Source organism: Mustela putorius, unplaced genomic scaffold (assembly GCF_011764305.1).
Source record: "Mustela putorius furo isolate JIRA1106 unplaced genomic scaffold, ASM1176430v1.1 tig00000145_pilon_pilon_pilon, whole genome shotgun sequence".
Taxonomy (NCBI): domain Eukaryota; kingdom Metazoa; phylum Chordata; class Mammalia; order Carnivora; family Mustelidae; genus Mustela; species Mustela putorius.
The window spans coordinates 43,267,954-43,340,042 of NW_025421294.1; positions in this window are offsets into that span (position 1 = coordinate 43,267,954).

The window sequence follows — 72,089 nt, forward strand, 5'->3', positions numbered from 1 at the left end:
AGCAAAACAAAATTCAGAATCTCTGTAATTCCTGCTGGGCTTAGGGTTTCATTATTCACAGTGTCCAGCATAGAATCCAAAAGTTAAAGAGCACCCAAAAGAAACAGAAATATGTGATACATCACCAAGAAAGGAGACCATCCCTCAAATGAGAGGTATATTAGAAATAATAAATAAAATTTTAAGGTTGTTTTAAAATCATGTTGAATGAAAATTTGTTTGTAATAAATGACAGGATAGAAAACCCAAACAAGGGGCACCTGAGTGGCTCAGTGGTTTAAGCCTCTGCCTTCGGCTCAGGTCATGATCTCAGGGTCCTGGGATCGAGTCCCACATCGGGGTCCTTGCTCAGCAGAGAGTCTGCTTTCCCATCTCTCTCTCTCTCTCTCTGCCTGCTTGTGATTCCTGTCTGTCAAATAAATAAATAAAATCTTAAAAAAAAAAAAGAAAACCCAAACAAGAATAAGAAATGAAATGAAGAAACCAGAATTTAGTAACTGAAACATTATCTATTTTTAATGTAATAGATTAATAGTAGATTCATGCTGAAAGAAGAATTTATAAACTTGATAATTGGTGAATAGAAATAAGTTATTCAAGTTTTAGAAAAAGCTTAACAAGATGCAAATATATACATAGCATCATGAACCTGTGGGACAATATTAAAATGCCTAACATTTGGAACACTGGAGAGGGGAGAGAAAATATAGAATATTTATTAAAGAAATAATGGCTGAAAGTTTCCCCAATATGGATAGAGAAATAATTGAAAAAGTTCAGGCAACCTCAAGCAGAATAAATACAAAAGTATTTATATCTAAAAGGATTTGACCCACCAAAGTCAAATTAGTGAATATAAAAACAAACAGAAAATCCTGAAATCAATGTAAGAATGAAAAATTTCATAAAGGAATGAATCAAATTCAGCTATTATTTCATTAGAGGCTTTGGCAGACAGAAGACAATGAAATAAGATCTGTAGAATAATGAAAAAGAATCATCAATCCAAAATTGTATATGTAGCAAATATATTCTCACAAAAAATTAAAACAAAGACATATTCCATTAAAATAAACTAATATGACTTTCACTGCAATAGAAGCTATTAGAAAGTTTCAGATTGAACAGGAATAGCAGATGATATACTACACTGTATGTAAAATATAATGAGAATCAGAAATGATGGAAACAGGTAAATGTTTTAAAACACTATTTTTGTCTAAAGCTTCTTTAAATATAATTAATTAAAATAACAAATTTATTATATTATTAGTTTTATACTATCTACAAATGTGATACATATAAAATTATAATGTATATATTAGGAAAATGGCATAAGTTTTCTTAGATATTTGAAATATTCTACATTTTACATATGTTGGCACATCTATTACATCCTGATTGTCCTGAATGGGACAGAAGAGAGCTTTGGAAAACATTTTGAATATCCTATGTGCTGTAGTGAAAATTCAGTTTGGAGCAAAAAATACCATTCCAAAGAAAATAAAAATGAATGGTTGCCTTATGTATAAATATACAATCATATCAATGATTGAGGTCCACCTCTAGAAATCTTAACACTCTTAGTTATCTGGGGCATGGTGGGAAGTAACGGTTACTTGTTTAAAAATGAAAAATCTGATGAAACTATCCGATGCTAAAAGGTTTTTGTAGAAAAATAGAGGAATATAGTCAGAGAGGTAAGATCTAAGCCAGTATTCCTACCAGTTACACTAGGCTACCCACTGAAGCTTTCTTTTTAATCCCTACTTTTGCTTTTTAAAACTTTCCCAATAGCTATGTAAACTCGGAATATTCCTAAAGTGCAGCTTTTGATGTCAAGAGTTAAATAATACCACTGTGCTTAGTTTGGGAGAGTTCATTCTGTATTAAAAGTGGGGGCTTGAGATAGATAAATAAATAAATAAATAAGCTGGTACAATATTAATGTTAAATAAACTATAAAATGTTAAGGAAGTATACTATAATCTTTAGAGAAGCTCTATAAAATGAATGCGAAGTTATATGGGCGTGTCAAAATAAAATTCTAAGAAAAAAGTCTTTAGTTAATCCAAATAATGTAGGTAAACAGAAACAAAGAGAAACAGGAGAAAGGAGAATTTTTAAAAATGTAAAATGAATAAAAAATGTAAAAATTAAGAATATAAAATAAATAAAAATTTTAGGATGCAAACAAAAAACTATAAAATCTCATCTATATTAAAATGACATATACTAATAGCCAAACACTTTAATTAAAAGTCAAATTATAATAAAACATAAAAAAGCAAGGTCTAAGTGTATGCTATCTATAAAAGGGAAAACTGATTTATATAAATAGATACATTTAACTTCACTAGTTAGGGAAAAACATATATAAAATACAGATGGTAAGCATAAGAAGGTTACAGGGCTATATGAGTATTTCTGTTTCAGGCAAATTAGTATGACCAGAGATATATATATGGACATTTTCAATGAGCAATAATTGTGCCTTGGATAAACCTCACTGGCTATAATACTGCCATATACAGACATTTTAAAGTGACAAATTGTTAAATATATTTTCTCCAGGAAAAAAGTGATTTAAATTTTTATTTGAGTAATAACAGACCTTCAAAATACAAAAAAAAAAAATTGCAAAATTAAAAAAATAGATAATTCCACAATCACAGATTTTAACAGTCCTTTCACAAAAATTAAAAGATTAAACAAGAATACAGAAGAGATATAGATGATTTGAATAATCCTATCAAGCTACTAGACATAATGAACATTTGTAAAATATTTCTACATAAATGGCAGAGTACACATTCTTTTCAAGTACAATGGAAATATCAATCAAGACAGATCATATTTGGGGCAATAAAACATATTCAATAAATTTAATAGTATTGAAATCATACAGTGCATGTTCAATTAGAAATAAATAATAATATGTCTTATAAATTAAACCCAAAATATTGGGAAATTAAATAACACATTTTTATTTTTTAAAAAATTATTCACTTATTTGCGACAGAGAGGAACACAAGAAGAGGGAGTGACTATGGGAGAGGAAGAAAGCAGACTCTTCACGGAGCAAGGAGCCCAATGTGGGGCTTGATTCCAGGACACTGGAGGCAGATGCTTAACTGACTGATCCACCCAGGCACCCCAAGAACACACCTTTAAATAAGCCACTGATCAAATAATAAATCACATGGGTAAATTAGAAAATATATCTTAATGATTCTAAAAATATGTCAAATTATATGTGATGCAGTGAAAGCAGTACTCGGAGGGAAATTTATAGCATTAAAATGCTAATGTTGGAAACTAAAAGAAAGTCTAAAATCAAAACCTAAAGTTAATCATAGTAAGATTAAAATACAAAGTATGTGAAAGGAAGTAAAAAGAACAGAACCCAATTAAATTAAACACAGCAAGCTATAGAAAATTCTTACATTCGAAAGTTGGTTCATTGAAAAGACTAAGGAAACTTGATAAATACCTAGCAGGAATGAGGAAGTAAGTGGACACAAATTATCAGTACTGGAAATTTTTAAAAAAGGGTATCACTAGAGATTGCAAACATTAAAAGGATAATAAGCAGTTTATGCCAAGAAATTTGACACCTTACCTAAAATTGGCACTTTTAGAAAAAAACACAACTTGCTAAAACCAGGTAGATATATTGCAGAGAATTTTGAATGCCCTTTACCTATTAAATAAACTGAACTTTTACCATAACTTTCTTATAAAGAAAAGCCCAAACCCAGATAATTTTACTGTTAAATTGCAACAGATGTTTAACAACAACAAAAAAATTTGTTTAATCATTTAATTTATACAAACTCTTTTGAAAAACAGAACAGGGAACATTTTATAATTCATTTTTCAAGGATAGCCTAATCCAAATACCAAAACTTGGTATCATTTTTTTCTGAAGAAGCTAGAGACTAACGTCTTATACACAAAACATCATCAAATCAAATCCAGCAATATATAATAAGTGTGACATATCATTCGCAGTTGGCATTTATCCAAAGAGTTCATGGTTAATTTAACATTTAAAAATTAATCAGTGTAATTAAGCATGTTAATAAAATAATTGAGAAAATTTGTAGGTTCATTTAAATACGTGGAGAGAGTTAGAAATATTCAACTGAATTCACTATTTTAAAAAAGTGCAAACTAGAAAAACAAACTTCCATGGCCAAAAAAAAAAACCACCTTAAATAATCCTATGGATTATGTATTTTATGGTTAAATATTGAATACTTTCATCCTAAGATTAGAAATAAACTAGGGTACCCAGCCTCATACTTTCCATTCAACATTGTGCTGGAATGTCTAGCTGTTGTAACAAGGCAAATAAATAAATTGAATAAAGATGCAAATTTTCCTCTATATATACAGAAGATGATTACATAGAAAGTCTTGAGGAATCTATAGTACACCTTCTAAAACTATTAAGTAGATTTAGCAAAATCACAATATTAAATATAATGGATTATATTTATATATGAACAGCTTACTACTGGAAAATAAAATTCAAAAGTTATTCTATATTCATTAGTATCAGGAAACAAATGAATAGGAATAAATTTGACAAATATATGCAAGACTGCAACAGTGAAAATGCAAAAACATTCATGAGAGAAATTTTAAGACTTAAGAGATATCCCATGCTTATAAGATGAGTTAATGTTTGGATGTTAATTATCTCTAAATTATTTGATAAATTCAAACATTCAATCATAATCCCAGCAAGCTATTTTGCTGAAGTTGACATGTTACTTATATAATTCATATGTCATTCAAGTAATCAGAGTGTCCACAGCAATATTAAAAATTAAGTAGAAGTAAAAGGAATTGAAACTATCTGCCCATAAAACTTATTACAAGAACTTTAAAAACCAAAACAACTAAGAAATGATAACTACATCAGTGGAACAGTATAGAGCCCCCACGTACATATATCACTTGATTTTTGACAGAGGACAGAGCAAGCCAATCAAGAATAGCAAGTGCTTTCGGGGAGGAGTCAAGATGGCGGAGAAGTAGCAAGCTGAGACTGCTTCAGCTAGCCCGAGATCAGCTAGATAGCTTATCTAAAGATTGCAAACACCTGAAAATCCATCGGCAGATCGAAGAGAAGAAGAACAGCAATTCTGGAAACAGAAAAACAACCACTTTCTGAAAGGTAGGACCGGCAGAGAAGTGAATCCAAAGCGACAGGAAGATAGACCCCAGGGGGAGGGGCCGGCTCCCGGCAAGCGGCAGAGCAACCGCGCACAAAATCAGGACTTTTAAAAGTCTGTTCCGCTGAGGGACATCGCTCCAGAGGCTAAACCGGGGCGAAGCCCACGCGGGGTCAATGTGGCCTCAGGTCCCGCAGTGTCACAGAAGGATCGGGGGTGTCTGAGTGTCGCAGAGCTTGCGGGTATTGGAACGGGAAAGCCGGCTACAGAGACAGAGCTGACAGTAAGCTCGCAGCTCCGTGTTACCTTGAACCGGTCGCAGGCTCGGTGAGCTCGGAGCGCGGCCGGAGGTCAGGCAGACGGGAGTAACTGGGCGCTGTTCTCTGAGGGCGCACTGAGGAGTGGGCCCTGGGCTCTTGGCTCCTCCGGGCCGGAGACCAGGAGGCCGCCATTTGTATTCCCGTCCTCTGGAACTCTACGGAAAGCGCTCAGGGAACAAAAGCTCCTGAAAGCAAACCCGAGCGGATTACTCACCCCGGCCCCGGGTAAGGGCGGTGTAATTCCGCCTGGGGCAAAGACACTTGAGAATCACTACAACAGGCCCCTCCCCCAGAAGATCAACAAGAAATCCAGCCGAGACCAAGTTCACCTACCAAGGAGTGCGGTTTCAATTCCAAGGAGAGCAGCAGAATTCCAGAGGAGGAGAAAGCCAAGCACGGAACTCATGGCTTTTTTCCTGTGATTTTTTTTTTAGTCTTGCAGTTAATTTAATTTTTTCTTTTTCATTTTTTTTTTTTTCTCGCCTTCGGGTAAAATTTTTTTTTTTAACTGTTACCTTTTTCTTTTTTAACGATTTTTTACTAGTTTATCTAATATATATATATATATTTTTTTACATTTTTCTTAGGTGTTTTCTTTTTTTAAAAATTATTTTTTTTTCTTTTCTTTTTTTTTCTTTTTCTTTTCTTTTTGTTTTTTTCTTTCTTTCTTCCTTTTTGAACCTCTTTTTATCCCCTTTCTCCCCACTCACGATTTTGGATCTCTTCTAATTTGGTTAAAGCATATTTTCCTGGGGTTGTTGCCACCCTTTTAGTATTTTACTTGCCCCTTCATTTACTCTTATCTGGACAAAATGACAAGACGTAAAAATTCAACACAAAAAAAAGAACAAGAGGCAGTACCGAAGGCTAGGGACCTAATCAATACAGACATCGGTAATATGTCAGATCTAGAGTTCAGAATGACAATTCTCAAGGTTCTAGCCGGGCTCGAAAAAGGCATGGAAGATATTAGAGAAACCCTCTCGAGAGATATAAAAGCCCTTTCTGGAGAAATAAAAGAACTAAAATCTAACCAAGGTGAAATCAAAAAAGCTATTAATGAGGTGCAATCAAAAATGGAGGCTCTAACTGCTAGGATAAATGAGGCAGAAGAAAGAATTAGTGATATAGAAGACCAAATGACAGAGAATAAAGAAGCTGAGCAAAAGAGGGACAAAGAGCTACTGGACCACGAGGGGAGAATTCGAGAGATAAGTGACACCCTAAGACGAAACAACATTAGAATAATTGGGATTCCAGAAGAAGAAGAAAGTGAGAGGGGAGCAGAAGGTATACTGGAGAGAATTATTGGGGAGAATTTCCCCAATATGGCAAAGGGAACAAGCATCAAAATTCAGGAGGTTCAGAGAATGCCCCTCAAAATCAATAAGAATAGGCCCACACCCCGTCACCTAATAGTAAAATTTACAAGTCTCAATGACAAAGAGAAAATCCTGAAAGCAGCCCGGGAAAAGAAGTCTGTAACATACAATGGTAAAAATATTAGATTGGCAGCTGACTTATCCACAGAGACCTGGCAGGCCAGAAAGAGCTGGCATGATATTTTCAGAGCACTAAACGAGAAAAACATGCAGCCAAGAATACTATATCCAGCTAGGCTATCATTGAAAATAGAAGGAGAGATTAAAAGCTTCCAGGAAAAACAACAACTGAAAGAATTTGCAAATACCAAACGAGCTCTACAGGAAATATTGAAAGGGGTCCTCTAAGCAAAGAGAGAGCCTACAAGTGGTAGATCAGAAAGGAACAGAGACCATATACAGTAACAGTCACCTTACAGGCAATACAATGGCACTAAATTCATATCTCTCAATAGTTACCCTGAATGTGAATGGGCTAAATGCCCCTGTCAAAAGACACAGGGTATCAGAATGGGATAAAAAAAAACAAAACCCATCTATATGTTGCCTCCAAGAAACACATTTTAAGCCCGAAGACACCTCCAGATTTAAAGTGAGGGGGTGGAAAAGAATTTACCATGCTAATGGACATCAGAAGAAAGCAGGAGTGGCAATCCTTATATCAGATCAATTAGATTTTAAGCCAAAGACTATAATAAGAGATGAGGAAGGACACTATATCATACTCAAAGGGTCTGTCCAACAAGAAGATTTAACAATTTTAAATATCTATGCCCCCAATGTGGGAGCAGCCAACTATATAAACCAATTAATAACAAAATCAAAGAAACACATCAACAATAATACAATGATAGTAGGGGACTTTAACACTCCCCTCACTGAAATGGACAGGTCATCCAAGCAAAAGATCAGCAAGGAAATAAAGGCCTTAAATGACACACTGGACCAGATGGACATCACAGATATATTCAGAATATTTCATCCCAAAGCAACAGAATACACATTCTTCTCTAGTGCACATGGAACATTCTCCAGAATAGATCACATCCTCGGTCCTAAATCAGGACTCAACCGGTATCAAAAGATTGGGATCATTCCCTGCATATTTTCAGACCACAATGCTCTAAAGCTAGAACTCAACCACAAAAGGAAGTTTGGAACGAACCCAAATACATGGAGACTAAACAGTATCCTTCTAAATAATGAATGGGTCAACTGGGAAATTAAAGAAGAATTGAAAAAAATCATGGAAACAAATGATAATGAAAATACAACGGTTCAAAATCTGTGGGACACAACAAAGGCAGTCCTGAGAGGAAAATATATAGCGGTACAAGCCTTTCTCAAGAAACAAGAAAGGTCTCAGGTACACAACCTAACCCTACACCTAAAGGAGCTGGAGAAAGAACAAGAAAGAAACCCTAAGCCCAGCAGGAGAAGAGAAATCATAAAGATCAGAGCAGAAATCAATGAAATAGAAACCAAAAAAACAATAGAACAAATCAACGAAACTAGGAGCTGGTTCTTTGAAAGAATTAATAACATTGATAAACCCCTGGCCAGACTTATCAAAAAGAAAAGAGAAAGGACCCAAATAAATAAAATCATGAATGAAAGAGGAGAGATCACAACTAACACCAAAGAAATACAAACTATTATAAGAACATACTATGAGCAACTCTACGCCAACAAATTTGACAATCTGGAAGAAATGGATGCATTCCTAGAAACATATAAACTACCACAACTGAACCAGGAAGAAATAGAAAGCCTGAACAGACCCATAACCAGTAAGGAGATTGAAACAGTCATTAAAAATCTCCAAACAAACAAAAGCCCAGGGCCAGACGGCTTCCCGGGGGAATTCTACCAAACATTTAAAGAAGAACTAATTCCTATTCTCCTGAAACTGTTCCAAAAAATAGAAATGGAAGGAAAACTTCCAAACTCATTTTATGAGGCCAGCATCACCTTGATCCCAAAACCAGACAAGGATCCCACCAAAAAAGAGAGCTATAGACCGATATCCTTGATGAACACAGATGCGAAAATACTCAACAAAATACTATCCAATAGGATTCAACAATACATTAAAAAGATTATTCACCACGACCAAGTGGGATTTATTCCAGGGCTGCAAGGTTGGTTCAACATCCGCAAATCAGTCAATGTGATACAACACATCAATAAAAGAAAGAACAAGAACCATATGATACTCTCAATAGATGCTGAAAAAGCATTTGACAAAGTACAACATCCCTTCCTGATCAAAACTCTTCAAAGTGTAGGGATAGAGGGCACATACCTCAATATCATCAAAGCCATCTATGAAAAACCCACCGCAAATATCATTCTCAATGGAGAAAAACTGAAAACTTTTCCGCTAAGGTCAGGAACACGGCAGGGATGTCCATTATCACCACTGCTATTCAACATCGTACTAGAGGTCCTAGCCTCAGCAATCAGACAAACAAAAGGAAATTAAAGGCATCCAAATCGGCAAAGAAGAAGTCAAATTATCACTCTTCGCAGATGATATGATACTATATGTGGAAAACCCAAAAGACTCCACTCCAAAACTGCTAGAACTTATACAGGAATTCAGTAAAGTGTCAGGATATAAAATCAATGCACAGAAATCAGTTGCATTTCTCTACACCAACAGCAAGACAGAAGAAAGAGATATTAAGGAGTCAATCCCATTTACAATTGCATCCAAAACCATAAGATACCTAGGAATAAACCTAACCAAAGAGACACAGAATCTATACTCAGAAAACTATAAAGTACTCATGAAAGAAATTGAGGAAGACACAAAGAAATGGAAAAATGTTCCATGCTCCTGGATTGGAAGAATAAATATTGTGAAAATGTCTATGCTACCTAAAGCAATCTACACATTTAATGCAATTCCTATCAAAGTACCATCCATCATTTTCAAAGAAATGGAACAAATAATTCTAAAATTTATATGGAACCAGAAAAGACCTCGAATAGCCAAAGGGATATTGAAAAAGAAAGCCAACGTTGGTGGCATCACAATTCCGGACTTCAAGCTCTATTACAAAGCTGTCATCATCAAGACAGCATGGTACTGGCACAAAAACAGACACATAGATCAATGGAACAGAATAGAGAGCCCAGAAATAGACCCTCAAATCTATGGTCAACTAATCTTCGACAAAGCAGGAAAGAATGTCCAATGGAAAAAAGACAGCCTCTTCAATAAATGGTGCTGGGAAAATTGGACAGCCACATGCAGAAAAATGAAATTGGACCATTTCCTTACACCACACACAAAAATAGACCCAAAATGGATGAAGGACCTCAATGTGCGAAAGGAATCCATCAAAATCCTTGAGGAGAACATGGGCAGCAACCTCTTCGACCTCTGCCGCAGCAACATCTTCCTAGGAACAACACAAAAGGCAAGGGAAGCAAGGGAAAAAATGAACTACTGGGATTTCATCAAGATCAAAAGCTTTTGCACAGCAAAGGAAACAGTTAACAAAATCAAAAGACAACTGACAGAATGGGAGAAGATATTTGCAAACGACATATCAGATAAAGGACTAGTGTCCAGAATCTATAAAGAACTTAGCAAACTCAACACCCAAAGAACAAATAATCCAATCAGGAAATGGGCAGAGGACATGAACAGACATTTCTGCAAAGAAGACATCCAGATGGCCAATAGACACATGAAAAAGTGCTCCATATCACTCGGCATCAGGGAAATACAAATCAAAACCACAATGAGATATCACCTCACACCAGTCAGAATGGCTAAAATCAACAAGTCAGGAAATGACAGATGCTGGCGAGGATGCGGAGAAAGGGGAACCCTCCTACACTGTTGGTGGGAATGCAAGCTGGTGCAGCCACTCTGGAAAACAGCATGGAGGTTCCTCAAAATGTTGAAAATAGAACTGCCCTATGACCCAGCAATTGCACTATTGGGTATTTACCCTAAAGATACAAATGTAGTGATCCAAAGGGACACATGCACCCGAATGTTTATAGCAGCAATGTCCACAATAGCCAAACTATGGAAAGAACCTAGATGTCCATCAACAGATGAATGGATCAAGAAGATGTGGTATATATACACAATGGAATACTATGCAGCCATCAAAAGAAATGAAATCTTGCCATTTGCAACAACATGGATGGAACTAGAGCGTATCATGCTTAGCGAAATAAGTCAAGCAGAGAAAGACAACTATCATATGATCTCCCTGATATGAGGAAGTGGTGATGCAACATGGAGGCTTAAGTGGGTAGAAGAAGAATAAATGAAACAAGATGGGATTGGGAGGGAGACAAACCATAAGTGACTCTTAATCTCACAAAACAAACTGAGGGTTGCCGGGGGGAGGGGGTTTGGGAGAAGGGGGTGGGATTATGGACATTGGGGAGGGTATGTGCTTTGGTGAGTGCTGTGAAGTGTGTAAACCTGGTGATTCACAGACCTGTACCCCTGGGGATAAAAATATATGTTTATAAAAAATAAAAAATTAAAAAACAAAACAAAACAAAACAAAACAAAACAACTATACTGCTTACATTTAGGGCCCTGCTGTTGTGTAATTATTTTTGAACATGTCTACTGTAAGTGTATATATATATATTTTTTTTCTGTGCAATAAATTCATTTAGAGATAAAAAAAAAAAAGAATAGCAAGTGCTTTCATCAAAAGGTACTGCAACAATTGGATATTCTTGTAGAAAAAACAATCTTCAAATCTTTCTATACACCCTTAATAAAAACCAATTCGCAGTGGGTCATAAGCCTAATTATAAAAGCTAAAAATAGGAAGGTATATACTTAATGTTTTCTGTTAAGAAACTGCCTTTCTGGGGATGCCTGGGTGGGTCAGTGGGTTAAGTCTCTGCTTTTGACTCAGGTCATGATCTCAGGGTCCTGGGTTTGAGCCCCACATCGGGCTCTCTGTTGAGCAGAGAGCCTGCTTCCCCTCTCTCTTTGTCTGCCTCTCTGCCTACTTGTGATCTCTCTCTTTCTGCGTCAAATAAATAAAATCTTTAAAAAAATAAAAAAAGAAACTGCCTCTCTGTTTACTCCATTTGGTCTTAGTGGACCTGCCATTTTATCATTCATGATACCTAAGTACCATATTTAAGGGGTGGGCATATCACCTGGACCAAACAATCAGAATACCCAACCCTCCTGCCAAAGAGGTTTGCTCACTGAGGAGCATGTGGCTCAAACTTTGGGAAATGTCTCCCCCACCTCTTCAACTTCTCTAGAGATCTTGATATTGTAGAGTTGTTAAGACACTTTTTTATCTATTACTTACCTATCTTCTTCTTTTTTTTTTTTTAAGATTTTATTTATTTATTTGACAGACAGAGATCACAAGTAGGCAGAGAGGCAGGCAGAGAGAGAGGAGGAACCAGACTCCCTGTCGAGCAGAGAGCCCAATGCGGGGCTCGATCCTAGGAGCCCGGGATCATGACCTGAGCGGAAGGCAGAGGCTTTAACCCACTGAGCCACCCAGGCGCCCCTACTTACCTATCTTCTTACATACCATCACACCTATCTCCCCTTAGAAGCAGAAACGAGGGATGAGGAGAGCAATGAAGGTACTATTTAGGTCCCTGCATACAAATCTACCTAAAATACTCTCTATACTTGTCTTTCCCCAAAATGCTTATTTTTCTTAAACTATTCTGAGATGTGTTTCTCTTCCTGGTGTCTCTATGTGTACTGATTAATACAAATAATAAGAGAATAGCTATAAAAGGAACAACATGATCAAAAGTAAAGGAGTAGAAAAGAGGATATAATGTGCAGGCTACTGTGTAAATTAGTGTGTGAGGGGAAGAAGGACAGGAATGAAGTGGTTTAAAAATAAGCCTACACAGGTAGACTGCAGCAAATTTTTGAATGTGTCATTGTATCTCACCAGTTTTCATTAATGCCATCACTAGAAGAATGACACAGCTAGACATGGATGGTGGGAAAATAATGATAAAGGTAGCTTGTAGAATACATCTGAATACAGGAGAGCTTGGAAATAGGGGAAAGGGTCATCATTAGGAAAATGCTGCCATGATTAACAGATGAGTTACTTTAAATGGTAATGAAAGTAATGGTAGAAATGAGAATAGTGATTATTAAAAACAAAACAAACAAAAACAAAACAAAACCAAAACCAAAAATCCTGAAGTCGAAGACACTAAACTTTGGGAAAATATATAGAATGTTGAATGAAGGAAGGACCAATCATTTTGAGATTTCTAATTTGAGTAATTTAGTCGATGGGAGAACCACTAACAAGAAAAAAATTTCTAAAATAATATTTTAATAGTTTAAAATACAAAATTCAAATATTTCAATAATTTTACCAGCTTGGTATCAATTAGAAAGTAATGGCTATCAAAATTAAAAAGAAAAAAAAATGTAAAATCTAGTTCAGTTGTACAGTATTGCTGAGAATGAATGAAAAAACAATTATTTTTACCTCTATTAATAGACTGCTCATAGACTGGGCCAATTTCTTTCTGATTGAGGGCAATGGTTTTCTAGTGGACATCCTGCATCAATATGTGTCTCCCCCTCCAACCCATTTTCCACACCGTGTTCAGAGTATACTGGTATTGATGCAAATCTTAATAATGACAACTTCTAACGGCTCCCTCTTTTCTTCAGAAAATGGGCCCAACTTAATGTAACCTGCTCAGACCAAACAGGATGACTTTTTTTGTTCTCATTCTCTGAGAATTCCAAATTCCCTTTCAGTAGTTTCTCAACTCATCATAGTACTTCCTTCTTCAAAGTATTTGTGCATATTCCTCCTTATGCCTGGAATGTTCTTCACCTCTCTCTACTACCATCACCTGGTTACTAAGAATGAGTTCATCATTCCAGTTTCAGCTTCAAGTACCACTTAGGGAAATTTTCTCTGACTTAATCAGATCTGTTCCTCTTACTACGTAATCCTATGACATTCCATATTTCTTCACAGAAGCATTTCTTCTATATATATTTTCTTCTATAACTATTTTCAATCTGATTCCATCTCTCTCATTCATACAGTCATAGGTATAGCTTAGAGTGACCAAAGACATCTTGGGAATGCACTAAAGAGAAAGTTGTATTGAGGATACATTGAGTTTTGGTTCAGAGAAATTTATTTACATGGTTTGCTGTCACTTCCATGATAGTAGTTATTCCTACATGTCCCTGTGAAGAAACGGCTTCCTGTAATACCCCTACAGAGTGTTGTGCAATTGTGACTTGAAAGTAAAGGGCTAAATGTTATACACTGAAATGAACATGTCCCACAAAATCTGGCACTAGAATTATGTGGGTGGTGGCAAAGGAACAAGGTTTGAAATATAAAAAGCTAGAAGCCAGCCTGTGGAAAATTTTCCCAATCTTTCATCTTAAATATGAAAGGTTTTCTCATATTTGATAACACTCTAAATACTTACATGGCATTGCCTACAGCAAGTTGTGATGCTGAAATAAGCTTTTTAAAATTCAGTAAAAAAAAATAATTGCCCCCATTAGAAGAATAAAATTAATTACTGGTTATTCCTATAGAAAAAGATTATAAAATCTTTGTTATGTAAAAAGAAATTCACATTTACTCAAAATATAGAGAAATGTTACATATAATTTTTTTAAAGAGTATAAGTGAGTGTGTTTGTTAGGTTATATTGGTAATCATATGAAGCTTAATAAAAGGTCAGTTTTTTTGCTTTGTGAGTATAAGTGCATTCATTATAACAATATAGGAAGATACTATATATAAACATTACATATGAATGGTAACATGCTAAGTAATGTCAGATCCTTTTAGAAGACAATGATCAGGATTCCACTGTCATTAGCATCATCATTACTATTTACCTCCTTCAAAGGAGGAAATGAGAAGTAGCTCTGTGTTTTCCACCAAAGGTCCTACTCCAAACTCAGACATTCCAGAAACACAGTCTTTGGGAATATTTAAAGTCACCTTTGGTTTTTGCAGGGGTTATACCCTCAGTTTTTTCCACCTCTTCCATATTCAGACAGCATTCATCAAATAATGGTTAGTGAAAGGCAAGATGGAACATTCCATATTGTTGTTTTTATAGTCTTCATTCTTTTCTCTATTTTTAAAATGATCTTTTAGTAAACAGACAACAGTTTATGGTTATATCTCTCTACCTAGCAATTCATTTCTAAGCTAGTTATAATTGCTACAGCAAAGGAAACAATTGTAAAAAAAAATGCAACCTACAGAATGGAAGAAAATATTTGCAAACCATATATTCAAAAGAGGTTAATGTTCAAAATATAAAAGGGATTTCTACAACTCAATAAAAAAACTCAAATAATCTGATTTTAAAATGGACTTGTATAGATAATTCTCCAAAGAAGACATACGAATGGCATTATTGTATATGAAAAAATACACAGAGATGCTCAACATCACTAATCATAAAAAAATGCAAATAATCATCACAATGAGATCACCTCACACCTGTAGGGCATCTATTATGAAAGAAAAAAAAGATAACATCTGTTGGTGATGATATGGAGAAATCGAAACCCTTGTGCACTCTTGGTAGACATGAAAAATGATGCAGCTACTGTGTTAAAAAGTAAGTAAGTTCCTCAAAAAATTAAACATAGAAATACCATGTAATCTAGCAATCTCATTTCTGGGGATATATGTTCGAAAGAATTGAAGTCAGGATCTCAAGGAGATGGCTCTATTCCCAGGTTCACTGCAGCACTATCCACAGTAGCCAAGACATGGAAACAATGTAAATTCCATGAATGATAAAATGAAAAAAGAAAATGTGATATATACAGAAAATGAAATATAATTCAACCTTAAAAATCTGAAGGAAATTCTTTTATATGTGACAATATAGGATCTGTATCATATTATGTTAAGTGAAGCAAGCCAGTCACAGAAGGACAAATACTGCATGATGCCACTTACATGGGGAATAAAATATATTCAAACTCAAAGAAACAGAAAGTGGAGTGGTGCTTACCAGGGAATGGGGAGAGTTATGATTGGGAAGGTGTTGTTTAAAGTGTATTGGTATGCATGATGAACAAAGATATGCTGTTCAGCATTGTGCCTACAGATACTAATACTATAGTATTATAGTATATATTGTGCACTTGAGAATTTATTGTGGATAAATCTCAAGTTAGGTGTTCTTATTAGAGAAGAAGGAGGAGGTTGGGGAGGAGGTGAAGAAGAAGAAGAGGAAGAGAGAAAGGGAGAGTATGAAGGAGGAGGAAGATGTGAAGCAAGGAAGAAGAAGAAGAAGAAGTAGAAGACAATAGGCAGAAAGATGCAATAGAGCTACACCCTCTCCTTCTGACTCCCAGGAACCCTTGATCTAGAGGGACAGTATGGAACTTTTAGGTTGGTGGTATATTCTAAGCTAGTCAATTACCAGAGGATTGGTGGGAAATGCTGACTAAAGGAATGATCCTTCATTGAAATAGAAGGAAAAAAAAATCTAATGTAGCTCTTGAACTTGGAGGATCTGACTCAACATGAACATACACACAAATAAGATTAGCTGAATGAGCCAAGTACTACTGCTTTTTTTTTAAACTGTGAACATTTCCATCCTTATATTCAGCAAATTGTTGAGTAAACTATATTACATCTTTAGCTTTCTGTAATTATAGTATTACTTTTATGCACTTCTGAATTCCATAGCAATTTATTTCTAGAAATGCGTTGTAAATTAATGTGATGCTAAATGGGATGTGAGTTCAGAAAAGGCTCCTTAGATTTCTAAAATTAAAATTCAACTCTTCTGAAACTAAAGCCTGTCTTTTAAGCAAACAAAGTAAGTAGACACCAACCTGGGTAAATTTGAAGGCTAACAGATGGCTCCTGTTCTACATGAAATATTAGCATCACAGAAATCTGCATTTTTAATATTAGATCTTCTTTTCCGAAATGAGTTGGAGACCAACTGCAGAGAGAAGACAACCAAGGTTTATCTCTCAAAATCCATTTAGCATAGTGTGATCCAGGACCCGGAAAAATATAAGGGGGTAAGAGTTGGCAAGGGAATACTTCATTAATACGTCTATACACTTTTTTATTCTTAGATTAGATAGTGATAACACTGAAAAGAGAGAACAATATCAGAACAGTGAGAGATAAATTTTGTTGAGTGAGAGGCAAATTTTGTTGCTTCCATCTTTAAGGGCAGAGGGAAGGAGAAAAAACGGGAAAACGGGAGAAAGGAAAGGTCTGATTACACTATCTGTAAGAGAAGAACTATCTTTTATTTTTTTTAAGGTTTTATTTATTGATTTGACAGAGAGAGACACAGTGAGAGAGGGATCATAAACAGGGGGAGTGGGAGAGAGAGAAACATGCTTCTCACTACACAGGGAGCCTGATGCAGGGCTCGATCCCACAACTCTGGGACCATGACCTGAGTGAAAGGCAGACACTTAACAACTGAGCCACCCAGGTGCTCCAAGAGAAGAACTATCTTAAATGAATTGTACCTGCACCAAAATCACACATTAATCTCTGCTCAAGATGATGAAGATAGCAGATACATTTTTAAAAGCCCAAAGTATTCCTATAGCAACCCAAAGAACAAAACAAACAAATTATATTTTTTGACTTCTAGAAGTAGTTCATGCATATTCATGCTCCTTTAAGTCTTCCAAATGAGTAAATAACAGGCAGTTTTATAGTAATTACTGGATTCCAATATTTATAGAAAACTGACCACCATGAATACATAATTATTCTATTATGTCCACTCTAATAAATAGAAAGCCTATTTATTCATTTACCAAGACACAAAATTTTTTTCTTCCTTGCCGTACAGAATTGAACTGGAACACTTAGTGAAGAAACATGTGGGCAGAATTTATATCTTAGAGAAATTATATCTGTACAAGATTAATATACTTAATTTTGATGAAAGTGTACAGAAATGAATAATCTACTTCATTAATAAAAACCAGATTTGGCTTAACATAGAAGGATTTCATAAAGTAACTTTATGGACATGAACACATTTATAATTCTTACAAACTTCACTCTGAGAATCTGAGACTATGTAACAATGTTTACCTTGGTCTTTATAAAAACTAATTACATATCCAGTTATGTCATTTATTCTTGATGGAATGATGGGGGCCCTGTGATTACTCTCTTGAATAGGACTTGGGAAAATTTAACAAAACTTGTTAGAAGGATTATTTTTCTTTGATTATTTTATTGAAATGAAATACAGTAATGCAATGGAGTCATTTTTATACATTACTTCAAAATTAAAATTGATGGGTATGTTTTTGTTAAAACAAAGCAAAACAGAAAAGAGAGTATGATTCATAAATTTTTTGGGGAACGAATGTCCCAGTTATTTATGTTACATATAGTAGAATTGGCAAATGGAGATTTTAGAAAAACTGAATAAAACAATTCACACATTTTTTTCTTAGTATGTTATGTCAACAACTAACTACTCACACTCACACACCACTTGTAGTGTATCTGCCACTGTTCTAGTGCTTTATATAAGTTAATTCACTTAATCCTATGGTGTAGGCTTGAGGATTATTTTTATTTTACAGGTAAAGACACTGAGTTATGGAAAAGTACAAACCCTAAGCCACATAGCTGAACTAAAATTCAGGCCTCAGCAGACTAGTTGGGTGCTTAACCATTATGCTCTAGCACTTTTCACAGCACAGTTTCAATTGACCAAAGATGAAGTAGAAGGCAGAAACGGAACCAGAAGTAGTCCATAAAGATAGAATGACTCTACAGCAGTTCCAAGTAGGAAAAGAGAGGTTTAGGACAATTGTCAACCTTCAAATTTCTAATGTAAGTCCTTGACATGGTCTCTTAAATTCCACTGTAATCTTTAGTGAAAAATAAGCTTCTAAGCACTACTATTGGCTTCATTTCACATTTAAGGAAACTGAGACTTAAAATGGCTTGTCGACTTGCCCAATATTGCATAGTAGGTGCCAGCACTCAGTTTTAAAACACAATGACAAATCAGTGCATACTCTTAACCACAATAATATACACTTCTGTTTTCTGCAAATAATTTCATCTTTCTGATACTTGGTTTCCCCTCAGTGTAGGGAAAATACTAATTTAGAGTAACTCAATATTTCAGGCTGACATTTCCATGGTTACAAACATCATATATTTAATGACCACATGGAGCAGTTAGTTTTGTGGTGCACTTGCAAAGGTATGTCCTTAGTTACAAGGGAGAAGTGTGTAAATGGGCTTATTGAAAAAACTAATTTTACCAGATCACCCACCAATTAAGAGCCCAAAGAGCTGAGCCATGATATACTTTTTTAAACTTATTTATCCAAATAGAAAATATTGATCTTTGGAAATGTAATTTCCTGAAACATATTTAAAGTGTAATTAATATTTTATCTGATTAGAGGTAGCTGCCATCTAGTAGATAAGGATTCTACCAAGGTTTTATGCTTATTTGGTGATTTTGGAGCTTAAAGATATTGACCTAATGAATTAATTTTGTGTTAGATACTCTCCTATTTTTCCCCTCTGTCTCTGTCTCTCTCCCACCTTAAATCTCTTACAATCTACTATAGAAAAAGAAAATCATTGAAAATAGGGAACTATTCCTGGAGTAATATGGTGAGTCAAGAATGAGTACTTGTTTTTCATTTTTCCAAAGTTGATATGAAATGTGCCGAATTCCTTGGAGAAAACAACAACTGCCTAAAAGCAAGGGCTATTATATCTTTAAGCATATAATTTACTTTACAAATGTATGCAATGCATATTTGCCATCCTATGGGAATGTAACTAAGCACATACACTAGGGAATTTTGTTTCATTTCAGCAGAAAAGTGGAATATTGATGTGTATTCAAATTATCCATTACAGGAAAAAAAGTCTCCAAATAAGACTAGAAACACATATAATTCTTACAGTCAACACTGAAGGAAGTATTTCAATACACATTCTTTGAAAAATGTGCCAAAAGTTTCAGTTATTTGTCTCACATACAGTAAAACTGGCAAGTGTAGATTTTAGAAGAGCTAATAAAACAATTTACACATTGTCTTAAATAATTTCGTAGTTGCACACTTATTCATTCAATGTATTTTTCTATTTACAGATGCATAAAGACAATATCAATCTCTTTCCTTTTTAATATTACATTTTGATTTTCTTTTTCATTTAAATATAGCGTCATCCATCCCATTCCTAGAGGACGGGTCATAATTGTGGATTCAAACATTGTTGAGTTTCAAGAAACAAGGAAGATCATGAGTCTTTGCTTACCCACTCTGAACATGGGAAATGTTGCTGAGAAAAGTCAGTACGATGTAATGTTCAGTAATGCTCTAAGTACGGGATTAACATATTGGTAATACCCATGAGTCACTACTTTTTTAGCCACAGAAAGAGAATTACCCTTGAGGGGAAAAAAAAAAAAAAGAAGACCGATGTGAGATGTCTCAAAGTGTTTAGTCCTGTCTTCTTTAGTAAATCTATGAATTTGAAAGAGACAAAAATTATATTAGCATTAGTAATAGTAGCTAAAATTTATTAAGGGCTTATTATATACTAGGGCTTGTGTTGAGACTTTTTTTTTAATTTTTAATTTTTTATAAACATATATTTTTATCCCCAGGGGTACAGGTCTGTGAATCACCAGGTTTACACACTTGTGTTGAGACTTTTAAATGTATAATATAATTACATTTACTCTCTAAATAATAGCATTATTAATACTTTCTATAATTTAGAGAAACATTTGTAAAAAATAAAATTAAAACTGAAGTAACAACTTGCCTTTGGTCACATACCTTTCACCAAAGAGGTGTGATTCAAATTCAAAACGTCTGGCTTTAAACTCTCTAATCTTAGTATATATTATTTTAGTTAATGACCATGTGGGTAAATTAAATTAGCCTTATTTATTTATGTATTTATCTGTTTATGAGAGAGAGAGAGAATGCAAGCAGGGTGGAAGGGCAGAATGAGAGGAGGAAGGAGAATATTAAGCAGGTTCCATGCCCAGATTGGAGCTTGATCTCATGACCCTGAGATCATGATCTGGACCAAAATCAAAACTTGGATGATGCTTAGCTGACTGGGCCACCCAGGTGTCCCTATTAAATAAGCCTTTTAAATGGCTATTAAGTCTTCAATAAGATATAGTGAGCTATGGTGAGTGGAAAGTGTGATAAGTTCAAGTTATTGTCCTTTAATCAAATATAGTTATTTGAAAATAGTTTCATGATATAAGATTACAGGATTAAACATAAAACTGAGTGATAATATAAAAACTATGGACCTATCTAAAAAATACAGTATATAGAGCATACTGACTTCTTTACTGGAGAGGGTATAGAGTTAAAATTGTAATATAATTATAAAATATAAGTTACAGTACAAGTAACCATATAGAAATCTCAAGTTAAAATGTATTAGTAGTATAGGGGGAGGAGCTAAGTTGGTAGAAGAGTAGTGGGACCCTAAGCTTATTTTGTCCCTCTAACACAGCTAGGATAATTATCAAATCATTCTGAACATCAAAGAAATCAATCAAGGTCTGAAAGAACAGAAACTGCAAGTCTACAAGTAGAAAAGCGACCACCTTTTAGAAGTTAGGAGGTGCGGAAACTTGACTTGGGGAGATATAACTGTGAAGACCCAAAGCTGTGGGTATCCAAAGCAATCTACACATTTAATGCAACCCCTATCAAAATACCACTAGCATTTTTCACAGAGCTAGAACAAACAATCCTAAAAGTTGTATGGATTTACAAATGACCCTAAATAGTCGAAGCAATCTTGAAAAAGAAAAAACTGGAACCATCACAATTCTGGATTCTAAGCTATATTACAAAGCTGTAATCAGTAAGACAGGGTAATGGCACAAAAGCAGACATAAAATCCAATGGAACAGAATAGAGAACCCAAAATGGACCCACAAATACATGGTCAACTAATCTTCCACAAAGTGGAAAATAACATCCAATGGAGCAAAGACAGTCTGTTGAACAAATGGTGTTGGAAAAATTGGACAGCCACATGCAGAAGAATGAAACTGAACCACTTTCTTATAGCATATACAAAAGTAAATTTAAAATGGATGAAAGACCTAAATGTGAGACAGGACACCATCAAACTCCTAGAGGGGAACCCAGGCAGAAACCTCTTTGACTTTGGTCACGGGGACTTCTTATTAAACACATCACCAAGGCAAGGGAAACAAAAGCAAAAATGAACTATTGGGACTTCGTCAAGATAAAAAGCTTTGGCACAGTGAAGGAAACAATCAACAAAACTAAAAGGTAGCCTATTGAATCAGAGAAGATATTTGCAAATGACATATGAGATAAAGGGTTAGTAACCAAAATCTAAAAATAACTTATCAAACTCAACACCCAAAATGCAAATAATCCAGTTAAGAAATGAGCAGAGACATGAATAGACACTTTTCCAAAGAAAACACATAAGATGCTCAACTTTATTAATCATAAGGGAAATACAAATCAAAACCACTATGAGATACCACCTCACACCTGTCAGAATGGCTAAAATTAACACACAAGAAATTATAGGTGTTGGCGAGGATGCACAGAAAGAGGAACCCTCTTTCATTGCTGCTGGGAATGCAAATTGTTGCAACAAACTGGTGCAAACTCAGGGACAACAGTACAGAGGTTCCTCAAAAAGTTAAAAATAGACTTTCTCTATGATCCAGGATTGCACTACTAGGTATTAGCCCAAAGGATAAAAAAATAATAATAATAATAATAATTATGATGCAGATTTGAAGGGATACACACATCCCAATGTTTAAAGCAGCATTATCAATAATAACCAAACTATGGAGAAAACTCAAATGTCCCTCAACTGATGAATGGATAAAAACAATGCTGTATTATATATATATAATATATATAATAAAATATAATATATATATGTGTGTGTGTGTGTGTGTGTGTGTGTGTACACACACACACACACATGCACACACATGCAAGGGAATATTACTCAGCCATAAAAAGAATGAAATCTTATCATTTGCAATGATATGTATGGAGTTATTATGCTAAGTGAAATAAGTCAGAGAAAAATATGATCTCACTCATATGTGGAATTTAAGAAAGAAAACAGAGGGACATACTGGAAGGGGGAAAAGGAAAAAGAAAGAAACTTGAAGCCTTTGAGGGTTGATAGAGGGAGGTGGGTAGGGTATAGGTTAGATGGGTGATGGGTAATAAAGAGGGCACTTGTGATGAGCACTGGATGTTATATAAATGATGAATCACTGAATTCTACTCCAGAAACCAATATTACACTGTCATGTTAAGTAAAATTTAAATATAAAAAATTTTGAATGTGTTAGCTGTATATTTGGCAGGGGAAGAAAAATTTTAAACTGTCCTCTCCATTTCAGGGCTGATATTCATCTTAACATAGAGTATATTTAAGTAACTACTAATTTTCCTACCCAGTTAATAGAATCTATTACCAAGCATTTTTTTTAAAAAGATTTTATTTATTTATTTGACAGACAGAGGTCACAAGTTGGCAGAGAAGCAGGCAGATAGAGAGGGGGAAGCAGGCTCCTCACTGAGCAGAGAGCCCAATGCGGGGGGTGGGGCTTGATCCCAGGACCCTGAGATCATAACCTGAGCCAAAGGCAGAGGCTTTACCCTACTGACACCCAGGCACCCCTATTAACAAGCATTATTTTGATCCCAAACTTAATAGAATATCTCACCTATCATACACTCCTTGTTCCCAGTAAGGCTATATATCATAAAAGATAACATATGTGTTACTAAAGCAAACCTTGCTGAGAGGTGCTTGAACAAAAGGACAAGGCATTGAAGGAAGAGGAGACTTACTTAAGAAGAAAACCACATAGCTAAAAGTAGGTATATTTGAAAATTAAAAAAAAAAAAAGAAAAACAGGTATATTTGAAAAACTTAGAAGAAATATGGGGATATAAGTAAAATTTGGGAATCTAAAAATTGAATGAATTAATTAATGAGTGAATGAATGAAATAAGAGGTACCTTACAGAAAACAATGGGCAATGTGTGCTAGAAAATAAAGAATTTGCTATCTCAATTCTCTGTACCCAAAACCCAGTCATTTCACCTGTCCCACCCACAAGGAAAGCAGTGATAGTTCATTCCAATAGAATTGACAGATTTAGCAAATAAAACTACAGGATCTAAAATTTTAATTTCAGATAAATTACAAATAAAAGATTTTTAAAAATTATTAGTATAAGTATGTCCCATGCCTTATTTTTTGTTGTTTAGAAGTGACAATGAAAGGTGCCTGGGTGGCTCAGTCAGTTAACCACCTGCTTTTTGCTCAGGTCGTGATCCTAGGATCCTGGGACTGAGTCCCTCATCAGGCTCCCTGAGCTTCTCCCTCTACCTTTGCCATTCTCATTCTCTCTCTCTGTCTCTCTCTCTCTCATGAACAAATAAAGTCTTTTAAAAAAAGAAATTATAATGAAATAACATTATAAATAATAAAATAGGAATTAGTCACTATTTGAAATTTTCATTTAACTATGTGTCCTATATTTTACCATGCAAGCCTATGCTCCAATGCCTTGACCATTCCATCCCTTGGTTTTCCTAAATGTTCCCAATCCCATATGCATACCTCCTTCTATGTTATACAGAAAGGATATTGATATGGAGAGAAGAAAACTTTGAGAAACTATTTTTTGAATTTAGAAAAGCTTTAAAAAACCTCATTCTGTTTTCAGCTTGACATTTAATTAGTTGTAGAGAAAACAATGAATACAAGATCTTAAACAATAATAAATGAAAAATAAGATAAATAAATAAAAAATTTAAAGAATAAAAAATAAATAAAATAATAAATAATAAATAAACTGTTTATTAATTTATTTATTATTTATTATCTCTTTCTTTCCTGAAAGAGAAGGAAAGGAAGGGAGGGAGGGGGGAGGAAGGCAGGCGGGAAGAACAGAAATGAGGAAAGAACCAAGAAAGGAAAGGAGAGAAGAAACAAATGAAGTGAGAATCAATGTTGAATTTGGGAAGGTGTTTACTGATAACCTTACAAAGCAGCACTCTCCAATAAAAATAGAATGCAAGCCACAATTGTAATTTTTCAACTTTTTGTTTGTCATATAAAGAAAAATAAAGAGAAACAGTAAAATAGTTTTTATCAGTATCTTATTTAACTAAATATATCTAAAATATTATCATTTTAATATATAACCAACATGAAATTCATTAATAAGATATTTTGCTTTGTTAGGTACAAACTGCTAAAAATCCAGTAAGTTTAAACTAAGCTGCACTTGAAGTGTTTGATAACCACAAAAGACCCTATCAGGCAATGTAGCTCTAGAGAAACACTATTGTAACTAGAGATAAAATTCATACATAGGAGAGTAAAAGTGGTGAGAAAGAAAAGACGGTTGGTAATATAAATATCAGAGAATCTAATAGGAAAGTTCTTAACAAATAGCTATTAATATCTATTTAATTAATTAATTATTATCATTCATTCATTCAACTTTTACAGAGGTCTGTAACTCTGACAGTTGAGAAGCAATCTTTTTATCTGTGCAGCAGACTATGTGTAGCTACAAGTATAACTGAGAAGGACATTTCCCAATTTTCTGCTTATTAGATTGGCAAAAATTAAGAAACATGGCAATACAAAGTACTGGTTAGGTTGTGGATCAACGATATATACATACCCTAAGTGAGAATGAAAGCTGAAGCCATCACTTTGAAAAATAATTGGGCATGATTTTAAAAATTTAGAGATACTCATACTGTAAGGTACAGCAATGCTGTCATTAAAACAGGTCACTGCAGCTTTTGCCGATGACTCCCGTGTATAATTTATTGTGCTACATCAACTTTTCTTTTCTTTCAAAAACTTAAGGCACAGATGCCTTCTCTCTGCCTCTGTTCAAGTTGTTCCCTATTAATTATTTGCTTTTTTTTCCTCTTTCCCCCTTCTCTATGCCCAAATCCCATGTACACATTAAGATTAATTTAGCCCATAAAAGAAGTATTCATTCAAAAAATGTTTAGTGAGTAGCCACTATGTGTCACATATCTGGAGCACAACAGTGGACTGGGTAACTATGTCCCCTATCCCTGTGCTTCTTGCTTTCACACATAGCTGCACGCACACTTCCTATTCAAGATGCTAAACTTCCATACATCACAGCCCATGTTTGATTTATCATTCTATCATACTCAGTTTGTAGCCAAGCACCTCACTATGCTATTAATAGGGCGTGAATAAATGCTGAACAAACAGACACAGTCATCAGTTGCTAAATATCTTTCTCCTGTATTGCAAGGTTCTTAGCGCCTCAAGGGGAGTTTGGGCTGGAGCTCCTCTGCTTTCTCCACCACCCTTTTCTCTGCACAAAAGCCCAATTGCCCCTTATCTTTCTCTATATTGACTAATTTGGGGGACCTGGGCATTTCTCATAAGAAATCACTGTACACACAGACCTTGAGAATCTGAAGGCACATTATAAATTAAGATTAGGGACAAGCAACTTCCCTAAGTGTAAATATATAAAGAAAACATACTGTTTATGTTACTTTAATGAGTAATAGTAACATTTAAAGAATGCATTGAAGTTTTTCTTTGTGACAGCAATACTTTCTTCTACACGAGTCTCTGAATTTCTAATCATTTACACAGGATTTTTTTAAACTAGTAATGTGTTTTCTACAATACTGTCAAGCTCTTGTTCCATGGTAGTAAAAACTGCTTTTCAGAAAGTTGATGCTAATTTACACACACATCAGTTGTCCATGAGACTGTTTATGTCTTCCAATCCACTCAGGGAGGATTTTTATCTTTTTAGAATGTTTGCTGCGTTAGACGGCAAAAAAAAACAAAAAAACAAAACAACAACAACAACAACAACAAAAAACAAACAGAACCAAAAAAAGGGTTCTTTCATGTTTTTAAAACATTTTTCATTCTCTTATAACTGAAGTTCAACTATTTTCATATGCTTATTATTCTTTTGTAGTTCTTATACTTTGAAATTTCTTTACCACTATTGACCATTAAAAAAAAATAAAAAAGACCTGGGTGCTTTTAAAATTCTTTAACTTCTGTACTTTTGAAAAGTACTTCCCCAGTTTTTTTATTTATCATTTTATTTTGCTAATAATGACTTTTTGATGTATAAACGTTTGTAAATTTTAATTCAAGTATATTGATCTTTCCCTTGGTGATTGTCTCTGTTGCTTTCATACTTAAAAAGTTTGCTTATGCTTAGAAGTCCACAGATCACAAAAAGTAATTATCTAAATTGTCATTACATTTTAAGATTTTCGCTTTACATTTACCCTACATTGACTTTTCATTAATCTATGAATTTAGCTTCTGTGTTTCCCTCTTGAATTTATTTTGGTATATGAGGGGAAATGAAGATCTAAATTATAGTCTCTTCCTAAAAAATAGCCAATATGTTCAGTCCTGTTTATTAAGTAATCCTTTTGCAAATGGTTTGTGGTATTTTCTCAATTCTATACATGGAATTTGTATACATGTGATTACACATAGGTGCCTGTGTTTTCTATTCATTCTTATTTATCTGTTTTGATATTCTTGTGTATATTGCTGTTTAACGTATTGTGCCCTTCTAATATGTTCTAAAATTTAGACTATGCTTCAGTGTATTTTATATGAATTTTCAAATACATCTTAAAACATGTTTAGAGTCACCTAAGTTCTATAAATCTTTTATGCTGTGTTGGCATTTTCAGTGTCTGATTTTGTAGAGAGTCAGCATTTTATTTTTTATTTATTTTTTTTTAAAGATTTTATTTATTTATTTGACAGAGAGAGATTACAAGTAGGCAGAGAGAGAGAGGAGGAAGCAGGCTCCCTGCTGAGCAGAGAGCCCGATGTGGGACTCGATCCCAGGACCCTGGGATCATGACCTGAGCCGAAGGCAGTGGCTTAACCCACTGAGCCACCCAGGCGCCCGAGAGTCAGCATTTTAGATAGGTTTGTCTTTTTTTGTAATTTTTTCCTCAATGGAATCATTGATTTATTTAATTATTAACACAAAGATTTAGAAACAATTTTAAAGGCATCTTTTGGCAGTTTAAACAAATAATGATTTATATCACTATAAATAACATAAAGCCCTAAAAAACCAAACTTTTCTTTCTCAAAAAATCACTAAATGAAACTTTACTATTCTCTAACCTACAAAACAGCTTCAAGTTTGACTTACAGATCTAAAATATGCCCATAAACAGGTCACTTGGAACCTCTGCTGAGTCTAGTAGCACCCTGGCATCCATGAAACGATGTTTTTTGTTTTTAAAAACACTAACATGTGACTCTCCAGTATTTTTCCAATAAAATGATTGTTTATGGGTGCTAAGGAGTGACTGAACAGAACTCAATGTCTATGCTCATTAAGTAGTGATAGGACTACAATGATGGGAAAAGAGTCACTGCTTTACATTTATACCATTCTGAGGAACAATGGAGAATCAAGGCGGAAAAGGTATGGGTGGGGAACAAAACTAAGGAAAGGAAGCTGGAAAAGATGTGGAAATGACAGGTGAGCAGGAGGGAATTGTACAAGTGGGCATTTGAAAGGTTCTGATGAGATATCCTCATCAGAGGATACCTAACCTAACACTCTCTATGTCTTTCACAACCTCAGACATCTATGCCCATCCGCGAAAGGGAAGAGAATGAAAAAATGAGGCATAGTATCTTGTTATGTAGATGTTTTATTCTAACAAGGAGTGCTTCATTTAAATATAATGCTGTTTGCTTTGTGCAAAACTGAAACTGAAACATTTGTAAAGGTTTCTTTGTACTGTTTCTAATCTATAATTTAACAGATTTGTTCCACCAGAATAAACATTTGCTGAATGTCATGGAAATGGTTTTAAAAAGTAGAATGTCAGCAAGATCGCCTCTGAACACAACAGTTGAACAAGGCAGCACCTGTATGCGAACACAACAGTTGAACAAGGCAGCACCTGTATGCTGAAATACACAGACGTACCCACAAAATGGGCAATGTTTCAGATTACAGTCAGTGTCAAAGCCATGGTTGTATTCTTTCAAACGCTTTTATTTTTTTCAGTCTTTAAGACATGCCTTCAAAACTTTCCTCATATTCTGCATAAGTGAGGAGCATTAATCACCTAAGTCTATATGCCCATTTGTCCAGAATTGTTGCTTATGATCCATCCTTTGAATAACTTACACCCCTGACCTTTCTGATCAATAAGATGAATGATAAAGGCAAAGGCTTGTGGTTTACATCTTCGTGGAAGTTGCCATCTCCTCTGAGTAGTTAAAATAAATAATTCCTTTAGTATTATTCATTGCCTCCTGCAAGCTCTATTTGTATGTGTGTGGGCGCGAGATGTACTGCATCTTCTTACCTTTGATGTTTGGTCTTGTTTTGGGGCTGCTCTTTTGACAAGCTTTCAAAAGCCCCCTACTACGAATGTCGAATTAAGTACCCTTATGAATATGCATGAACATAAACCTCATATACTCATTTTGGTGGCTACTTACTGTGCTGGGTTGCCCTGGAAGCCATTCCAAATGGTTTTGATTTTGCGTTTGAGATTCTTAATGGTGGTAATTATCTGTTGCAGCCATGCAGTACCAAATATGATGTGTGTTAGAGATACTTTAAAAAATAATAATAAAAACGACTAAAGATGTTAATTCCCACATTTTAGTTCCTACAGGGCAATTAGCCCCTAGTAATGATGTTTATATTTATATGCAAATGTTTCAGGAAAAATGAATCTTAACAGAGACTTCATTTCATATCAATACGATTGGGGGATGAGAGCATTCCATCTGTCTGTAGAAAATGCCTGCCATTAGCTCTACATGTAGCCTATTTCTGTAATAGAAACTATTTAATCTTAAGTAATTCATTCTTCATTTTGTGTTATTTTCCCTTCCTTCTGTTCTTTTATTAAGACTCTTAACTAATGTACAGTATGTACGGCTCTTCAGGGCCCACACACACATAGGTAGCTTGCGACATTTTCTTCTGAGTATCATCTGTTCTTTGAATTATTACCTAATACCCTCACTATTCCTCATTTTGGGATAATAATTGAATAACCAGAGCAGGCTTCTCAGGGGACACTCACTTGTTAATATCCTCTGTTTTAGGAATTGCAACAACATGCAAGATAGAAATATAAGGAAGAAGTGAAGTTATTCATGATGGCTTTAGCTTTTGACTAGCTTCTGGTCTTTGGAAACTAAAGCTTGTGGCTGTATCATGAACTCCCTGTTCAGAGTTAGGGAACAGGTTCAGTGTAGAGTCAACCTCTTATTGCAATCTAAGACAATCTCTTAATACAGAGGGACGTTTAATCACAAATACTTCTTTCTGTACTCCCTTTGCCTCTGCAAGACATTTTAAACTATCATTTGACAATTCAGTTATTTAATGTCATGTGATACACTGCTCGCTTATCCTCGATATGTTCTATTGCAGAGGAATAAAATGCACAACCATTAGGCCATTTAAGAGTTATTTGTTAGGTGTTTCAAAGACAGCAAATAATAGTTCCTTTTTAAGCCACCCAAAATGGAGAATCTCTAAATCCATGATTACATAAAACAAAATTGTGATGTGAATATAGAACTCTAAAGGTCTGCCCACTACTGTGAAAACACTGGAGAGTTAGTTGAGGATAATGAGGGGGGGAAAAAAAAAAGGAAAAACAAAAACAAAAACAAAATCAAAGAACAGTATATAAAAAAATTAAGGTATATTTATACCACCTCCAACTTTATAACAGACATTCCTTAAGAATAGTAACATGTAAAGGCAAGGGTAGAATTCGGTAAATCTGCTCTCCTTAACCAAATTCAGGTATATGGAAATGACCCACAACTTTTAGTAGGAAAAAATGCAACCACCTGACATCTGTTTATATATTTTTTCCCTTTAACCTAGAACAAACAAGTAAGGAAGGCAACCCAGATTTCCTAAATAAGAATCAAACGACACAAATAACAACATATTTCAAAACACAGATGCTCACTGTCACTCACAGTCAAAATCTGGAATGAAAGAATCTGGGAAAGGGAGAAATTCAGCATCCTGCCATGGGAAAATCTCATTAGAATCTCTAGAGATTTATCTGTCACTCTGACAGGATAATTTGATTTTAAATTCCATCACTGCTAGCCCTAATTTTTAAAATTAAATTGGAAAAAAAAAGTGACTTATCTTTCTCCCATATAATGAATAATAGGATAATATAAATCAAAATCAAGGGGGCTATTAATCAAAAATCACAAGAAAAAAGATCTGAAAATTTTTAGGGTTGGAGGAAAGTAGAAAAGTTTCCCTCCCTCATTCCCACCCACCCATTATGAAACCAGAGTGAAGATCAGTTAAAAGAGATTCCTTAGGAGGTTCAATTTAGAGATTTGAAAGTTTTCTTATCAATGCAGAATTTTAATACTTTCTCAAAAAGTCTGGTCTCTTTCGAAAGAGCAGCACTTACTCAATCCCTCACCGAGCCCATTTAGTGCCTTATTATCATAATTTGTTCTTAAATAAGAGTTTTCAGAAAGCAGATAAAACATATTAAAATGTCATAAACATGCCCTTACTTTTAGGTGTTACAGTTAGTATCTCAAATCATATAAATCATACAGAAGTCCAGCTCTTTCTCTTTCCACGTTTCAATAAAAGAAAAATAAACAATTTCATGCCAGTGACAGATGAAAGTAATGCCACTTTCAGAAGCTGACCTACCAGAAGATCATCGCTTGCTTTTTCAGTTGTGTTTCTACATAGCACCTTGGAATTCAGGTATTCTCAGTTTCATAGTGATCATCAAACTACTCATTAAAAAGAAGAGTCACATCCTGACAAAACTGGAACAGAGCACTGTATCTTGAGAATTGCTTTTCACATTTCCAGGTGACACTCCATACACTTCCCAAATATTAAAATTTCTAAAGAATGAAGGACTTAATGTCAACCTGCTTGTTAGGGAATCGGGTTCGTGAAAGGTGAGCAGAAGAATTTTTTAATATGAAGTCGAGAAGTCAGAGGCGCCTCGCTTTCAGTCTCTTCATTTAGCACAACCAACTCTGATTGGTTCACCTTCCAACAGAGTTCTCTCTTGTAACATTTACTTTCTCTTTAGGAAGGTTTGTTTCTCATGTGGGTACCTGTCACACTTGGAGTCCTACTTCCAAGTTTTCCCTGCCACATTTCTTCTAGGTAAATGAATGAAGAGACAAGCTGTGTCCCATTACTTATTAAAACATCATTGTGGCTCCCCAGGAAATAGGCCAAGTCCAAAATAGTCTCTCTCTTAATTGAAAGTTAGAACCAAAATGCTTCATACAATTTCATGTTTGAACATGTTGGAACATCATGATTCTACTATTTGGGACATCAGAATATTGAAACATTAAGCATATTTGTATTATTAAAAATGATCACATTTCTACTTGTTAGCCTAGCAAATAGGCTAACAAGTTTTGATAAAACTTCTTGATATTTAACATGTGTGCATACTCATCCATTTATATACACATGTGTGCGGATTGTATAAAATCTCATAAAAGTGGTGATGGAACTGCCACCAAAATATGAATTAAGGAAATCTGAGTGAGAATTGTAAATTAACTTCTCTCCAACTTATCCAGAAAAATCAATTATGATTATTTTAAACGATGGCCTCTTATGTTGTCCATATTTTAGAAGATTAAAGAAGGCACTTACCTTACAAAATTACTAAGATTCCTCTCTCATTCATGTGATTACTCAGGACAGATGCCTGATTCCTCGTAAATAGTGTAGCCTTAGTAGCAACTTCCCACCTGTTGCAAATTTAAAATTGAGATCTTTTTAATACAGAAAAAAACAGCTTTTAAGTTTTATATTCATTTAGTTGACAAACTTTCAAAAATGTAAGTACACACACCTAAGATTTGGGTGCTAAGTCATCCTTCACAAACTCTTTCCTTTTTTCTAGAAAATATACTATTATTTTAAAGATATAACAAGGAAAATAGAAAATATATTATTACTATATATAATAAAACCTAAATGATGTAAAGTACTATGAAAAAAACTGCATAAAGGTATATACTCTTTATGGAGCCTATGGATGGATGGCCTCAGTGGGTGAAGCCTCTACCTTTGTATGGATGGCCTGTATGGATGGCCTGTATGGCTCAGGCCATAACCTGCCTTTGGCTCAGGTTATGATCTCAGGGTCCTGGGATCAAGCCCCCCATCAGGCTCTCTGCTCAGCAGGGAGCCTGCTTCCCCCTCTCTCCCTGCCTGCCTCTCTGCCTACTTGTGATCTCTCTTTCTGTCAAATAAATAATTTTTTTAAAGATATATACTCCTAAAATGCCTTCATCAGAAATGTTCAGCTCTTGTTTTCAGGAACAAACTCCTCAAGGATTTCACCTTCACCCTGAATATAGCTGTGACAAGCTAGTCAAGGTCCACCGAATCCAATTAGAGCAGTTTTCTGGGAAAGAAATTGTGATTCTTGACAATATTAGGGCAAAATACTGGAAACTGTTTTAACCTTAAGGAGGGCAGTAGTAGCTATAGTCATCTTTAGTCTGTGGCTTAAAACTGTGCCATCAAGCCATAGGAGGCCCAATATATTTAGCAAGCTCTACTGGAAGCAGTCATTGGGTGTTCTATACTACAAGTCTATAAATTTTCTATATTCTGTTACATAAGATCAGGAAAATGTTCAGGGGTTCAAAAAATTCAGACCAGTGGACAGAAAAGTCACTCACATCTAACAAAACGTAAAAGGAGATATTTTGTGAATCTTAGGAAAAGGAACTTAGAAGATTACCAAAGCAGAGATGTTCAAGTTACCCACTTTTTCCTTACTCTAGCAGTTCATTAAACACTGCCAAATCTGTCTCCTAAATACCTCCTATTACAGGTATCCTGCCATTTTCCCCATTACCTAACTTTGCACTATACAAAAATCTCCCTAAACAGGCATACCTACAAAGCCCTCTCGCTAGCCCAGTCTGCACTCTGCTGGAAGCAACTTTTCTTTCTTTTTTTTTTATATATAATTTTTTATTTTTTATAAACATATGTTTTTATCCCCAGAGGTACAGGTCTGTGAATCACCAGGTTTACACACTTCACAGCACTCACCAAAGCACATACCCTCCCCAATGTCCATAATCCCACCCCCTTCTCCCAACCCCCCTCCCCCCAGCAACCCTCAGTTTGTTTTGTGAGATTAAGAGTCACTTATGGTTTGTCTCCCTCCCAATCCCATCAACTTTTCAAACATAAATATAAAATATGCCAGCCTTTAACTCATTTCACATCAATAGGTTTTCATCCTGAGATCCTTAAGGAAAATGAAAATATTCTTCATGATCTGGCTTTTGCCTGTTCTGCAGACTCATCTTTTCAGTGTCTGTATGCTCTTTCAGTTTATTTTGAAGCCCGGCAATATCAAGCTCCATTTAATCTATAATCACACTTTGTGCATATGGTTCATTCTAATTTTTTTTCTTCCATTGTTATTTCTTTTTTTTTAATTTTTTATTTTTTATTTTTATTTTTTTTTTAAAGATTTATTTATTTATTTGACAGAGAGAGAGATCACAAGTTAGGCAGAGAGGCAGGCAGAGAGAGAGGAGGAAGCAGGCTCCCTGCTGAGCAGAGAGCCCGATGTGGGACTCGATCCCAGGACTCTGAGATCATGACCTGAGCCGAAGGCAGCGGCTTAACCCACTGAGCCACCCAGGCGCCCTAATTTTTTATTTTTTATAAACATATATTTTTATCCCCAGGGGTACAGGTCTGTGAATCACCAGGTTTACACACTTCACAGCACTCACCAAAGCACATACCCTCCCCAATGTCCATAATACCACCCCCTTCTCCCAAACCCCCTCCCCCCAGCAACCCTCAGTTTCTTTTGTGAGATTAAGAGTCACTTATGGTTTGTCTCCCTCCCAATCCCATCTTGTTTCATTGATTCTTCTCCTACCCACTTAAGCCCCCATGTTGCATCACCACTTCCTCATATCAGGGAGATCATATGATAGTTGTCTTTCTCCACTTGACTTATTTCGCTAAGCATGATACGCTCTAGTTCCATCCATGTTGTCGCAAATGGCAAGATTTCATTTCTTTTGATGGCTGCATAGTATTCCATTGTGTATATATACCACATCTTCTTGGTTCATTCTAATTTTTAATCCACCTAGAAATGTTCTATTCTTCTAAGCCCTGTTTTAAGACATTATCTTGTCAGAAATCTTCCCTATTTTACTTCCTGAAGGAGTTAGTCATCCTCTCCTTGAAAATGCCTCTATACCTGGTTGTTAGTGCACTCATCTGTTTATAGGTCCATCATCCCTCCTTGAATGTGAGTCTTTCTGTGTAAGTCCCATATATCATTTGTTTCTGAAGAGTCTTGCACAGTACCTGATTTATAGATGCAATGCACGGTGGACTGAGTATGCAGATTTTTACTTTTGGTCTCATATACTACTAGAGATAAAAATTTCTTAATATTGGCCATCCCCAATGACCAATATTAAAGAACTCCAGCACTTAAACTCAAATTTGAGGCAGCAGATAGCTCATAAGGCCCCAGGACTTTGATTCTGCAATTTCACACAGTATGTCTTTCAGTGATGACCTATGCTAACTCACTTTCATCATGCTATGGTTCCCCCAAATGCTCAGAATCTTCTCAAAAGGGAGTTCTGAGTCCTTGGAAGGACTTTGAAAGAAGAGTTTGGGGAATATAGTCCTTCATTTTAACTGAATTCTTGCCATTCAATAAATAATTTACCTGTCAAGGATGCAAGTGACCTAATAGACGATAATTAGCTGACTGTTGTAGACGGTATTTTTAGCAGCTCATGTGGCATTGAGAGAGAGAGAGAACGAAAGAAGAGAGAAAGGAAGAAGAAAGAAAGAGAGAAAGAAAGAAAGAAAGAGAGAGAGAGAGAGGAAGGGAGAGAGGGAGGAAGGGTAGAAGGGAGGGCAGAAAGAAGGAAGGAAGTTTGCTTTATTCCTGAATATCCAATAGCCATCCAACTACACATAGGTAAATTCAACATGTAAATTTCTTCCTCCCTGGATTTAATCTCCACAGGTACGGCTGGATAGATATTTGTTCCCATCAGGTTAATATTTTCACAGCTAATATTTGGTAAATAAAATCAATGAAACATCTGTGCTGGGTTTTGTTTGTCAATGTTAGAGGAGGCCGGATGGAGTGAATTGCATAATTATACCAATCCCTTTACTTGCTATCACATGCTGGACATGAAGCTGTAATATCAATATAAACTGCATTTGATCAACATGCAGGAGGAATGCAAAGGCACTCTCAGGTTTTTCTAATGCTCTTTTCTACCTTTCGAAATTGAGTGGCTTTATATAATCCTCCTGAAACTTCACACCTCACACCCCTTCAAAGCCCGATGCTCACACATGGTAGCATTAGAGGAAGGATTATTAAAGACCCCCATTGGAACTGTGGCCTATTCATTTTCTGTGTAAACCATGGGGTTCCTGTGCAGACAGTGATGTGCCAACACGAACCCAAACAGCTGCTGTACTAAAGCTGCTCTGAGTGCAGGTGGAGAAACAGCTTGTGATATTAACAAGACTAGATCCTTCTTGTGGCTTTCTATAGCCTTTATTTAAAATACAGAAAAATGCTTTCAAAGACTTATTTATAACTGTATCAAGCACAGATTGCACCAACATTATGCTGCAGTGAGCACATGTGTTATTCATACTGATATTAAGGATTTTTCCATTTTTTGAAATAGCCAAAAAGAGAAAATATATATTTCTTGTGGATGATTTCAGATAGGAACTACTAAAACCATATCAGTGAAGCTAATTTGGGTGAAAATAGCATTTTTCGAAATTAAAAAAAAATCATGAAAAGAAGCAAACAAAAAAATTCAGCGTAAACAGATAAACTGAGACATAAGAAACAAAATTCCTTAAACAAAAGTTTTTATGGATATCACAGCTGTCACATGCATGTTTTTCCTCCTTCATAAAAAGATCATAATTAAATTAGATTCAAATGTTCCACATCACCATGGGTTCATGTTTTATTATTTCTTTTTTAACTCTGCAATAAGCCTTATCAGAGTTCTTAATATTGAAAACTTATTGATTTCCCTGAACTTCTATTTTATTTTACTTTAAAGATTGTATTTATATATTTGACAGAGAAAGATCACAAGTAGGCATAGAGACAGGCAGAGAGGCAAAGAGGAGGGAAGCAGGCTCCCTGCTGAGCAGAGAGCCCAATGCAGGGCTCGATCCCAATACCCTGAGATCATGACCTGAGTCAAAGGCAGAGGCTTTCACCATGAGCTACCCAGGCACCCTGATTTCCCTCAACTTTTATTAAGCTCCTACTATGCCTTAGTGCTCTGTTAAGTGCTATGACCAACATAAAAATATTTAAGCTGTGTGGTTGGCTTTAAGGAATGTATACCTCTTTGGGAAGGCAAAAATGTTCATTAATTGCCAATGAGGATAAAAGTGGATAATAATAGTAGGCAGTTACAAGCCAAACAATGTAGACTCAGCTAAGTCACAGATATACAAACTTCAGGAATTTACTTAGCCTCTGACCTCAGTTTATTCATCTTTAAAATTAGGATCAAAATATTACCTATCTTACCGAGTTTCCCAAGAAATAAAGAACACTTAAACACTATCAGCCATGCAGTAAGCGCTCAGGAAGTAGAAGTTGTTATTATCCTGTGGTAAGGCATAGGAGGTGGGTATTTGGGAATGTCATTGACTACTAACTATTGACATTGGGACTATCTCCCAAAGAGCTATCCAGAAGAAAATATCTTTTGCATTCAGAGCACTGGAAATAGTTGATTTAATAATTGAAGAAAAGAGGGGAAATCTCAGGTCTGGGGAAAATAGAGCAAAATTATGAAACTACAAATGAACCAAGTATGGATTTTAGACTGTGACAGAGTCTAGGAGATATATTTGAAAGGGAGGAATGGATTGGTAGAAAGTCTTAATGCTAAACTGGATATTGAAGAGGCACATCAATGACTAGAGGAAAGGACAACACTCCAATGATTTCCTATCTAGCATTTTTACTCGACTATTCTTTTTTTATGAAATTTTATTTATTTATTTGACAAAGAGAGAGACAGCGAGCGAGGGAATACAAAAAGGAGGAGAGAAAAGAAGCAGCTCCCTGCTGAGCAGGGAGCCTGCTGAGGGGCCTGGATCCCAGAACCCGGAGATCGTGATCAGAGCCAAAGGCAAACACTTAATGACTGAGCTACCCAGTCATCCATTACTCAACCATTCTCACTTATGATTAAATAAGTGATTTTTACGAAATTATTAGTTTCATTTGGCATTCCAATGATATTGACTCCCAGTCAAAATTATGAGTTGTCCATTTCTCTGTTCCTCTGTATCCGCATGCTCACATTGCTTTAATTCTGTTGAACTTCCATAACTTCCCATTTTTCTACAACTCTACCTTTATTCCTTTTTCTTAAGGGAAATGCATTTTTAAATTTGATCATTCCCAGCACCCCAAATGTCCATTTTATTCTGACACACACACACAAACATGCACACACACACACAAACACACTTTATCATGATCTAACAATCAGAAATACTCTGGTTTACCATTGGGTATTGATTTTAGAGTTTGAGGAAGTCATTTATTCTCTTGGATATCTATTTTTTCAATTTTAGAAAAATAAAAGTAGCGCCTGCTTCATTTACAAGTGGCAGTGAAGAGAACTGGTAAGAGACCAAACCCATGGAATTCCAAAAGGTATGAAACAAAGATTATTATGTTAATATTCTCAATGTTATTGCTTTGTAAAAACTCTTTAGGAAAAAAAAAATCTTTCAATATATGTATTAGTCAAAAAATATTAAAGTATTTTTTAAATGGATAGCTAAGCCGACCAAAATCGCCCTTAGATAAACTCATCAGCTTCCCTTATCATTGGGAAATACTAACACACTATTCTTCTTCCAAATAAAGGAGAAAACAATTGTTTCAATACTTTTTTTTTTTTAAAGATTTTACCTATTTCTTTGACAGAGAGAGAGATCACAAGTAGACAGAGAGGCAGGCAGAGAGAGAGGGGGAAGCAGGCTCCCTAAGGAGCAGAGAGCCTGATGCAGGGCTCAAGCCTAGGACCCTGAGACCATGACCTGGGCCAAAAGGAGAGGCTTAACCCACTGAGCCATTCAGGCACCCCTATTTCAATATTTTTGTTTCGATACTTGAACGAAATATTTTCAAGGTGAAAAATAATAACTTAAAAAGTAGAGTGGGATCCCATTAATTACATTTAAAAATTAGATTAAAGTAATTTTCAAAATAATAATTTTGAATATTATTGACCAGGAAATTCAAAATATCTAGTAGAATTATCAATACTTCATCTTTTACTTTGTTACACTTGCTTTATTAAGTTATCTTTCTATCAAAATTGATTGCTAGTATCAGATCCAAAAATTAAGATTTTTTAGTTTAAATTTTAGACACCATATGGTATCATGTCACTTATGCAAAACGATATTATATATTATGGTGTGAGATCTGTCACATATCATGTAGATTAGGATAAACTTAGAGATAATTCTGCTATTTTCTAGGCATGAAATATTGAGAAGTGGAAAGCTTGCCTAGAGAATGAGTACAATGTCATTTTAATGACATAACCAAAAAAATACTTTAAAAGTAGGTCTGAGGTCTTCAAATTTTTTTGCAAATATTGTAGCTAGAAAACAAAGAACCAAGTTTGGGGATGGCGAGGTGGCTCAAGTGGTTAAGCATCTGCGTTTAGCTCATGTCATGATCCCACAGTCTTGGGACTGACATCAGGCTCCCTGATCGGGGGGACTCTGCTTCTCCCTCTCCCTCTGCTGCTCGCTCTGCTTGTACACACACACACATACACACACACACACTCTCTCTCTCTCTCTGACAAATAAATAAATAAAATCTTCAAAGACCAAAACAAAACGAAACAAAAAAGAATCAAGTTTTTTCTTTAATAGTTATTTTCCACTGAGAGAGATAAAGTGTGCAGTTTACCTTTCACATATTTAAATAATTTCACTTAAAATATGTAATGAAAACATGCTTAACTTGAAAAATAATAGTGAACTGGAATGCTATCCAATCAAGAAAAAATGTAAAGTATTTGTTAAATTTTATATATTTATAAATTACCATAAACTTCTAGAAAGACATATGAGGAAAGGTTATAGAAGGGGGATTGGAGTTGGTTAGATATCAAAGTTTATATTTTTATCTAATATACAAACATATGCATTACAATCAATAATTAAATTATTTTACTATGTATCACTGCATAAGGAAATAGAATAATGAAAAGGCACCGTACAACTGCCGAAGATTTCAACAATTGCTAATATTGATTGTTATTTGTACTGAGTAAGGGAAATGGGCACTCCGGCATAGTGTTGAAAAAGTCTAAATTGATATGGCCTTTAAAAAATGTACATATATTATAAAACCAGCATTCTAAATTTATGAATTTCACCAATGGAAATCCTCGAATATATAGAAATATACAAGGGTGTGTTAGAATGTATACAGCAGTACTGTTTAAAATAATCAACTATTCAGAAAACATTGCAATGTCTGCCTGTAGGAAGTGTGTTAAAAATGTCCCCATACAATAGCATGTCATATGGCCAGGTAAATAATTGCATATCCAACATGTATTGCTAAGAAAAAAGAAAGTCATAGGGAAGGATGACTAATAATATCAGTTAAATAATTAGTAATTAAATATGTTCAAATATTTTATTATAAATACCAAAAAATTCTGTTAAAAATAAAAACTTAACCCTTTATCTTTCAAGAATGAGATTATATAGGACTTTATTTCTTAGATTATAGGAAAAAGTAAAGATTAGGAAAAAAAAAAGTAAAGATTAGGAAAAAAAAAGTAAAGATTAGGGAAAAGTAAAGATTAAACAGAACTTCCTCAAAATAATTTTAACAGAAACATGTATAATTATTCTGACATCCTTTTTTTTTTGCTTCCTTTCAGACAATCCATAGAGTATTTGGGAAAAATGATTGATTTGTATTTACAGAAATCACTTCACTTTTGCTCAGAGAACTAGGAGGAAAGTACATAACAAATGTTCCATGTTTTGCTGTGATTTTAGGCCTATCAATAAGGAGTGAAGAGGGAAAGTAATGAAATGTATTTTGTAGGACAGTGTTATACTCAATCTCTTAGAAAAAAAAGAAGAGATAACATTAAAACAGTAACAGACCTCCCCCATCATCCATGGTTTGTCTTTCCCTTTTCAGCATACAAGTAACCTAATACAAAATGTAGGAATTGTATTACATATCAAATTAATTCAGAACATGACAGGAAGGGCAGACAAGTGGCGGTTTTAGAAATGAATAGAGTTCATGAAGTATTTAATAAGTATTGATCCTGATTTCACCAGAGGGTAAGCTACTCTTTGCTACTAAGTTAAGCACTTTTGAAAGCTCTATCAACTATGGGGTCAGCAGTTCAACTAATATCCAGTCATGAGCTACTGGCTCAATGCACTTCATGAAATTGAGGCAGGTCTTTTTCCAAATCCTTCTCCTTTGGTTACCAACCCCATCTGGGAATTACAAAGAACATATATTTAAATGTAGGGCAAAGGGTGGGGGTCAATTTACAGGTGCTGAATAATGGTGTAGAAATGAGCCTATAATTTGCTACAGCCATCAACAGGCAAAAAGAAGGACATTTTCTGCAGATGTTTTAAAATCCTCAAAGAGCCACTGAAGTCCCTTTGTGAAACTTGATTTCAACCTGGTTTTCTTTTTTCTTTCTTTCTCTCTGTCTTTTGTTTTTGTGTTGGTTTTTTTTATTTTCAGTTTGTATTATGAAACCAGCCTCACTCTCAGAATAACTACAAGAAAGATCTTCAGGTACAATACTCCTTTTTCTAAATTTTTAAACTGTGTGCTTATATGTCAGTCTCTTTGGACTTTGCTTTTCCATCTGAGCTTTGATGCTTACCAGACTCAAAAGCTAACTGAATAGGAAAAAGGTGATTTAATATCCTATGCTTCAAAATGTTCCATAAAAGAATTAGCTAATGTATTACCAACTTCATTGTCGAGCTCTTCCTTCCCTTTCCCTTTTATTCTGGGCTTCCAGATTGGCACATCTAACAGGAAACTTGAAATCCATGTTTTAAACTGAAGAGAGTAGAGATGCCCTGAATAGATTTTTTATTATTATTATTACTATTTTCAGGAGTGACTTATGCTATGAACAATGGAAACAGTCCTTACTCTTTAAAAGGCCTTGTTTTAGTTTCATCCCTGTGCATCCCAGTAGATCAGAATAATCACTTACCCCTATGGTTTCATGTATTTTGCAGCTATATGAGATATCTTCCCAAAATCTAATAACTACACCAGCTGGGTTGCATAGATTTTTTTTTTTTTAAGTAAAACCTGAGCTAGTATGGGAGAGTATAAATGCAATGATAGGATGAGCAATTTTACTACCAACTACTTCAACTGATAGAGTTCAAATTCAGGTTAATTTGCCTAATACCTCAAATGCAGATTGGTCACAGCTGTAATCATCATCTCTATTTGTTATATGGTCAAGATGAGGAATAGAAATAACCAGGCATTTTCAAACCAGCTAGAAAAGGAGCTTTTTTTTTTTTTCCTTAATCTCTATCCAATGTTTTCTGTGCCTGAAATGAGTATCAAGCACCAAATTATTTTGCTTAATTTTAAGTTTACTATAAGGCTAATAATATATATTGAAAAAGAACCTTAAGTTCAGAAATATCCTTAAGCAATGATATCCTCCATATATATGCCACCTTCATTTTTTATTTGTGATTTCCTTTGAAAACAATCTCTTGGGTAGGGCTTAGCAGTTAAAATAGCATAGCTCTCAGAAAGAAAACAAGCATTTCGCTTGTGAATGCTGTTTATTTGTGTATTAGCAGTTTCCTTAATGATTCCCATAAAAAGTTTTGAACTATAAATAAAAATGGGCACAATATTATATTTTCCTTCTAGTGTTTGCTAACAGAATTCTCCCACCTTCATTGAGGCATTGGTAGTCCCTTTAATGAGTCTGATGAAAACTCTAGTAAATTTTCAAAATAATATTGTGGTGAAAAACATTTTTAACAAGTCACAAATTTAATCTAGCTGCAGCAAGGCAGGCATTGTGCATAAAACAAATGAAATACACTCCCCAAAACAGGTAACATGTTCCAACCAAAAATCCCAAAAGTTATTTTATAGCAAGGTAAGAAATATATTTTAAAATGCCCCTTTGATAATAACAAGAGTGCCAAATATTATTTTGATGTAGAAGAGCATTGAAAAGACACTAACTTGGTCAACCAATAATTAAAGCTATGAAGTGCTAGCACAAATATTGACACTTCTATCTGCAAAGTAGAATAGAAATTCAGAATTTTATCTCTAATAGAAAATTTAAAACAGAAATAACACAGAGGAGAAGAACAAAAGGATTATACACAACTAGTTTGGGAGAACTTATTTTTTGTCAAAGGTCTTACATCTGTAACTCACACCAAATAATAAAGCTACTTCTTGATGGAATTAGAACTTTTCATGGTAATTACTAGGTAATTATAAGTGACAAGGTACTGAGAAGAGAAAACGAGAGGTGATATAGGAACCAAAGCTATAGAGGTGTTTTTGTTACAACACTGGCAAAGAGCCAAAAAGTTGAAGTAGTTCTTTGAGTTTTTCTCTCTGAGTTTCTTGGAGAGATAGAAACTGAGGCATGTATGAAGTAGAGGACCTGAGTGGAGATAAGAAGTTCAGCACACATGAATTTCCGACAGGCACTTATCATATGTTCATTTGAAGTTACTTATCATAGAAGATACAAAGCCCTAGGTAATGGAGAAAAGTTAAACTATGCTCCTTTCAGATAGTTTGAATATATTTACACCAAGTAATTTCTATCTTGTTAAGACCGGGCAGGACCCAAACATGGGAGACTCTTAATCAGAGGGAACACACTGAGGGTTGCTGGGGGGTGGGAGGGAAGGGATAGGGTGGGTGGGTGATGGACATTGGGGAGGGTCTGTGCTATGGTGAGTGCTGTGAAGTGTGTAAGACTGATGATTCACCTGTACCCCTGAAGCAAATAATACATTATATGTTAAAAAAAAAAAAAAAGATACACGTGAGTTGTCAGATATTCCAGGACATATCATAAAGTGGTTTCCCCAAAGCTGTCCCTTAAATTAGAGATTGTTATCTATCTAAAATGCCATATATATTGTAGTGCAAAATCTTAATTATTGTATTTTGAACAAAACCTATTTCCCAGGTAATACATGGTTTAAAATGAAGTCAATAAGTGAAAACTTTTGAAATATTTAGATGCCACCTGATAAGAGTTTAAAGAAAAAGAGCCAAATATATTTAATGGAGATGGCAATTTTTTATAGAGAAATGACCACAATTACAAGTCTAGATACTGCCATTAATCCTTTTAGAGGCTTGATGTATCACCAGGTGATACATTAACTTGCTATACTTTAACTTCTTAAGGATCATGAAAATAAACATACAGGACAACACAAACAAGCATGAAACAAATAACATATATTTTGCAAATGGATATTTATGCCTCATAATAAAACTCCAGTAACAGCAGCATATGCAGATTAAAAAGGATACCTATCTTAAAGAACTTGGGCAGCAGTGTAAATGAGGTGCTCAGGAAACTGCCTGGATGACAGAAATCAGTGATGAAAAAAGACGTGATAAAAAAAAAACAACACAGATAAGGTTTTTGTACCATTACTTTAAATGAGAAATGAAAATAATACAGTATTTCCCAATTAACATATTATATTTAGTAATATTATTTTAATGTATATAACTGCCATACGCATATTAATTTAGTATTTTATGTAGAGCGGTAACTAAACTACATTCCCAAGAATTTATATATTCAAATTGTGTAACACCAAAAAGCAAACATTGAAAATCCAGTAAGAAGTAAATCATAGTATTTGTCTGATATTTGAAGGCATTATACCTTTCTAAAATTTGAGGTAAGAAAAGGTAATTCAAAGATAATAAACATCAACTTATTTGTATGTATAAAATTGTATTATAATAAATAATATTTATAATAAGCCATTATTATAAATAAAATTTATATATTATATATAATATTATATATAAATAAATGTTATAGTAATAAATAATATAATAAATAATAGTAACTAATTAAAACGGGAAACAAGGGACTTCAGATTTTGGTAATAACTGGTTTCTTTATTTGGCTGCAGGGTTTTTTTTTTTAACATTTTATTTATTTATTTGTCAGAGAGAGAGCACAACTGGCAGAGTAGCAGGAGAGTGGACAGAGGCAAAAACAAGCTCCTCACTGAGCAAGGAGCCTGATGCAGGACTTGATCCCAGGACTTGACCCTAGGATCATGACTTGAGCAGAAGGCAGCTGCTTAACTGACTCAGCCACTCAGACATCCCTGTTTGGTTTTGGGTTACACAGAAATTTTCATTTTGTAAAAATACATCAAGCTGTATCATTACTATAATTTGTGCTATCTCTGTATGTATGTTTTATTAAATAACGGGGGACAAAGAGAACAGTATTTCTAGAAGTGATAATAATGGTATTAATATTGTTATATAATAATGGCTTTATATTAATATGATATAGCCATCATATATAATAATATAGTGATATATAATATCAATAATTTTCTAAAGAAAAAGCAGATCTAATTGAAAAATAAGACAATATAACAGTTAAATCAGCAATATCAGTATTATATTCATGTAATTTGATAACTATGATATTATGACTTCTTTGAATAAAAAAGAAAAAAAAAGTCCCAGAAGAGAATATATGCTTGAAACACCACAATATTAGATACTTTTTTCACTTTTGAAAGCAAAAAAGACTGGAAATTCAACAGCAATGGATGCCATTTACAATTTTAAAAGTCAGGGGAAAAAGAAAGTTAATAATTATAACCAGTGTTCGTTAAATTAGTTTGAAAGCAACAGGTGATGTGTTTATATTCTATTTCTGGAAAGATGAATTGCTTGAGTACCTTTGCATAATTATTCAATAGAACATTTATAACTTTTGACCAATATTCCTACTCTTTAGAATGTGAAAATATTTCAAAATACAAATGATTATATTTACTAACATGTTTATTCTAGCACTCCATAGTGTGTCAAAAGCAGAAATGCAATTGTTAAATATTTAAAAAAGCATTTTAAGAAACACCTATTTAATTAAGTAATATGAAAGTATTAATGCTACACACCAACATTACATAAATTTACATATATATGCATAATTTTATATTGTATGCACAAAGATGAAAATAAAAATTAATTATCTTTAAACAATGGTGGATTGGAAAATATAGTTTAATTAAATTTAAAACTTAACTCCTTATTTTGTTTCTAACAGTTGGTTTAATGCTGATTTTCCTAATACCAAGTGTAATAAATACAATATAAATTTATAACCAAAATGGGAATTATTTGTTTTAGTGCAATGTATTTTGGGCTTGGATTCTTTTTTTAAGGTTTTATTTATTTATTTGACAGAGAGAGATCACAAGTAAGCAGAGAGTGAGAGAGAGAGAGAGAGAAGCAGTCTCCCTGCTGAGCAGAGAGCCCAATGCGGCACTCGATCCCAGAACCCTGAGATCATGACCTGAGCCGAAGGCAGTGGCTTAACCCCACTGAGCCACCCAGGTGCTCTGGGCTTGGATTTTTTTCAAATTCATATTTGTTTTTTTTTTTTCTAAGTAGCTTTTTTTTTTTTATCACTTAACAATATGTCTAGAAAACATCTTCATTTCCTATAGATAGATATGTGTATGGTTTTTAGAGTGTTTTAGCCACCACATAAATATTCCACAATATAGATTTAGTAATACTATTGATTTCTTCAGTAAAATGCTTATGAACACTAGAATGTTTTTAACTCATATTACAATACAAAGCTATAATCAAAGTGTGTTCATGACTCTTTCTGAACACTTTTCCAGGCTAGATACCAAGAATTACATTGTTGGGTTATCTGCAGTTATAGTATTAAGAGTTAATGCATTCTGCCCTTCGACAAGCAGCACTCCCTTAAGCAAAAGGACAATTTGCCTTCAGCAAGCTTACGGGCACATAAATTCATCGATCTGTATTTTCCCCCCAGTCTGATGAGTGAATAAAAATGTCATTGTTTTCATTTGCATTTCTCTGATTCCTTGTAAGATTACATGTGTGTATTTGTGTGTATATTTCTCAATTGTATCCATTCCATTCTCAATGCATCTATTCTATATGTGTATTTTTATTGTGATAAAATATGCATAAAATTTACCATTTTAGCATTTTAAGTGTACAATTTGGTGGCATTCAGTACATTTGCATTATTAACAATCATTACCACTATCTCTGAAATTTTTCATTTTCCCAAACTGAAACTCTGTACCCTGTAAACAAGAATTCTTCAATTTCTTACTGTACTCCCATAACTGCCCTTGACCATTCTAATTTATTTCTGTAAATTTTGCTATTCTGGGTACTTGAGTAGGAAAAACCTACATGACTCCTTACTCTTGCTTTGCTACCAAATTCACAACAGTTCTGACACCACAAACGTGGAGGGTTTTCCACAACCAAGCAGTTCTCCACCATACCAGCAGGGTATCCTACACTTTGGGTCGATTTATTTTTGTTGTTGAGTCATAGAGTTCTTTTTATATTCTGGATATTAATTCCTTAAGAGCTATATGATTTACAAATATTTTCTTCAATTCTGTAGACTGTCTCTTTATCTCTTTACTTTATTTTACTTTCTTTAATTTTTTGTATAATGTCCTTTAATGTACAGCATGTTTTAATTTTGAAGCCCAATTTATCTCAGTTTTACTTTTGTTCCCCGTGTTTCTGGTTCCATATCCCCTCCCCAAAATGTGTTGCCAAGTCCAATGCCTTGAAGCTTTCTCCCTATATTTTCTTCATAGTTTTAACTCTTATTTTTAGATCTTTGACTCATTTTGACTTTATTTTTGCCAATGTTATAAGGTAAAGGTCCAACTTCATTCTTTCACATATGAATATCCAGTTTTCCCAATACTATTTGTTAAAAAATGTCCTTTCTACAAATGCTCTTGGCACCTTGGTCAAAAATCATTTCATTGTATATGTGAGGGCTTATTACTGGTCTGTTTTATTCCATTGGTCTCTATGTCTGTCTTTATGCCAGTACCACACTGTTTTTGTTACTGCAACTTTGTAATAAGTTTTGAAATCAGGATGTGTGAGGCCTCCAATTTTACTTTTCTTGGAAATTATCTTATGCCTCATATTCCATCTCTATGTGTTATCAGATTATGAAGTCTATAACCCTTTAATTTTTAACACAGTGATTTGAACACATCAGATTACTTACAAGTGGTTGACAAGTAACTAACTGATTAGCTTTCCTCCCAGACCTAATTTCAAAATTAACTCATTATATTTTATCTTGATTATACATCTCTATTTTCCTTCCTATCGCTATTCTTTAACAAAAATGTCTTGTTTTAATTTTCTTTATTTTTTAAGAGATTTTATTTATTTGAGAGACAGCGAGAGAGAGCACACAAGCAGGGCAGAGGAATAGAAGAAGCAGACTCTTCACTGAGCAGGGAGTCCACTGTAGGGCTCGATCCCAGGACCCTGAGCCAAAAGCAGGCACTTAACTGACTTCAGAGCCACCCAGTTGCCCCCCAAAATTCCTTAATTTTATATTTTGTAAAAATTTTTTAGCTAATTTAAAAATACTGACCTAGTTGTCTCATTTATGATGTTAATTTGTTTTAAAAAGGCATTGCCTTTTTAAAGGCTAATTTATTATATTAATGCATTACATATTATCATCTGAGGGATGAAACTAAATAGATTCTTTACAGTGATATTAGGAAAGATGTAGGCTAAAATAAATTAGAACTTCAAGTTACAAAGTAAAAATCCTGGCAGAAAGGAGTTAAAATATATAAGCAAGGAAGAAGAGAATATTTTTAGCTGGGTTTTAAAGAGAGTTAATGAAATGGAGAGTACTGGAAGGCTGTTCTAGAAGGCAGATGGCCCATGGCAGGAAGTGCAGAGCTGTCCTGATGCAGTCCTGGCTGTGACATCACTTGAAGGAGTTGGGACTGGAGTAGAAGCTTAGGAAATGTAGCGATTCCTGAGTTTGAAGTGGTTTCAAAAGTGTATCTGTGAAACTTATATAAAATTCTATCATGCTATCAATAAAAAGTAAAACCCTCCTGACATATCCTCAGATGGAAGACAGTTATCACAAAACATAAGAGCATATTTTATCAGAAATGATAAAATACTAATACCTGACCTCAGTATTATATGATTGCTATTTTGGGGTGCAGGGCTAATGACATTCCAAGTATCTCATTGTCAGCTAGAAAATGGTGGCCGTCGACTGGCACCCAGGTTGGCTTGACTCCAGAGGCAGTCAGCACTCTTGGCCTCTCTCATTTACTTCCTTCCGCTGTTTGTTGACAGTGCCACAAAGAAAACAGCAAGGACTCTTTTCCTGTATCCTTATTTTCCTTTATTTTAATTTTTTAAAGTTAACACAAACAGATTGTTCCTATTCTTTGCACAAGTCTACAGAGCAAACATATAGAAATAAGAATCAAAGAGAAGAACATTTACCATACATGAATGCCTTAGGATAATGTGGCTGAAAAAAAAAAAATCCTAGCACAGCTTTCACTTTTGTTTTTGATTTTGTCTTCAAGAATTCTTGTTTCAAAAAGGGAATTTTCAAAATTTTGTTATTGTATGGAATCAAAAAGTAACATTTTCTTTTCTATTCAGCAGCCTATTTCAAATATTATTTTTCTCTAAATATGAATATGTGTACTTTATTATTAGGAAGCAAATTCAAAAGTGCTGATCATTCAGGGATAGTCTAGTGATACATTTATCACTTCTGTATCCCTCCTTTCCCAATTAGACAAGAGTTTGTCTTGTAAGGTATGTGGAACCATTAAGAGCTGTCAACATACAGGACACTCTACTCATTACTGTGGGAGTACAAAATCCAAGAATAATTCATGGCCCTATGAGAACATGAGACATAAATAAAATACAATTAAGTCACTAAATGGATGGTAAAAATGAAAAATGCTTTGACTCTTGAGTGGTGAGAAATCACTATGAATTTCTTCTCTCTGAAGTCTAAAGTTGGGGAAGACTTCTGTTTGTGTATGTAAGTGTATATGAGCATTTTGGTGATAAATTATATATTTCACTAAGGTTTCAGGAGCAATGTGTATTCAATACTTACATGTAACTGACAACAAGTACTGGAAATACTAAACAACATGTATCTCAGAATATGGATCTCTTTTATTGTTAAACTATGTCATTTTTACTTATGGTTTCTCTTCCTTAAATTAGATTTTGGAAAATATCCTTAACCTTAATTTCTTAGCATAGACCAGATTTTGTCTATTTGCATATGACACAAACAGAAGAAATAAGATACATTACAAAATAAATTTTAAAACAAAATAGCTTGACTAGAAAATAAAAAAAAATATGTTTCTATTAAATATTCACATTTTAAACTAAACTTATTTTCAAGTGGGTTTTCCCACCTATGTGTTATAGAATTATTAGTCATCTTTTACTGATTTAAGTTTCATTATAGAATTTCTCTAGGGTTTGTTCAGGCAATATTCCTTTTTTGATAGCCAAGATTGACATAGTGGAGGCCAGTGCTTGATTAAAATTAATGGTAGTCAGTGTATTTAAAATCTGAATGTCAGCATGAATACTTTTGCGGGTCTTAAAGAAATACATAATCCTCTACCAAGGTTGAAAATGTAAGTTTATTTACTTCAGGCATTCAGGTTTAGCAGATGGGAGTTTTGAAAATAGAAGTTTCTAATTCATACCCACTTCAGAATGGAAACAATTTATGATCTGTGTTTTTGTTTTTTCTTTTTTTCCTAATGGCAGAGCAGACTGAGTTGGTTAAAAGCATATCCTATAGTCTATGTGATTTATATGGCTAGGTCTTTAGAGCAATCTCCTAAAACCTAATACCATATCACTAAGTAGGGTTAGTTGGAGAAATCAGGGCATTAATCTTCAAGATACAGTTAGGAATTGACACCAACTAGACTTGAGCAAGTAACAATATTTTCTTAGTTCTTGGATGATCTTTTAATAGTCACAAAGATAATCCTGATAATCCTGATTCACAGTTCTTTTACCTCCTCTCTCTACTCCATAGCACACTGAGGTACAACTCAATAATTTTTTTTTTAACCAACTATTATGTTTTCTCCATTTTAGGCATTCTACTCTCCAAAACATCATCTCCTATATTTCAAGGACTTCCCATTAATTCCGTAGCTTCAACAGTTGTTATTCTTTCTTAGGACCCATAGGCCACTATCGTAGAATGTGTCCACGGTCTTTCAACCTTTCACATCTTAACTTTCATCCTTAGCCAATTTAAATTATATGGCTCGTTCCAGACATGAGGCTCATGTTTATAGCCTCAACCCCAACACTTTCCTCCCTGTCACTTATAATTGCCTGGAAATATCCAAATCCTAGGTCAATTTAATTCTCTGTTTAGTCTATTTCTGTCACTGGACAGATCAGTGAGGCTAGAGCAAATACAATGATGTTGACTCCATGCTCCACTGAATACTAAATAATGTAATTTGGGATAGACCAAATTCTATCTCAGAACTCAAGGATATAACACCAACATTTTTCTCTTTTCTTTTAAATAATTTGCTTTGCCCTCTATACTATATAATTCTGATTATCATGCACTACATTATGATGCCATTTTAAAAAAATATCACTACATCTCTAATCTTCTTTTCATCTTACCACTCTACAAAAACAAATCTTATGAAAGTCATGACATTCACAATGTTAAATTTAACAGATAGTTCTCAGTTCTCCTTTTACTCAATGTATGAGTAGAATTTTGTAATGATAATAATTCACTCCTTGAAATATTTCTTCCTTTAGCTTTTGGGACCATATTCCTTTAGCGATTGTCCACACACAAGCACCATCTCCTCTTACTCCCTTTTGTTATTTCTCATTTTCCCAACTCTCAGTTCTTGTTTGTCTACATTGATTCTCTTTGGAATCTCATGCAGTCTTATGATCTTAAATATAATTTATGCACTTTCATATCTCCAGCCTATAGAGTCTCCCCAAAACTGATTACCCAATTGCCTGCTCATCATCTACCTTTGGAAGTCTCATTCTATACCTATTTCTTCCATGGAATCATTTAACAATAAGTCCATCTTTCAGTTGCTCAGATCAGAAACACTGTTTTCATCTTCAATTCTTATTTTTTCCCCTCACAGTGCCCATATCCATTAGCAACTTCTGTTGGTTCCACCTTCAAGATACATCCCAGATTTGTTAACTTCCAGCTATTTCCCCTGCTGTATGCCAGTTTCAGTCACCATTATTTGTTCCCTGGTTTATTGCAATAGGCTCCTAACTTGCTTCCTTGCTTCTATCCATAACCAACTGCAATCTATAAAAAAAAAAAAAACACTCAAAATTATCTTTATAAAGTTTAAGTTATAAATTATATTAAGAATTAAGTATAAAGGCAAGTTAAAATTAAAGGATACACTGTCTCCCATCCAAGTACTAACCAGAGGGCGGAGTCAAGATGGCGGAGAACTAGCAGGCTGAGACTACTTCAGCTAGCCGGAGATCAGCTAGATAGCTTATCTAAAGATTGCAAACACCTAAAAATCCATCGGCAGATCGAAAAGAAGAAGAACAGCAATTCTGGAAACAGAAAAACAACCACTTTCTGAAAGGTAGAACCGGCGGAGAAGTGAATCCAAAGCGATGGGAAGATAGACCCCGGGGGGGAGGGGCCGGCTCCCGGCAAGCGGCAGAGCAATGGCGCACAAAATCAGGACTTTTAAAAGTCTGTTCCGCTGAGGGACATCGCTCCAGAGGCTAAACCGGATCGAAGCCCACACGGGGTCAGCGTGGCCTCAGGTCCCACAGGGTCACAGAAGGATCGGGGGTGTCTGAGTGTCGCAGAGCTTGCGGGAATTGGAACGGGAAAGCCGGCTACAGAGACAGAGCGACAGTAAGCTCACAGCTCGGGGTTACCTTGAACCAGTCACAGGCTCGGTGAGCTAAGAGCGCGGCCAGAGGTGAGGCAGACAGAAGTAACTGGGCGCTGTTCTCTGAGGGCGAACTGAGGAGTGGGGCCCCGGGCTCTCAGCTCCTCCGGGCCGGAGACCAGGAGGCCGCCATTTTTATTCCTGTCCTCCGGAACTCTACGGAAAGCGCTCAGGGAACAAAAACTCCTGAAAGCAAACCCGAGCGGATTACTCACCCCGGGCGGTGCAATTCCGCCTGGGGCAAGGACACTTGAGAATAACTACAACAGGGCCCTCCCCCAGAAGATCAACAAGAAATCCAGCCTAGACCAAGTTCACCTACCAAGGAGTGCGATTTCAATACCAAGGAGAGCAGCAGAATTCCAGAGGAGGAGAAAGCAAAGCACGGAACTCATTGCTTTTTCCCTGTGATTTTTTTTAGTCTTGCAGTAAATTTGATTTTTTTCTTTTTCATTTTTTTTTTCTCACCTTCTGGTAAATTTTTTTTAACTTTTACCTTATTCTTTTTTAACATTTTTTAACTAATTTATCCAATATATATATTTTTTCTTTTTTATATTTTTCTTATTTGTTTTCTTTTTTTTAAATTCTTTTCTTTTCTTTTTTTTTCTTTTTTCTTTTTATTTCTTTTTTCCTTTTTGAACCTCTTTTTATCCCCTTTCTACCCCCTCACGATTTGGGATCTCTTCTAATTTGGGTAAAGCATATTTTCCTGGGGTTGTTGCCACCCTTTTAGTATTTTATTTGCTCCTTCATATACTCTTATCTGGACAAAATGACAAGACGGAAAAATTCAACACAAAAAAAAGAACAAGAGGTAGTACCGAAGGCTACGGACCTAATCAATACCGAAATTGGTAATATGTCAGATCTAGAATACAGAATGACAATTCTCAAGGTTCTAGCCGGGCTTGAAAAAGGCATGGAAGATATTAGAGAAACCCTCTCGAGAGATATAAAAGCCCTTTCTGGAGAAATAAAAGAACTAAAATCTAACCAAGTTGAAATCAAAAAAGCTATTAATGAGGTGCAAACAAAAATGGAGGCTCTCACTGCTAGGATAAATGAGGCAGAAGAAAGAATTAGTGATATAGAAGACCAAATGACAGAGAATAAAGAAGCTGAGCAAAAGAGGGACAAAGAGCTACTGGACCACGAGGGGAGAATTCGAGAGATAAGTGACACCCTAAGATGAAACAACATTAGAATAATTGGGATTCCAGAAGAAGAAGAAAGTGAGAGGGGAGCAGAAGGTATACTGGAGAGAATTATTGGGGAGAATTTCCCCAATATGGCAAAGGGAACGAGCATCAAAATTCAGGAGGTTCAGAGAACACCCCTCAAAATCAATAAGAATAGGCCCACACCCCGTCACCTAATAGTAAAATTTACAAGTCTCAGTGACAAAGAGAAAATCCTGAAAGCAGCCCGGGAAAAGAAGTCTGTAACATACAATGGTAAAAATATTAGATTGGCAGCAGACTTATCCACAGAGACCTGGCAGGCCAGAAAGAGCTGGCATGATATTTTCAGAGCACTAAACGAGAAAAACATGCAGCCAAGAATACTATATCCAGCTAGGCTATCATTGAAAATAGAAGGAGAGATTAAAAGCTTCCAGGACAAACAAAAACTGAAAGAATTTGCAAACACCAAACCAGCTCTACAGGAAATATTGAAAGGGGTCCTCTAAGCAAAAAGAGAGCCTACAAGTAGTAGATCAGAAAGGAACAGAGACCATATACAGTAACAGTCACATTACAGGCAATACAATGGCACTAAATTCATATCTCTCAATAGTTACCCTGAACGTTAATGGGCTAAATGCCCCTGTCAAAAGACACAGGGTATCAGAATGGATACAAAAAGAAAACCCCATCTATATGTTGCCTCCAAGAAACTCATTTTAAGCCTGAAGACACCTCCAGATTTGAAGTGAGGAGGTGGAAAAGAATTTACCATGCTAATGAACATCAGAAGAAAGCAGGAGTGGCAATCCTTATATCAGATCAATTAGATTTTAAACCAAGACTATAATAAGAGATGAGGAAGGACACTATATCATACTCAAAGGGTCTGTCCAACAAGAAGATTTAACAATTTTAAATATCTATGCCCCCAACGTGGGAGCAGCCAACTATATAAACCAATTAATAACAAAATCAAAGAAACACATCAACAATAATACAATAATAGTAGGGGACTTTAACACTCCCCTCACTGAAATGGACAGATCATCCAAGCAAAAGATCAGCAAGGAAATAAAGGCCTTATACGACACACTGGACCAGATGGACATCACAGATGTATTCAGAACATTTCATCCTAAAGCAGCAGAATACACATTCTTCTCTAGTGCACATGGAACATTCTCCAGAATAGATCACATCCTCGGTCCTAAATCAGGACTCAACCGGTATCAAAAGATTGGGATCATTCCCTGCATATTTTCAGACCACAATGCTCTAAAGCTAGAACTCAACCACAAAAGGAAGTTTGGAAAGAACCCAAATACATGGAGACTAAACAGCATCCTTCTAAAGAATGAATGGGTCAACCGGGAAATTAAAGAAGAATTGAAAAAAATCATGGAAACAAATGACAATGAAAATACAACGGTTCAAAATCTGTGGGACACAACAAAGGCAGGCCTGAGAGGAAAATATATAGCGGTACAAGCCTTTCTCAAGAAACAAGAAAGGTCTCAGGTACACAGCCTAACTCTACACCTAAAGAAAGAAACCCTAAGCCCAGCAGGAGAAGAGAAATCATAAAGATCAGAGCAGAAATCAATGAAATAGAAACCAAAAAGACAATAGAGCAAATCAACGAAACTAGGAGCTGGTTCTTTGAAAGAATTAATAACATTGATAAACCCCTGGCCAGACTTATCAAAAAGAAAAGAGAAAGGACCCAAATAAATAAAATCATGAATGAAAGAGGAGAGATCACAACTAACACCAAAGAAATACAGCCTATTATAAGAACATACTATGAGCAACTCTACGCCAACAAATTTGACAATCTGGAAGAAAAGGATGAATTCCTAGAAACATATAAACTACCACAACTGAACCAGGAAGAAGTAGAAAGCCTGAGCAGACCCATAACCAGTAAGGAGATTGAAACAGTCATTAAAAATCTCCAAACAAACAAAAGCCCAGGGCCAGATGGCTTCCCGGGGGAATTCTACCAAACATTTAAAGAAGAACTAATTCCTATACTCCTGAAACTGTTCCAAAAAACACAAATGGAAGGAAAACTTCCAAACTCATTTTATGAGGCCAGCATCACCTTGATCCCAAAACCAGACAAGGATCCCACCAAAAAAGAGAGCTATAGACCAGTATCCTTGATGAACACAGATGCGAAAATACTCAACAAAATACTATCCAATAGGATTCAACAGTACATTAAAAGGATTATTCACCACGACCAAGTGGGATTTATTCCAGGGCTGCAAGGTTGGTTCAACATCTGCAAATCAGTCAATGTGATACAACACATCAATAAAAGAAAGAATAAGAATCATATGATACTCTCAATAGATGCTGAAAAAGCATTTGACAAAGTACAGCATCCCTTCCTGATCAAAACTCTTCAAAGTGTAGGGATAGAGGGCACATACCTCAATATCATCAAAGATATCTATGGAAAACCCACCGCAAATATCATTCTCAATGGAGAAAAACTGAAAGCTTTTCCGCTAAGGTCAGGAATATGGCAGGGATGTCCATTATCACCACTGCTATTCAACATAGTATTAGAGGTCCTAGCCTCAGCAATCAGAAAATAAAAGGAAATTAAAGGCATCCAAATCGGCAAAGAAGAAGTCAAATTATCACTCTTCGCAGATGATATGATACTATATGTGGAAAACCCAAAAGACTCCACTCCAAAACTGCTAGAACTTATACAGGAATTCAGTAAAATGTCAGGATATAAAATCAATGCACAGAAATCAGTTGCATTTCTCTACACCAACAGCAAGACAGAAGGAAGAGAAATTAAGGAGTCAATCCCATTTACAATTGCACCCAAAACCATAAGATACCTAGGAATAAACCTAACCAAAGAGGCACAGAATCTATACTCAGAAAACTATAACGTACTCATGAAAGAAATTGAGGAAGACACAAAGAAATGGAAAAATGTTCCATGCTCCTGGATTGGAAGAACAAATATTGTGAAAATGTCTATGCTACCTAAAGCAATCTACACATTTAATGCAATTCCTATCAAAGTACCATCCATCTTTTTCAAAGAAATGGAACAAATAATTCTAAAATTTATATGGAACCAGAAAAGACCCCGAATAGCCAAAGGGATATTGAAAAAGAAAGCCAACGTTGGTGGCATCACAATTCCGGACTTCAAGCTCTATTACAAAGCTGTCATCATCAAGACAGCATGGTACTGGCACAAAAACAGACACATAGATCAATGGAACAGAATAGAGAGCCCAGAAATAGACCCTCAAATCTATGGTCAACTAATCTTCGACAAAGCAGGAAAGAATGTCCAATGGAAAAAAGACAGCCTCTTCAATAAATGGTGCTGGGAAAATTGGACAGCCACATGCAGAAAAATGAAATTGGACCATTTCCTTACACCACACACAAAAATAGACTCAAAATGGATGAAGGACCTCAATGTGCGAAAGGAATCCATCAAAATCCTTGAGAGGAACACAGGCAGCAACCTCTTCGACCTCAGCCACAGCAACATCTTCCTAGGAACAACGCAAAAGGCAAGGGAAGCAAGGGAAAAAATGAACTATTGGGATTTCATCAAGATCAAAAGCTTTTGCACAGCAAAGGAAACAGTTAATAAAATCAAAAGACAACTGACAGAATGGGAGAAGATATTTGCAAATGACATGTCAGATAAAGGACTAGTGTCCAGAATCTATAAAGAACTTAGCAAACTCAACACCCAAAGAACAAATAATCCAATCAGGAAATGGGCAGAGGACATGAACAGACATTTCTGCAAAGAAGACATCCAGATGGCCAATAGACACATGAAAAAGTGCTCCATATCACTCGGCATCAGGGAAATACAAATCAAAACCACAATGAGATATCACCTCACACCAGTCAGAATGGCTAAAATCAACAAGTCAGGAAATGACAGATGCTGGCGAGGATGCGGAGAAAGGGGAACCCTCCTACACTGTTGGTGGGAATGCAAGCTGGTGCAGCCACTCTGGAAAACAGCATGGAGGTTCCTCAAAATGTTGAAAATAGAACTGCCCTATGACCCAGCAATTGCACTATTGGGTATTTACCCTAAAGATACAAACGTAGTGATCCAAAGGGGCACGTGCACCCGAATGTTTATAGCAGCAATGTCCACAATAGCCAAACTATGGAAAGAACCTAGATGTCCATCAACAGATGAATGGATCAAGAAGATATGGTATATATACAAAATGGAATACTATGTAGCCATCAAAAGAAATGAAATCTTGCCATTTGTGACAACATGGATGGAACTAGAGCGTATCATGCTTAGTGAAATAAGTCAAGCAGAGAAAGACAACTATCATATGATCTCCCTGATATGAGGAAGTGGTGATGCAACATGGGGGCTTAAGTGGGTAGGAGAAGAATCAATGAAACAAGATGGGATTGGGAGGGCGACACACCATAAGTGACTCTTAATCTCACAAAAGAAACTGAGGGTTGCTGGGGGGAGGGGGTTTGGGAGAAGGGGGTGGTATTATGGACATTGGGGAGGGTATGTGCTTTGGTGAGTGCTGTGAAGTGTGTAAACCTGGTGATTCACAGACCTGTACCCCTGGGGATAAAAATATATGTTTATAAAAAATAAAAAATTAAAAAAACCCTTCATTATTATACTCATATTTTTTTCTTCATTATATCTAACTTTATTTTTGTGTACATATAGGGATTTTTCTTTTTTTTCTTTTTTTTAAGATTTTATTTATTTTATTTATTTGACAGAGAGAGATCACAAGTAGACAGGCAGGCAGAGAGAGAGAGAGAGGGGGAAGCAGGCTCCCTTTTGAGCAGAGAGCCTGATGTGGGGATCGATCCCAGGATCCTGAGAACATGACCTGAGCCAAATGCAGAGGTTTAATCTACTGAGCCACCCAGGCGCCCCTAGGGTTTTTTCTTACAAAAATTTTTGGGATATGATTTCTTCCAATAGATCAAAATATACCCTAAATCCAGCACAGATCTTTGTTCTAGTCTCCAGCCTGAGCAAATTCTCTCCAATCTCTATTTCTTCTTCCAACCAACTTATCTTAACAATTCCTTTTATAGAATTTATTTTTATTTTCATCTTTATATTCATATTCCATCCCTTTGTCATGTTTACTCTTATTTTTGTGTATATATATATATATATATATATATATATATGTTTTTCTTTCTTTAAAATTTTGGGAGCTACTTTCTTCTAAGAGATCAAAATACACCCCAAATCAGGTGGGTGGCTCTGTTCTATTCATCTGTCTAATATATATATAATTTTTTATATATATAATTTTGAAAAAAATAAGCTTCTTTTTAACCTCTTTTTTCTCTCCCTGATTTGGGGTCTCCTCTGATTTGTTTGGTATACATTTTTATGTGGTCTTTGCCATATATTCTTATCTGGATAAAATGAGAAGGCAGAAAAATTCACTACAGAAAAAAGAACAAGAGGCAGTACTGAAGGCTAGGGACCTAATCAATACAGACATTGGTAATATGTCAGATCCAGGGTTCAGAATGACGATTCTCAAGGCACTAGTTGGGCTTGAAAAAGGCATGGAAGACATTAGAGAAACCCTGTCTGGAGAAATAAAAGCCCTTTCTGGAGAAATAAGAGAACTAAAATTTAACCAAGCTGGAATAAAAAGAGCTATTAATGAGATACAATCAAAATGCAGGCTCTTACTGCTAGGATAAAAGAGGCAGAAGAGAGAAATAGGGATATAGAAGACCAAATGATGGAGAATAAAGAAGCTGAGCAAAAGAGAGACAAACAACTACTGGTCCAGTAGTTGTTTGTCTCTTGGGGGAGAAGTCAAGACTTAAGTGATACTGTAAGATGAAACAATATTAGACTAATTGGGATTCCAAAAGAAGAAGAAAGAGAGAAGGGGGCAGAAGGTATATTGGAGTGAATTATGTGGAGAATTTCCCTAATATGGCTAAGGGAACAAGCATCAAAATACAGGAGGCAGAGAGAACTCCCTCAAAATCAATAAGAATAGGTCCACACCCTGTCATCTAATAGTAAATCTTGAAAGTCTTAGTGACAAAGAGAAAATCCTGAAAGCAGCCCAGGACAAGAAGTCTGTAACATACAATGGTAAAAACACGAGATTGTCAGCAGACCTATCCACAGAAACCTAGCAGGCCAGAAAGAAGTGGCATGATATATTCAGAGCACTAAATGAGAAAGCAGCCAAGAATACTATATCCAGCTAACCTTTCATTGAAAATAGAAGGAGAGATAAAAAGCTTCCAGGACAAACAAAAATTCAAATAATTTGAAAACACCAAGCCAGCCCCACAGGAAATATTGAAAGGGGTCCCCTATGCAAAGAGAGAGCCTAAAAGTAGTAGACCAGACAGGAAGAGAGACAAGAGGCACTAACAGTCACCTTACAGGCAATACAATGGCAACAAATTCATATTTTTCAATAGTTATCCTGAATGTAAATGGGCTAAAATGCCCCAATCAAAAGACACAGGGTATCAGAATGGATTAAAAAAAACAAGACCCATTGATATGCTGTCTACAAGAAACTCATTTTGGACCCAAAGACATAGGGGTGCCTGGGTGGCTCAGTGGGTTAAAGCCTCTGCCTTCAGCTCAGTTCATGATCTCAAGAGTCCTGGGATTGACCCCACATTGGGCTCTCTGCTCAGGAGGGAGCCTGCTTCCTCCTCTCTCTCTGCCTGCATCTCTGCCTACTTGTAATCTCTGTCTGTCAAATAAATAAAATCTTAAAAAAAAATATTTAGATCCAAAGACATCTCCAGATTTAAAGTGAGGAGATGGAAAACAATTAACCATGATAATAGACATTCAAAGAAAGATGGGGTGGCAATCCTCCTATCAGATAAATTAGATTTTAAGCCAAAGATTATAATAAGAGATGAGGAAGGACAATATATCATACTCAAAGGGTCTGTCCAACAAGAGGACCTAACAATTTTAAATATCTATGACCCTAACATGGGACCAGCCAACTATATAAACCAATTAATAACAAAAATCAACGAAACACATAGACAGTAATACAATAATAGTAGGGGACTTTAACACCCCCCCTCAGTGAAATGGACAGACCATCCAAGCAAAAGAACAAGGAAATAAAGGCCTTAAATAACACACTGGATCAGATGAACATTCACATATATATTCAGAACATTCCATCCCAAAGCAACAGAATACACATTCTTCTCTAGTGCACATGGAACATGCCCCAGAATAGATCCCATCCTGAGTCACAAATTAGGTCTCAACCAGAACCAAAATTGGATCATTCTCTGCATATTTGCAGACCACAATGCTCTGAGGCTAGAACTCAATCACAAGAGGAAAGTTGGAAAGAACTCAAATACATGGAGGCTAAGGAGCATCCTACAAAAGAATGCATGGGTCAATCAGGAAATTAAAGATGAAGTGAAAAAATCATGGAAACAAATGAATTTAAAACACAACTGTTCAAAATCTGTGGCATACAGCAAAGACAGTCCTGAGAGGAAAATATATAGAGATACAAGCCTTTTTCAAGAAACAAGAAAGTCTCAAATACACAACCTAACCCTACACCTAAAGCAACTGGAGAGAGAACAGCAAAGAAAGCCTACACCCAGCAGGAGAAGAGAAATAATAAAGATCAGAGCAGAAATCAGTGAAATAGAAACCATAAAAACCAGTAGAACAAATCAATGAAACCAGGAGCTTGTTCTTTGAAAGAATTAATAAGATTGATAGACCCCTAGCCAGACTTATCAAAAAGAAAACAGAGGGGCACCTGGGTGGCTCAGTGGGTTAAATCCTCTGCCTTCGGCTCAGGTCATGATCCCAGGGTCCTGGGATCGAGTCCCGCATCGGGCTCTCTGCTCAGCAGGGAGCCTGTGTCCTCCTCTCTCTGCCTGCTTCTCTGCCTACTTGTGATCTCTGTCTGTCCAATGAATAAATAAAATATTTAAAAAAAAAAAGAAAACAGAAAGGACCCAAATTAATAAAATCATGAATAAAAGAGGAGAGATCACAACCAACACCAAAGAAATGTAAACAATTATAAAAACATATTATGAGCAACTATATGTCAGCAAATTTGACAATCTGGAAGAAATGGATGCATGCCTAGAGACATACAAACTACCACAACTGAACCAGGAGGAAATAGAAAACGTGCACAGACCCATAACCAGGAAGGAAATTGAAACAGTCATCAAAATTCTCCCCCAAAACAAGAGCCCATGGCCAGATAGCTTCCCAGGGGAATATTACTAAAGAGTTAAAGAAGAATTAATATCTATTCTCCTGAAACTGTACATAAAAATAGAAATGGAAGAAAAACTTCCAAACTCATTTTATGAGGCCAGCATTACCTTGATCCCCAAACCAGATAAAGACCCCATCTAAGGACCAATATCCTTGATGAACACAGATGCTAAAATTCTCATCAAAATACTAGGTAATAGGATCCAACAGTACATTAAAAGGATTAAAAGGATTATTCATGACCAAGTGGGACATATTCCAGGGCTGCAAGGTTGGTTCAACGTCTGCAGATAATCAATGTGAAACAATACATTAATAAAAGAAAGAATAAGAACCATAAGATACTCCTAATAGATTCTGAAAAAACATTTGACAAAGCAAAGCATCCTTTTCTTGATTAAAACTCTTCAGAATGTAGTGATAGAAGGCATATACCTCAATATCATCAAAGCCGTCTATGAAAAACCCACCGTAAATATCATTCTCAATGGAGAAAAACTGAGAGCTTTTCCACTAAGGTCAGGAACATCACAAGGATGTCCATTATCACCACTATTCAATGTAGTACTTGAAGTCCTAGCCTCAGCAATCAGACAACAAAAAGAAATTAAAAGCATCCGAATGAGCAAAGAAGAAGTCAAACTATCACTCTCCACAGATGATATGATGCTTAAGTGGAAAACCCAAAACAATCCACTCCCAATCTTCTAGAACTTATATATACAAATTCAGTAAATTGTCAGGATAAAAAAATCAATCTACAGAAATCAGTTGCATTTCCATACTCCAACAACAAGACAGAAGAAAGAGAAATTAAGGAGTCAATCCCATTTACAATTGCACCCCAAAGCATAAGATACCTAGGAATAAACCTAACCAAAGAGGCAAAGAATCTATACTCAGAAAACTATAAAGTACTCATGGATGAAATTGAGGAAGACACAAAGAAATGGAAAAATATTCCATACTAATGGAATGGAAGAACAAATATTGTGAAAATGTCAATGCTATCTAAAGCAACTGACACATTTAATGCAATCCCTATCAAAGTACCATCAATTTTTTTTTTCAATGAAATGGAACAAATAATCCTAAAATTTATATGGAACCAGAAAAGACCTCGAATAGTCAAAGGAATGTTGAAAAAGAAAGACCAAGTTGATGGCATCACAATTCCAGACTTCAAGCTCTATTACAAAACTGTCATCATCAACACAGCATGGTACTGGCACAAAAACAGACATACAGATCAACAGTACAGAACAGAGAGCCCAGAAACAGACCCTCAACTCTATATCTACTATTCTTTGAAAAAACAGGAAAGAATGTCTTTTCAATTCTTGCTTCAAAGCAAGAAAAAAGTCTCTTCAACAAATGGTGTTGGGAAAATTGGACAGCCACATGCAGAAGAATCAAATTGGACCACTTGCTTACACCACACACAAAAATAAACTCCAAATGGATGAAAGACCTCAATGTAAGACAGGAATCCATCAAAATCCTTGAGGAGAAGACAGGCAACAACCTCTTCAACCTCAGCCAGAGCAACTTCTTCCTAGAAACATCGTCAAAGGTCAGAGAAGCAAGGGCAAAAATGAACTACTGGGACTACACCAAGATCAAAAGCTTTTGCACATCAAAGAAAACAGTCAACAAAACCAAAAGAGAACTGACAGAATGGGAGAAGATATTTGCAAATGACATATCAGATAAAGGGCTAGTATCCAAAATCTATAAAGAACTTATCCAACTCAACACCCAAAGAACAAATAATCCAATCAAGAAATAGAGGGCATGAACAGACATTTCTACAGAGAAGATATCCAGATGGCCAACAGACACATGAAAAAGTGCTCCACATCACTCGGCATCAGGGAAATACAAATCAAAACCACAATGAGATACCACCTCACACCAGTCAGAATGGCTAAAATAAACAAGTCAGGAAATGACAGGTGTTGGCAAGGATGTGGAGCAAGGGGAACCTTCCTACACTGTTGATGGGAATGCAAGCTGGTGTAGCCACTCTGGACAACAGTATGCAGGTTTCTCCAAAAGTTGAAAATAGAGCTACCCTATGACCCAGCAATCTCAGTATTGGGTATTTACCCTAAAGGTACAAACGTAGTGATCCAAAGTGGCACATCCACCCAAATATTTATAGCAGCAATTTCCACAATAGCCAAAGTATGGAAAAAACCTAAATGTCCATCAAGAGATGAATGGATAAAGAAGAAGTGGTATATATATACAATGGAATACTATGTAGCCATCAAAAGAAATGAAACTGTGCCTTTTGCAACAACGTGGATGGAACCAGAGGGTATTATGTTGAGTGAAATAAGTCAATCAGAGAAAGACAATTATCATATGATCTCCCTGATATGAGGAATTTGAGAGGCAAAGTGGGGGGTTTGAGGGGTAGGAAAGGAAAAAATGAAACAAGATGGGATCAGGAGTGAGACAAACCATAAGTGACTCTTAATCATACAAAATAAACTGAAGGTTGCCTGGGGGAGGGAGTAGAGAAATGGTGGTTGGGTTATGGACACTGGGGAGGGTATGTGCTATGGTGAGTGCTGTGAAAGGTATAAGCCCTGTGATTCACAGACCTGTACCCCTGGGGCTAATCATACATTATATGTTAATAGAAATTAAAAAAAAAATACTTGTGCTTTGTATATATAATTTATACACTAAAAACAAAACAAAACAAAAACCCCAAAACTAATGGTTTCTCTATTCTTCTTGAGTGAGATATGCTATTTGCTGAATAAGAGAGACAGGTTTCCTGCTTTTCCCCCTCTTGAGGCTCCCACTGTTAGATGCTATCTTGCTTTGCAATTTTACCTTAGTTTGAGTAAGAGGCAGATCATTCTTTATTTCACTTGACATTCCAAATGAAATTATATGAATGTTTCTTAAACCACCCCTTGCCTTTAGTTATATCTGCATAACATTACCCAAAACTTGCTTCTCTCTCTTATTCTAGATCCCTATGTGTTTTTATTTTTTTATTTATTTTTTTTTAAAGATTTTATTTATTTACTTGAGAGAGAGACAGTGAGAGAGAGCATGAACGAGGAGAAGGTCAGAGAGAGAAGCAGCCTCCCCATGGAGCTGGGAGTCCGATGCGGGACTCGATCCCAGGACCCCAGGATCATGACCTGAGCCGAAGGCAGTCGTCCAACCAACTGAGCCACCCAGGCGTCCCCCTATGTGTTTTTAGTGCAGACTCCAAATGACTTTAAAAAGTACATATTCTCTGTAAATCCCAGGACTTCTTTCATATGGGGTTGCCTAAAGTTTTCTGACAGATTTGTCTATCCTACTTTTCCCCCCAAATGTAGAATGCTCATTCTTTTTTCACACCTTTCAATTTTCTTCTTTCTTCTGGCATTTGCTCTTTAATGAAGTTGACTTGACTTTATTGGAATTCTGGTTTTGTTTTGTTCTGTTTTGTTTTCCCTTGTCTCAACATCTAATCCCACTCCTCAGTCCTCATATCTTCTTTGCCTGCCATTAACCACACTTCCAAGTATAACTCAAAATGGCACAAGGACTAAGAAGCATAAATAGATATGGATCATATAACCCAAGGTACTGGATCTAGGGAAGACAAATTTGCACCCTCTTTGTTTCTTAGAACAAGATTTTTTTCTTTCTTTTTAAACTTTGGGCCTTAACAATTGTTCCTTTTGTCCAAAATACCTTTTTTTTTTTTTTCCCGTCAGCTCTTCTCTTGCTCACTCTTATCCTTTAGATTGGCACAAATGTCATCTCCTCAGAGAAGCTTTTACTGGTCACTCTATCTCAAGTTATTCTATTGTATTAGCCAATGTATTGATTTCCTGTGTAACACTTACCAAAATATATAAGCATATTGCTTATCTATTTGACTTCTTTATTATTCTCTATCTCCCTCACTAGACTGTCATTTCCTAGAGAAATGGAAACTTGATTGTCTTTTTCACCCTCTCCTCATTACATCCATGTCTAATTCAGATATATAATAAGCACTCAATAAACACTTGAGTAAATTAGTTGATTTTTTTTCCTTTTCCTTTTCTAACATACCACCTCAATCTAGTTCAATCTAGTCAATACAAGATCATTTTTTTCTTATCATTTGGAGATACATTTCTATTCCTCTTTTTAAAATTATTTATTTTGTTAAAATACACATAACTGGGGCAGGTGGTTATTAAAGATGCAAAGGGCTTGTCCTACAAAAAAAATACACATAACATAAAGTGCACCATATTAGCCATTTGAAACATACAATTCAGTGGTATTAAATACATTCATAAGGGTGTGCAACCATCACCACCATTCATCACTGTTTTCATCTTATAAAACTGAGACTCTACACTGACTACACTATAAATCCTCATTGCTCTCTCCTAGCTCTGGCAACCAATATTCTGCTTGCTGCATATGAATTTGACTACTATAAGTATTTTATAAGAGTGGAATCATATAATATTTGGGTTTTACTGTGATAGCCTTTTCCCACTCAACATGATATCTTCTAGGTTCATCTTTGTAGTAGCATGTACCAAAATTCCATTCCACTTTAAAGCTGAATAATATCACATGGTACATAGATATAACATATTTTGCGTATCTCTTCATCCATCAATGGACTTGGGTACATTAAAAATCAGACAAACCTCCAAAATGGAGTTACTTATGCAAACTTCACAACATCAAGCCAAGATTTATTTATAGTTTTGATTTTCCAAGAAATGGAACCTTAAACTAGTCAGTCAGAAATTGCCTGATCAGTACTAGTTAGGTAATCCATCAAACAGATGGCCGCTATCTCCTAATGGAAAGTTACTTTGCAATAACCAACCCATGTTTTCACCTAGTATAACTTCCTTGTTTCTGCCTTTCTGCCTCTAAGTATTTAACTTTGTACAGGTCCTTAGAGTGCTTTTCTCTCTGCTAGGATGGATCCTACCTAACTCAATCAATTTTTGCTCAAATAAACTCTTAAGCTTTTTAATATGCCTCACTTTACCTTTTCACAATGCTGATATCAGAAAAGGGAACCAAAGAAGACACCGAAGAACAACCCAAAGAGCAATGAGCAACCAGCCAGAGGTACCTGTTGAGCCCCTTGGGCTCATTGCTTTCTTCTTGCCTCTGGAATCATTGGTAAGTCCCTCTGAGATCATAACTCTGTAGCTTTTACATTATGAGGTTTCAAATATTATTTGGGCATTTCTTCTCCCAGACTGGGTCTGGAAACCTGCTGGAGTCAGACTAGATCCAACTTAGAAACTGAACCAAGTCTGGGTCAGACTGGATCTATCAGGTTAGACTCAGTTTGACTTAAGCTGGATTGGGTTCAGTGTGAGGTCTTGGGTGAATAAAATTTTGTTTTAAGGCTGAACAAGAAAGTAACCTTACCAAAGGTAATCTAAACTATAGCAGCCACAGTAGAGAACTTTTAACTTAGATAAGCTTATCCATTTATGAGGTGCCCTAGAGTAAAAGGAGTCTCAGCCAAGCACTCATCATAAAGGATAGAGAGAAAGTTATTTTTTCCCCCTCTACTGTTTTTGGTGACCAGGATGAGACCCTCTAGTATACTTACTACAGAACCTAGATAGAATCCTGGGAAAACTGGCTGAAGCCAGCAAAGGGTGAGAGTTCTAACTAAAATTAGCTCTCCCAGTTCTTTCTCTGTTGTGTTTGGGTGAATAAAAAAGGTAGAATTCCTGTTGTCCCTTCCTTTCTAAATTCAGATTGGCCGAAAAAAAAAAAATATTTAAGTATTAGAACTTCGAACTGTGATTCATGATTTTGCCTTTGGTTACACACTGGTCATTGATCCTTCCTCTCCCAGGACAGCTATTCCTTCTTGTTTATCTCGGTTTAGGTCCTGAGAACTTGACTTGGTAACTGTCAGGTTAGGAAACCAAAAATATGGTTCAACAGAAATGCCAGTTGCACCCTACTTGCTGTTACATATGGCTGGACAGAAACATAGGTAGTACTCCATTTGCAGCTAGGGCCTACTGTTGCCAACTTCCAAGGGAATTGTCTGACACTTTCTTTCTTTTGGTTACCTTTGGGAGTGGCTCAAGATCTTAGGAAGGTAATATCTTTTGCACTCTTTGGGGATGTCTCTTGTGTTGAAGTGATTATTTAATACTAGAAATATTTACAGTTTGTCTCAGCTTAAACCTCACAAGGTACTTAAAAGGATTTTTTTTTTTTTTTGGTGGCTCTTCCGGTGATTCTAATTTTGCAAAAATCTGCCATACTCTTTTCTATAGCATTTACCCCATTTTACATTCCCACCAACACAAGAGTTCCAATTTCTCCATATCCTTGCCAACATTTGTTATATATTTTTTTGGAAGATTTTATTTATTTATTTGAGAGAGAAAGAGAGCATAGAGGGAGAGGAAGAGGGAGATGCAGACTTGCTGCTGAACAAGGAGCCCGATTAGGGGCTCTATTTCAGGACCTGAGATCCTGAACTGAGCCAAAGACAGACCCTTAACTGACTGAGCCACACAGGCACCCCCCGCATTTTTTTATAATAACCATCTTAATGGGGACAAAGTAGCATCTTATTGTAGTCTTGACTTGCACTTCCCTATTTATTACTGCTGTTGAACATCCTATCTTATACTTATTGGCCATCAGTAGATCTTTGAAGAAAGGTTTATTCACTTTCTTTGACTAATTTGTTATGTTGGGTTATTTGCTTGCACTGTAGTTGAGCTTAGGGCTTCTATCTTTGGGATATAAATGTTTTATAAAATATATGATATGTTAATATTTTACCCACACTGTGCATTCTCTTTTTACTTGGTTGATAGTTTCTTTTAATACACACTTTAATTTTTTTAAATTATCAAATCCAGTTTGTTAACTTTTTCTTTTGCTGTCTGACCTTGAAAGAATTTATATAATGATCTCTAAAACTTATGACATATTTATGTATTTATTAAAAAACTTTTTTATTTATTTGACAGAGGGAGAGAGAGTGAGAGGGAAAGAGAGCAAGTATAACAGTGGGAGTGGCAGGCAGAGTGGAGGAGCAGATTCCCTGCTGAGCATGGATCCTGATGTGGGACTCAATCCCAGGACCTTGGGATCCTGACCAGAGCTGAAGGCAGCTGCTTAACAGACTGAGGCACCCAGGTGTCCCTACAACATATTTAAATAGCAAATATTCAACTATTTCTCTTAATTTACAATTAATTTATATTTTTCTGCAGCAGATTTTTAATATCTCTCAGTCAGTAAAGACAAATCCTGGTCATTATTTTGCATTTATTTTCTAAACTCACACTGTTTACTACGACATAAATGGGGAGTATTTCACTTATAAATGTAGTTTACATGCTACTTTTTACTAGAAAAATACTAAGATTTGTAGTTGTCATGTACCTTCTAACATGTTCATACTTCAATGATTTTGATCAAATATGATTAAAATTGCAACAAAGTTTGATTAGAACATACTTAAATATATCTATCACAAAATAAAACTTTTAAAAATATATTGAGTATTTGTGATCCCAGCACTGTTATGTGTTGACTTAGCAGTGTTTCAGCACCTTATAATTCTAGCATTTAAATAATATTAGGGAAATTTACTGACGCATCAGTAAAATAAGAAGATCTATATCCTCTGTTACTCTGAGTTTGTTCTCACAGCATCTTCCATAAATGCTTGCTAAGAGTTAATAATAACTTAAAGGACAAGTAATGCTTCAAGGATATTTTATAACTTATCACCTTGTCATTTTTGAATGGTGTTTTTATTATATATTCCATAACTGATTCATAAAGTAATTGTATAGTTTTAATTCTTGACCTTACTAAGGATGTACTGGCATTTCTTGATTATCTTCAATTTTCAGAGGCTTATAATTTTAAAAGGGTTTGGGACTCAGTTTGTACATTTTTACAGTGAATTAGGTTTCTTTTGGTTTACTTTCACTGCTAAATGTCATTTTTAAATTAGCTACCTAAAAATAATTTTTAAATAGATACAAAGTATATTCCTATCCATGCTGCATTTAATATATAGCTAGTGTATGCTATCTAACAATGTTGCAAACAGAATAAACTTACAGATTCCTTGACATTTTATAGTAGAACATGTAAGTACATGTAAGTCAACGGAATGGTTAAAAGCACAAGCTTGAATATTAGCTTTGCCATTTTCTTAAAATTTTATTTATTTATTTGTAAGAAGAAAAAGAGAGCACAAGCAGGCTGAGTGGCAGGCTGAACAGGCTAAGGGAAAAGCAGCCTCCCCTGCTGAGCAAGAAGCCCAATGCAGGACTATTCCATAAGGCAGAGGCTTAACTGACTGAACCAACCTGGCATCCCTTAACTTTGCCATTTATTAACTATGAGATGTTAAGGTTTTCATCTAAACTCTCCATACCTTTGTTTCCTTAGCTCTCAATGTTCTCATGCTGTAACACTGTCCACAGATTAAAGGACATGATTCATGTAAACACCTAGGTCCAGAGCTTGGTATATGCTCACAAATTTCAGCTACTGTCTTTACTGCCATTGCTATGATTACAATTACTATTGAATTATAGTCATTACTCTTTCTAGACAAATCCCTTAAAAAAAAAAAACAAAAAAACTTCTTCTCTTTCCTCACAATTAAGTCTATATGTGAAAAGCTGACCATCTGAAGGTTTTGTTTTCCATGTAACTTCTCTCACAGTTTAAGTTCAACAGGCCTAATATACTTTGTGGAGATCCTTATTTATAATTCAGTTGGAAGCCAAGGTTTATTGCTTTTCTACTACTTTAAAACATAGAAGGTGGTGGTTTGAGGGGATACAAAGATGAACAAGACACAATTACTTGTTGAGGGAACATCAAATCTAGTGGAACAGCTAAAACATCCTCAAATGACTACCCTGGAAAACATAATGTACTAAATATTGCCATAGAGCAAGAAAGGACCTCAGGCATGTAGAGAAGAGAGCTTAACAGCTGAGTGCTCAAGGCATGTTGAGTTGAAAAACAAATGTTAGGATAACCCTTTCTATTTGAAAATGGATGAGTCTTCTTATGGGTTGAATTATGTACCCCCATTCCCAAAGACATGTTGAAATCCTAACACTCAGTACCTCAGAATGTGACTTTTTTGGAAACAGGGTCTTTACAGAGATAACAATTTAAAATGAGTCATTAGAATGGGCCTTAATGAAATGTGATTATTATCTATTCAAAATGAGAAATTTTGATACAAAGTCAACATGCACAGAATGAATATAATGGGAAGATACAGGGAGAAGATTCCCATGTATCTAGGGTGAGGCTTCTACAAACAAAGGAATGCCCAAAATTGCCAGTAAACAAATGAAGCTAGAAAAAAGAAGGAA